The sequence below is a fragment of the Arachis duranensis genome, chromosome 6 (genome assembly GCF_000817695.3).
Source record: "Arachis duranensis cultivar V14167 chromosome 6, aradu.V14167.gnm2.J7QH, whole genome shotgun sequence".
Taxonomy (NCBI): Eukaryota; Viridiplantae; Streptophyta; class Magnoliopsida; order Fabales; family Fabaceae; genus Arachis; species Arachis duranensis.
In genome coordinates this window covers 16,769,378-16,838,548 of record NC_029777.3, presented here as the reverse complement: position 1 = coordinate 16,838,548, position 69,171 = coordinate 16,769,378, and the positions used below count along the sequence as shown (strand labels likewise).

The window sequence follows — 69,171 nt, the reverse complement described above, 5'->3', positions numbered from 1 at the left end:
AATTATTTTTTAAATTATTTTTTATCATAAATTTTAAATTTTAAAAAAAATCACAATAAAAAATTATTAATATTGACTAATTAAAAATTAATTTTTATATTTATTCATATTTTTCACATACCAAATTATTGTATCTATTGACAAGGGCATTCTAGTAATTTCATTTTAGTTTTGCAAACAAATAAATAAATAAAAATATAAAATAAAAAGTTATTAATTAAGAACAATTTAAATTTGGCTTTTTTTCCTATAAAAAAATGTAACAATACATTGTATGATTTATTATCAAATATATGTAGATGATATGCATGGCATGTCTAGAATACTATATGTGATGGGTCTTCTTGGATCGCTACCTTATGGGTTGCATTTGTTTTAATTTGTTCAATCATAAAATGCAGAAGAAGGAACAAAGTTGGATTAGTCTAGTAATTAATTCATTAGTCTGTTTAAATAAGTGTTGAAAATTTGAATTCTGTTTTGTATATATAGCAATTCATTGATAAGTGACAAACTTTTAAATAAAATTCAATACTACAACAAATTAGTTTTTGAGCTATCAGTTGAAAAATACATAAAAACCTAAAAAAAAAATTTGCAAAAGAAGGGATACTATTCTTCTTGGTTTTATAATATTTTTACACTTTTAAGACACACAATGAAGGGCTACCTGCCGACAAAGCCTTGTTTTCCCATCTTCAATTAGGGGGTTGGTGCCACCAATTGTAAAATTGGTAAGAGTGATATAACTTATAATATAGTGTTTCATAATTTTTTTTAAATATTTGTTTTTTCATATTTTAGGTTTTAGACAATTATTCTATCTAGATATTTTAATTTTTTAATGAATTCAAAAGATAAAAGAAACTCTTATTTCAAAATGAAGAGAATACATAGTATGTAAAAGTACAATATAAAGTATAGACATAAAGAGATAATGAGAATATATAAAAAAAGGAAAGTATGAGGAGCCAATGAAATATTTATACAATGTGTACAATGGAGGTTTATGGAGTATTAGAGATATAATTATTAGTGTTACATTTTTCAATCAGCTGAAGCTTTTGGGATAAGTGGTATCATGACATAGTATTAAAGCGCTAGATTCGAAAGGTCAAGAGTTCGATCCTTGGTGAGCCCAAAAATTAAATTAATTTTTCGAGAAGATGTTTATTATCCCTTGTACTCGGATGGTTATTCTAAATAGTGTAGGGGATGTTCATTTCATAACTCAATAGCCATTGTACACATTGTACAAATAGTCCATTGTCTCCCTAGCGGGATTCATAAAAAAAACACATAAATAGAATTAGTTTTTGTATTTTCACTATTTTGTTTAAAAATATTAGTAAGATTGGTGGGGAGTTTATAAATACATATTTATTAGAAAATCTTCTTATTATCTTTTGAAATATAAAAATAGAAAACTTTTTCAATGTCATGCATGCCTACTATGTCTCTACATTTTGGGAAGATATCAATATAGAAAAATTTTACTTGATCTACCTAGCTAAGCTACTAAACATATCTTTTGGTAAAAACTAAAAAAAGGGTTTTCTTCTTTCCTTTTTTTCCCCCCTTGTTTTGAAAGACTTTTTTACCTATTTGACTATTTCTGATCCAAACATTTGATCCATCAACTTAAATAGGTTCCCCATTGTTACCCAACTTATTGACATCTTATTTGGGCTTTTCAGCCCAAAATATTATTTGGGTTTTTTTTATTGCTTTCTTGAATTGAATTCTAGATTTATTTTATGCGCTTGAATGAATCTCTTTGTTTTGTGACCCAAAAAAAAATCTCTTTGTTTGTTTATTTAAAAATATCCTTCTATGTTACACTAACTATATTGTTTCATTAAAGGCTATAGTTATATCCTTTACATATTGTATTGTGATCCTAAGGTTATGTTATCCTTTTATGTATCTAATTTATTTATTTTTTGGGTACAAATAAAACCCAAAAAGAGAGGTATTTTGAAATACCTCATTTGAGGTTTAATAATTTCCTCATGCATGCCTTCAGTTCTGATTCCTGAGTGCCAGCTTCGAACCAAGTTCACTTGGGTTAAAAGTACATGCTTTCAACCAACAAGCTACTTGGGAAGCTAACATAATTTTACTCTATATTTTCTTATTTATCATAATTTGGTGTTTTATACTTACCATATATTACCAAAATAACTCACGAAAAATATGTATGTGTTAACAAATTAAAATGACACAAATTGTCCTAAAATATTTAAGAATATGATAAAAATAACAAAAAATATTTTTTATATAAATGATAAATAAATTTTATATTTGATAATTATTTATGTATTTAATCTAAAATTTTGTGAGAATATTTAAATAACTTTTTAGAAAATTCATGTAAAAAACTGAAGTAAAATTTGATCCCCAGATGCTTTTTTTCTTTCATTGCTTTAAAATTATTCTAATCGCATGCAAAAAAAAAATCGCAAAAAAGTTCACTTGACATAAATTACTTAATTTTAAAGATAAAATTTGTTTTTTTTTATCATACTTACAAAATGCTACATCAAAATTCAATCTATTAGGTTAAAAATAATAAATATATATTATATTTAGCTGTTTTCGTTATATTTTAATACTATTTAAATTTGATAGAATATTTTTAATAGTTTATTTACTCTGTACTATATATGATATTTTATATTTGAGACATGACAAATCATGTTGAGACTTTGTTAAGTAAAATGGTTGGACCAAAGAAAGTTTGTATATGGGCCTACAAATAAGAACAAACATGATAACCCAAAGCTCTATAGGATTTAGACCTAGACCCTAAAACCACGTTATGCTGTACCAAGTACTAACACATTTTACTCATCATCGGAACAAGAAAATGAAAACCTACCGTATCAATGCATTAAGGCAAATATATATATAATATACTAACTCACAGTATATGTATTATTACAAAATCTTGGTCATATATCAATTCTTGTTGTATTCGTGCCCATGAAAGTGTTACGTGTTTTAATTTATATGAAAGCCATATACAAGTCTTATTTATCATTTGAATGGGGTTGAATCAAGTACGTACTGGCAGGGACGGATCCAAGTATAGAGGTATTGGGATAAGCGTCTTCACTACGATTTCAAATTTTTTTGAGTAGTATATAATAATAATATTTATTTGTTCTTATTAAATTATTAAATTTGATCTCACAATAATTTTTTATTCAATTTTTGGTTTTAATCGTCAATTTAAAAATTTTATATTAGATATTCGTTAGAATGATCAATTCTTATATTTAAATAAAATTAGTGTTCTTTTTTAAAAATTAACTCAAAGAAATATTATTTATCTTCTTTTCAAATTAGCTTTAATTTTTGTATAACAACTATATTAATTGAAAGAACTTTTTTAACTATGAATATCAATAAGAGTCGGCTTCTAATTATATTGGAAAGTGAATTTCCAAATAATTATTTAGTAATATATATAGAAAGAGAAAAATTTTGATGGTAGTGTTAAGAGAAAAATTACTTAATTTTTTAAAAATATAAAACCTAAAATAATAGAATTTTAAATTATATATTATTATTTAAATTACTATTTTAGTGTTTTAATTTGTATATTAGATATTTTGAAAGTAGTGTTTTAATTTGGATATTAGATATTTTGAAAGCTAATCATATTTTACAATAATAAAATATAATCATAACAATAATTATGCTATATATACATAAAAAATAATTATCTATTAAAGTATATATTAAAATATAAAATACAAAATGAAAATAAGTTAAGCAATATATGTATTTATACACAAATATATAATGATTAATAGATAATTTAATATTTAATTTTTTTTATACACATATTTTGTCGTTTTTTTATATAAAAAAAATCAAACACTTCTTTTAGGAGTTTGAAATCACCTTGGAATTTTGATTTTAAAAATATGACGAGTCAAAATAATGGTATTGTTGAATATGAGATCTCAAAATAAAGGCAGTTGAGACTATGGGTCAAACCCTATGATTAGAAATTCAGCAGACTCAAAAATCAAATTTATATAGATCGAGACAATCTTTCTGCATCCCATTTTTTTAACAGCTTTATTTTTGTACCTACCCTTCACTACTATTCACCACATATCATTCTTTAGGTTATGGTGCTCCAAATAATGTTCTTACTATATCCTTCACTATGAAGAATTTATATTTTTTTTTTTTACAAAGAAAACCTTACCTTGTTGAAGTATATGTGTGTATCTTTTATTGGAATATAAGAAAGAATTCACAAATAATCCTCCTAATAATGTAAGAAAAATATTAATTTAACAATACCTTATTTTTTTCATAAAGAACCAAGCATAATATATATATAATACATATACATAGTTCCAAACACTTTTAGAGATGGATTTATCTTTTAGGAGATTCATATCTCATCAATTTAGAGTCATAACAAACAAAAAAAATGAAAATTCTCAGTTCCTTTTTGCAACAAGTCCTCAACCTTTTATTAGTACTCACAAAAAATTGCATCTCCCTTTTAGGGTGTCTTCCATTGATTGTTTTCGGCTATAAAACTTTTAGATACTCAAATTTCATTATTATAAACTAAATATTTAAAAGTAGGACATCGATTTATAAGACGTCTAAAATTTGATTATTGTTAATCTTTAAAAAAAAATTCTTACACAAAAAGATCTATAAAATATATCGTCATTTATGTATTTTTATTTATAATTAATGTAAATTTTTAAAATAAGTAATTTTTGGATCAAACTTAATTATACAAATAATATATTATTACTAGAAGATTATTTATATTAGAGATATATAAATGAATTAAAAGAGTTATTTAGAGTTGATGAGTTTGGAGTAAGAGTTGGACCACTCGTGTATTGTATATAAGTAGCTGAGCAGGTAGCAAAAAACAGCTTGGTGCTATGGCCTGTGCTACCATCTACATGCCGCTCTATTCATTGCTCAAACCCTACAACCTACCTCCTCTCACTATCATTTCAAACCCTAGCTACTTTACTTTCTTTCTTTCTTTCTTCCTCGCACTATCTACTACTTTTATATCTATATCTATTAATATGCCTCCTTTTAGTAATTTAAACTCTTAAAAAAATAATTTTATCATATCATATTAAAATTTTTATGGCATAAAAATTTAGAGTTTACTTATTATTAGACTTCAAAAAAAAAAAAGAATTTTAGCATAAGATAAATAAAAAGGCAAAAATAAAATCTATGCAAGATTTACATAAACTCAAAAAAAAAACTTCTCATCATATCGGTTTAACCTTTTTAAAAAATTAATTTGATGACAAATTTATACATTATCTATTATTTAAAGAGATATCAATAGAATTCAATTAGTTAAATTTCATATTTTATATTATATATATATACCTCTTCTTTTATTTTATTTTTTGTAAATTATTGTGTACCTTAAATCACATAAAATTCCTTTCACCTTAATTTTGGTATATAAACTAGTAATACATTCTGAAAAATTAAGCATTTATATCTTTGTTGAAATTTAAAAGAAAAACAATTTGTATTATAGAATAAGTTTTTTCTTTTCTTTTTTCTTTTCAAAATCATAAATATTTTTTTATAAGAGACCAACTTATTTAATTAAGTTAAGTAGAATAAAATGATAATCAACAAAGTAGAATGATCTCAATTAACTAGGTGTTTAGGTGGCTTTACCTTAATTTCTTACATAATTTTTTTCTTATACTAAATTTTTTTTGGAAAGAACAATATGGACCAATTCTAATATCATATTATAAAATTATTTTTTTAAATATTTAAATTAATAAATAAAAATATAAATAATTATATGTGTAACAAAACTTACTTACAATATAATCTCTGACCTGAAAAACTTGAGATTATATTGATGAGTAGTTAGCTCATAAAAATGTCTTTATATAAAACTAATAATTACAATACAAATATGTATTATATTAAACATTTTAATCAATCATAACAAATCATAGTTACGCATAACCACTGTAAGAACAAGAAAACAAATTGCATAATGCATGGAATATATATACATATATAATGCTTAGCTTATTCCTAAGTGGAGAGACAAAGTCTATATTATGATAGAAAAATGTTATTTGTACATCAAAATCAGTTACTAAAATCAGCTACTAATATGTTTGTATATAAATATATATGTGATTTAATTTATTTTTAATGTGTATTTATATTTCAATATATATTTTATACTAGTAGTTGATTTTGATGACTCATTTTAGTGTATACGTAGCATAACTCATTATGATATAGCCCGTGATTCGCGTATACCCCATACAATTATTATCCGTACAAGCTTTGACCAATGTATGTTCTTCTTGCATTGCATTTTTAGTTTAAATACTCCAACACTCATTCTATTACATTGGATGTTGCATTTGTTTGTAAAGTAATAACATTATTGCACTTGTTCAAGACTTTGTTTAGGTGAATGTGTGATGTTAAAATGTTAGGCCTATGAAAAGTTGACATTTCAGGTCATTGGGGAATAATTAGATATGTAAAGATGGATATTAAATATATTTCAAGTACGTTTAATTTGGCAAAGATAGAATAAAGTCAGTTTCATGTTGAAAATATTATGAGTGGTATATCAAATAATTGTTGACCTTCACCGTACCCCAGTCTATAATTTTTTTTTCCATGTATTTTAGTTACATTTTCGGCGGTTAATATATATAACAATGACTAAGCATATATGTTTAGGTTTATTATAATTAAACAAATTTAAGCCAATTAAAATTAATCGAATAGTCAACTCACTTACTCGTTTAAGTAATAAAATTTCGACTCAAATGGATTAGTCCTTACTTTATTTTGCCAGGTTAAAAATATCATGAAAGAGCAAAAACTAATTAAAAAGAAAACGGTGAAATCCATGCCTTAGCTAGCGTGAACATGATGATCTTGTTTATTGTTTAATTTTGATCGTTTAATTATGTTCTAATAGAGATATAATCCTTAACAAATGATGGTGCTGAGTGTTAATATCTTGCAACTAGTTCTCAATTGTTAATTAATAGGCGGTTGGAAACTTGCAATCAGCTAAACCTTAATTCAATTTGGCAGGGATTCAAAACAATTAAACCATGACAACAACGACTCAATAAATATTCAAAACACTTATATATATTTAGGATTATTCATAAAAAATATAAATTAAATTTTAAATAATTAATTTTTAAAGTAATTTATAAATTATAATCAATTAAAAAAATGGTTATTCAAATTGATAAAGATCGGTTTGATGATTTTAAGTCTTAAAATTAGTTTTTTAAGTATAAATGTATTATAAATTTAAATCGATTTTATAATAGATAGAAAAGGCTAAAATAATTTTTATTAAAATAAGTTTTAAATAGAGAAATTGATTTTCAAATGAAAAAAAAATCAATTTTTAAATATAAAAACCAATTTTAAAATGAAAACCAGCTTTGTAAAACTAATTTTTAAATGAGAAATTAGTCAATATAACACTAATAATTCTATTTTCACTCTCTTTTCTTTAAAAAAACGAAAGAACATATTTGATTAATTAACATTTTATGCTGATTAAACAAAATTGTTGATCATATAGTATATTTCATTCATATATACTATTTAGCAGTTATATGTAGTGTAGACTTGTAGTCTCTTTTTCTTTTCTTTCTTTTTTTCCATCCAAAAGATAAAAAAAATCGTTTGTCTTGATGTGTCCTTTAAAACCTAGTGTTAGTTTTATCTAACTAGTGATCTTTTAAAAAAAAAGCATAAAATCAATTTTACACAAATGGTGGGAAAAATTTAGGAAGTCAAACTATATAAAAATTACTTATAATTTATATGAAAATTTGAAAATTGAGGGGCCATCGTCCCCTTTGCTTCAACGAGGCTCTGAGCCTCTGATGATATTATTCAGATGTGACAAATTTACCATTCCGGTTTACAATTTATGCAATAGATATAATCAAATAAAAAAGATAAAAAAATTAGTCAAGAAAAATAATTAATTAAGAGAATATATAAACTCTTGTAACAACAATATAGGAATGAATCAAAAGAAATTAATTAAAGAAGGGAAAGGAATATATGAAAGAATTGAAGTAGGGTCATGAATAGAAAAACAAAAAAGTGTGTATATAGATAGAGAGAAGGAAAGAGACTTTGGGTAATAATAATGGGTATGTCCCAATCAAGTGAAGAGTTGTATAGCACATGTTATGGGTCAGTTTTTTTTATTACAAAATTAGGGAAATTTTTCCGTAAAGTTTGTGATTCTTGCTCATCAACTAAAACCAGAAGTCTATGAATTTAACCCTAGCTATGATCATATGATATGTACCTTGACCTATGTTACATAGTGTAGCCACTTGTATGAATATGTATATATACACTAACACACCATCACATGCACATACTTTGAGAATCATTAAAACGTTTATGAGCCAAATTGAATTGAAGAAGCTAAGAATGCAACTTTTCCAACTCTAGCATACGGAAATAGACATCTTATGGAGATCCATATTATATGTATTGGTGTATCAATGTTATGTCTATTCCAGTGGCTATAATTTTTATTGTGCCTCAGAGAAGTAGTTGGTGTAAATGCTAGTTGCAATTCTCCATTTTTATGTTAATATGCAATTGATTGTTCTATACAGAAATTATAATAATGGGTCTTCAATTGAAACTTAGAAAGTGAAATCAAAGCACTTTTGGAACTCATGAATTGGACCTTTCTCATCAATGGACAATTGCCAATGTATTAGGAGACAAAGTAACAAATTAAAGGTTAATTAAGACCCACCGTCCGTGCCATGTTTATTAATTAATAATTTAAACTATACTTAATCACTTCTTTAGTGTGTGTGATTCAATATAAAGTATTACAATTTTTATAAACTTTACTTGATTCATTCAAAAATTGACAATGTAAAAAATTTTACACAATTATCTAATTAGAATATTAGATTCATACTTATAATTGAATAATTTTTAAATAATAAATTTAAAAATTAATTATTTTTATTAATATCTTAATACATGATTAATTGTTTAATATTAATATCTTCACTTGAATTGCTCCAAAATATGCTTGATGGCAAAATTCTATGCTACTTTAGTACTTTTTCATCTGAGACTTAAATCAATACTTTACTTTAACTACATAATAGATGTTGGTATTCGTAACATATATATTATTTGGGTAATATTATTTATGAGCTTTACATGTTAAGCACTTAATATACATACATCTAAAATTATATTGGAACCTACTTTTAATTTGTTTAGACATTATTAGATGTCACATTCAGAAAAAATGTATGGGACTTACATTATATATTTTTAATCTATTTTATCTCTTCACATTATATTGTTTGTGTTTAATTTGTACCTGATCTCTCATCAAAAAGTGAATATAAAGGAAACATTAGTTGTTTTTTCTTTTTTTAAATGTTGACTTCCTAATATTTTTCTGTAAAAAGTATTGTTACATATTATTTATTTATTTCAAAATAAAACCTATAAAAAAATATACCGATTTAATCCGACAAATATTATCTGCTACACATACTAATAAGTTTATGCATGTTTCTCCCCAGAAATCATGCAAAGAATTAAAAGAAAAGTTTAAAAATTCTATGCTTGACCAAACACGAAACCTATTTTTGTTCCATTTTGATTTGATCCACCATGAAAACGCGGATAAACGGGAGAAAAAGCATGATGGACTACAGCACTAACCAGCAGAAAAAAAAAAACTAAATACTATAATCCAATCAAATCAAATCAATCTAAGAAAATCACAGATTGTAAAAATAATAATATTATTAATTGCACATAACCAGATGCTATCTATGTATAGAAAAGAAATGATACACATTATTTGGTAGAACTGAAAATTAGCTTAGATAAATTAAGGTTGAGAGTTTCGATAAGATATAATAAGAATTTAGTATTTGGCAGCATGAAAATCTGAAGTGAGATTGGGACAAGACAAAAACAAAAGAAACACAAGGGGACCCTTTAATTTCGTGCACCCTCTGAAATGATCATCATGGTCCTAATCATTTGTGAACACTTCTTAACTGCTCTCTATAGCTCTCTAGAAGCTACAATATATATAAGTTGCATTGAGCTCAATAATAATGTTATACATACCTCCCATCAAGAAACATAAATCCTAGTAGAGACTCCAATTTAAATTATTCAAAGGGAGAGGGATACACACTCTAATAATAATATTTGAACATAGAAAATAGATATAACATAACTATAAGAAGAGAGAGGAGAAAATGAATACAATGTTATGAGTATTGAAATTGAAAAAACATTTTTTCTCTCTTCTTATCACTATGATATATCTCTTTATTATATTCAAATAACATTACTCTGTTAAGGCTCTAGGTTCTCGGGGGCGGAAAGAATTGCGTACCGGCCATGAAAGCATTCATCGGCGCCGGATAAAGCTGTGAAGGGTCAAATGTGATGCCGGCACCGCTGGTGGTTGTTATGAGACTGAGTTGTTGATGATGAGGCTCACCTCCTCCATGGGAGGAACCTTCACCGGCGGCGGCGGCATTGGTGGCGAAAGGACCATCTGGACCTTGATCGTAGAGAATCCCCTTGAAAACATGGCCTCCTATATTGACAGCCGTTTGATACGCGTACCTCTCATCAGGTGCGTCCATTGGGCTGACTTTGACGCACCGGAACACCGCCGGTGAGTTCAACTCCGGAGGGAATTGCCCTAGTTCCAACCCTAATTTCATCATATCCAACAATTCAAAATTCATCATATAATAATAAGGGGTCACAATGCATGTGACACATATCATGAAACTTATTAATCATTTCAAGGAATTTCATGATATATAATGTAATAGACCATAGTAAGAAATTGCAATTCTTACATATAATCTCTCCCTCAATTGAATTTACCTGTAGTAGTAATCGGCATGGGAACACAAGCGGAGGCTTCTCTACTTCGTCTAGAGTGAACATCGCCTCCTCCTTCTCCTTCTCCTGCTCTCCCGGGTTGCTGCTGCTGTAACGACGCGAGAGTGTGTTGGCGCTCGCGTCGTTTGGCAGCAGGAACCCAGGTGCTTTTGACGTGAGTAGAACATTGAAACCCTCGGCTTCGGCAGCAGGTTCGGCAGCGAAGGTGGAGGCAGTCTTTCTTGGCTTGGTTACCGCAGTCTTGGCAATTGGTGCCGCTTCCTAAACCCGATCCAGAAGAAGAAGATCTCATCACGGTGAACCCGAACCGATTAGACTCATCAGAGAAAGACACCGAAACGTCGTCGTTTAGGTTTGTGGTGGTGGTGTTTCTCTCACTAGATGGACCCAAACCGAAGGAGTAGTAGCTCGGTTGATGATGATGAGGCCATATCTCGAACCCTCTGTTGGTGTTGGTGTTGGTGGTGCTGCTATTGGTGTAGATCTCTTCGTTTCTCAATAGCAATTGGATGTTGCTGTTGTTGTTGTTGTTTTCTTCTTGATCTTGTTCTTCTTGTTTGCTATGATGTGGACCTAGAGAGAATAAACCTGCCATGTTAGGTTGCACCAAATAGTGGTGGAGATAACATCCATAGCAGAATGAAGAAGCTAAGAAGAAGAAGTAGAAACCGAGAGAGAGAAAGCTTATATAAATTCTCTGTAATTTTGTTGCCTTTTCAAGTGCAAAGTGTTAGTACTTAGTTGTGGTTTTTTTTTTTTAAATATCTACACTTAATTAATTAATTGATTTTTTTGGAGGGTGTTTTATTTGGTTGACTCTCAGTAAGATTAAAACATTTCAGGGTGGAAAATAAAAAAATAAAAAAAATTATTAAAGAGAAAGAGAAGGTTTTGTATGTGGTTGAAGCAGTAACAATAGAAAAATAGTAGTGCTACGTTACCAACTTTTTATCTGTTAAAATCTGCCAACTTGAGTTGGGCTGGACATGAAGCTCATCTACTAAATAAAGTCACATCTAAGTTAATCATGGTTTAATTCTAATTTATCATGTTGGTAATAGTTGGCAGACTCTCTCTTGGTAACGTATATTTTTCCTAGAAAAAAATAAATAGCTTTTTTTTAATCTAAAAATTATTTATTTTCAAATTAAAAGACCAAGAAGTTATTTATCATTTTCAATAGCAATAATAATAATAATGGAACGAGAAATAGTGTGTAAGTAGTGGTGGTTTCGCCGCCATAGAACTCATTTATGAATTGAGAAAAGAGAAAAGAAAGAGAAAGTTTGGGCCGAAGGGAACATATCAACATAGTATCCTCTGACAAAAAAAAATGAAAAATATATTCAGAAAATTTGTAATTAATATAATTAATGTTATCATCATTTTCTTTTTAAAAGCTATGTCCATATTAATGAAAAAATAAAAAACAATATTACTTGAATATTATAAACAAAATAAATATTTAAAATTTTAGAAAAAAAACAGAAAAAACAATTATATTAATTAAAACAAACAAATAGTTTCTACTTTATTTCAATTATATTCACACAAAACTAATATCATTTTTTTGTTTGATATAATTTGGGTGATATATGGATTCTACTAAAGTTTAATTACATTTTGTTCTCTCCCTTTTTGTATATTATCTAAATCTTTCAACATGTATAGATTGTTTTATCAAAAATTTTACAAAGATAATATGTAGAGGAACAATTAATTATCCTATCATACTAATACTTCCAAATAATATTTCACAGAAAAATACTAGCTTGCTTATCTATTTGTATATATTTTGAGTACATGTACATATATAATATTCTTCATTATTAAATTGGGTGCAACATTTAATTAATTTGAACTCTACATATATACACCGTATCTACTAGAGCGAGACAATTAGTAAAAAAAATGAATAATAAATATATCAAACACCACTTCATGGCATTTTTAAGAACAAATTTTTACTTAATTATTGTATAATTTTCTATTTATTTATTTATTTTCGTTTTTTGCGATTTTTCTTAGTCCGGACTAATGAGTTACCATATAAGTAATCTAGATTTAAATCTTTACATTTATTTAAAACACAAGTATTGATTATTCGATCAACTTATGTTCTTCTAAATAAATTTTTACTGTACAAGCTAGCACTAATTTCCTTTTGATACAACAATGCATAAAGGAAGTTATTAAGTGTTAAATTCAGAATATAGAGGACAATTTTTTTTTTTTACCTTGTTAGAAAACACAAGAATTCAGAAAGTCTGTTGTATATATACATCAAAAGTTTTGAATAAAATTTTTTTTCCAATGTCGCTCTTTTTTTTTTTCTTGAACTTACACTAATGTCCTTTTGTTTGATCAAGATGCACATCAACCATTTAAGAACAAATTTCTCCAAAAATAAAGGGTACTATTTTGACCAAAGTTTGTAAGGACAAAAAACTTCTGTCTATCAAAGAGAGTTTTGATGGGTGAATGAAAATCAAACTCATGAATCAAAAGTTAGTCGATGACTCAACTCACTTGTCTGGTTAAATAAATGTCTGAAATTAAAATTTTATTTTATGTATGTAACAATCTATTAAATAATAAAAATTTTTTAAATATAGTTTAAATCTACGATAAAATTATTTTGTCCCGTGACAAAAAAAAATATCGTAGACAATTAAAAAAAAATAAAAATAATGTTTTTTGACCATCAACGGAGGAGGTTGGCCCACGTGTCACATCATTGGCTTTTACTTATTCGTCCTTGCACCGGAAAACCCGGTAGTACTTTCTCTCTGACCATCCCGCTATAATTAACGAAACAAAACAAAAATATATTTATTATTTGGTTTTCATTGTAAAGATTTTCTTTCAAGTGAGTATCTAAGTATGTAACCAAAAGCAGAAGTGCTGCGTCACTCACATTTTATCACACACGTCTCAATCACCGCTTAGATCATCCACGTCATCATCAATAACCAAATCCAACGGTTCTTGTGTAGGATATTTTTTTCTTTTTACTAAAGATACGAGACTCGAATCCGCAGCCTCTTAATTAAGTATGGAGAGATTATGCCATTTGAATTATTACTCATTGGTATGTACGACACTTTCTTACACAAACAAAATCCCAACAAATTATAGCGCGAATAAAAAAAATTTAAATTATATTTGTATTTTAGATCTTTTAACAATAAATACTAAAAGAAACAATTTCACAATAAAATTAAATAATATTAATTAATTAAAAATTAAGTTATATATAATACAACATATGAATGAAACAAAATTAAAATAGAGAATCTATTTAGGACATATATGTTGTAATGTTATCTTACCTGTATTTTCACTTACTAATAATAATAATAAGAAAAAAAGTCTTAAATGGTCCTGATAATTATTTCAAAAAATAACGAGATTGTTAAAAGAAAATACTTAATTCGGTAAAGAAAAATATATTAGGAAAAGAACATTAATTCATCATTTTTTTCACTACTTAAATATAAATTAATAAATATACTCCCTATCTTATAGGGCTCACCAAGCAATGCAAATATGTAGCCAAGCATGTCGAGTGCTTTAATTTCCAAGAATTAACTTTCTTAGTAAGTATAAGAATATTACGAAAGTGCATTTTTATCATAGTTTTAAATAATTTAAAAATATTTTTATTGATAATCAAACTTTAAAACATTTTTGCGAATGATAGAATAATTTAGATATATCTTGTTTGTTTACCATTTTATTCCGTTATGAGACATACACGAGCTTCATCGATTGCATGTTTGTTTGTGCTTTCTTTAAACTTGCCCTAGCTTGCAAGCAAAAATTTACTAGTATCTATTTCAGTAGCATTCTAGAAAGACATAAAAACATATTAATTAATTGAACCAGCTCTATACCAACCAGCTACCACGTAATTAATTAATTAATTAATTAATTAAGTTAGTGAGAAGTCGTGTTAATTAAACAAAAAAAATTGGGTTCAATTAATTTCAAGAAAAGCCCTATACTATATCTTCTACTAAATATTAAATTAAATAAATAATATATATAATTTTGTCTCGCTTCGAATAAAATTATTTCTAATTAAATGATGAAAACTTGCTGTCTTATAGTTTAGGCCTTCCAATGTGGAACATGCATCAAACAAAAACCTCGATGAATGTAATTTTCATTCCATGTTTGATGATTATATTACCATATTGGATGGTTGATGATGTATCAAAAAATTCTCATTGTTTCTTCCATCACTTTCACGACACATCAGCTAATTAATAATAACTAATAATTTTATATAAGAAATAAGTATTTGTTGTCACCTTTTATTCTTAAGAATTATTCTTGAGAATTTTTTTTAAACAGAATTAGCTTTAACCGTTTTTTAAAATCTAAGATTTAGCAGAAAATTCAAAGAAATAGTATTTAGAAGGGTTAATAATAATAATAATAATATATACATTCTTCCATGATTTCAATATTTTTTAAGAGATCAATTTTGTCAAAAAAAAATTTAATTTTTTTGGTGGGTTGGCACATTTCATCTATAAATGCTCATAGAAAGATTGCAAATTAAATTACATAAAAAGTTTCAAATTCTCATTTTCCATAATAATAATAATAACAATTTGTATCCAACTGACCTAACATTGTAATTAGGTCATCTCATGTGAAAAGAACTGTTGAGTTGACCTTTAATTTGCTTCATTAATGGTATGCACCACAATTCAAATAAAACGTACCAAGAGCTTAGCTGCCATAATAATAATATGATATGATATGAAATTTGATGCCCTAATAATTAAGGTCTTCCATGGTCATAGTTCCTACAGTAGTATTGAAGCAACATATATATATATATATATAGCAAGATAAAACTTTTAAATATATTGGTATATTAGTATTTTAATAATTTTTAACCGTTAATTTTAATTATAAAAAGTTAATACGATTAATTTTTTATAATTAAAATTAATTATTGAAAATGATTGAAATATCTGATAAATTTTAAATTTTTGTTATAGCATGTATGGTAGTGAGAATTTCTAGAAGTAAATGCAGCAATAGTAATATAGTAATGCGAAAAGATAGAGATGGCAGATGAATTAAACAAAGTTTGGAATAGGTCAATTTGTAAGGATCAAACAGCTTCATGCTCAGCTATCTTATTAGCTAGCTGTCACTTGTTGAAAGCGAAAGCTACACACAATCAAACCTTCTTTTTTTTTTTTTACTTTTTTTTTCATTTTACAACAATCCACAAATTTTGTGTGTCTTCAACTAAGTTGAAAAAAGAAAAGTGTCTATCAATATTTGTTTTTCGTTATGGTTGATCAAGTAATTAGTATATTGATTTATTTAAATAAATATAAAAAAATTTAAATTTTATTTTATATATATAATAATTAAATATATAATTATTAATCACTAATAAATTTTTAAATAAATTTTAAATCTAGAATGAATTAGTCTTTAAGAAAAACCATATGAAAATTGTTAGACGCTCAAATGGATATTTGCCATTTATGGAGATCAATTATCTTTAGCAATGTTTGTTTCTCAATATGTTGAATCTTATTAGTCTTCTCCCTAAAAATGCAATTTGCTTAATATATTGTTAAAAGAATAAAAGTCTCTTACAATTTGATGCTAGAAACACACATAATTTTGAAAATAATAAGTCCAAATTAAAAGACATTATTAGACAGTATGTAGGGGTAGCATTAGGAGGGCCAAAGCGTCATAGCTTATAGTGAATTGAAGTAGGAGCAGTAAATAGTAATTGAGCATAGTGTCAAAAAGGGACTAATAGAATCAAATAAAACCTTCAATAATGAGTGATTGATTCAGCAGCACGTGAAGCGCCCCAATTGTAATTAAATTAAAGACCGCTAATAATTGGGATCCAATAATACTAACCACAGATACAATACGACAAAAAGGTTTTATCACAAACAATAATCTACTACTCTTTTTGGTGCCTAATTTTTTTGGTTATTATAAATTATAGTATTATGTGAATTTTGTAGTATGCATCGATATGGAATAGAATATTGTCGGAATAAAATGAGTAATAATTCGAGAAAGTAATAAAAAATACATAAATTATAACTAGCGATTTAAAGAAAAACAATTTTTTTCAAAAAAAATAAGAGTCACGATTTTTTTTTAAATTTTTTCCTTTAAATCTTTCTTTCTTTTGATGGCACATAGCTCCCTCTATCAAATCGATAATTTCAAATTCTTGAATAATTCCGATCCATTGATTATTAATCCGTTATTAATCCATATCTATGTATTATATACTCAAACCCTCATTTTTTCGTATTACATGTACCTAATTCATATTAAAAATAAAAAGCCCATTCGGTCTTTTAGTAATTTATATTTTCCCATGTTTAAAAAAAATTCACCCAACCAATGTCAATTAATTCTATTATTATTATTATTATTATTGCATTGTTGTTGTTATTATTATTACTATTCTATCATTCCCAAAAGACAAACTTTATATATTCTTGAATTCTAAAATTCAATTGTTATTATTAGGGGCCCGAGAAAACAAATCATAATCATCTTTCTGCTGCTACTTATTAGAAGATCGTATCACTTTCCATCATCACCAACTATATATTACTGCCATTTTTATTGTTCGGCGGCACCTTGTCCACCATGCATGTTACATCTTTTATTTTAATATACTACTACTACTACTATTATTATTATTATTATCACATTTCTATTATTTTAGTGCATTTTGAATTAATTTATAGAAATCTGTTTAATCTAAAAATACATTAAAAAAAGGTAATTTACATATATAAAAGGAAACTATACTTTTTTTTTCTCTTTCTCAAGTCATTAGGTCTGAAATTATTTAAACTTTTTTTTTTTAATTTTACTTGAGTTAAAGTTAGTACATAACAAAGGTAGTAAAGTTTGTTTTAGTGTTATTTTTCTCTATTTAAAGATATTTAAAGATATTAAAACTCAAACTATTCTCATGTGGGTTTGTTAATAAGTAATTCTTAGAGCACATGCTAACCAAACTTTTTTTGTTGCTTCTCCTTATCATCAAAGGTGCATAGCCTAATATTTGAATAATCAATATTAAATTTGATTGGTGGCCAAGAAAATTATGCCTTCAATTTTTGATTGTGCGTTCCTTCATCAACATAGATGAATTCTTATTCAATAATTCTGGTCAACATACATTACTTTTTGGGAAAGAAAACATGAAAATTATATAAAATCAGAGCAACTTTATAAACAAACTAGTTTAGGGGAAGACCTAATAATAAGCTCAAGTGATTAGACTAATTAAGGGGAAAAATTAAACATTCAAATCATCATAATTTGGTGTAACCTCATTTTAGCATTTAGAGTATATTTTCTTAATTTTTATTCCCGTTTGGTTCCTCATGAACTTCTTAAACTTTTAAATTTTTTTAAAAATATTTATTAACAAACAAAAAATTCGCCAAAAACAGTTAAAATTCGTCTTATTTAATATTTATTAATTATTACTAAAATTAATAAATACTAAATAAGACAAATTTATTTGGACTATTTTTTTTCTTCCTAACTAGTATTACTTTATTTTTTACCCTTGAATCTTATTAGGTATTTTATAGATGTCTAAATTATATTAATATGACTTCTCCTTAATTATGTAAGCTAGAAGAATCAACTACATAAAAAAGTAATCACAATTTGAGGTTGATCAAGGTGTTGTTTCATGCCATTTATTATTGGTAAAAGAATGGTTGGAGAAGTGAGATTTTTTTTTTCTTTTTCTCTTTTCATTTCTTTTCTTTTTGGCGTCAAAACTGAGAAGAACCTTGCTCTTTTTACCGGTGTTTTTCTACTGTAGAACTTCCACTCCATGATTGAATTAGGAGACCAATTTCAAGGTCGGTTTGGGCTGGCCCAACAAGATAACTTAAATAAGTAGCCATCATTGTCAATAATATATATTTATTTTCACTTTTTTACACATGGAATCTTGAAATTAACGGTAGCTAAACAAGTCAAGTTCCTCATCTAATTTCTCCAAAAGCGACATGTTATTGGTGGAAAATGCATTTATCATTTAATTATATTCTTAACTTTAAGAGTTATTCATATTCTGACCCAATACTATTGTTCAGACTCAAGTAAGTTAAAAATGTCCAACTCAAAGATTGGTCTTCATCACTTATCCGACCTCGTCTAAAGAGGTTGGGCTCGACATAGGCTCCTCCCCAAAGAGGTCGGGATTGACATGAGCTGGCAGATAACACTTATTCGAATAAGTAATTGCCTCCTAAAATTTTTCATCTACTTCTAGAAGTGATATCTCAACAATCCTAAGATAGAGGAACGGTTATCCACCAGCAGAAGTGGAACTATTCCAATGGTGGTTATTGGATCACTACTATAAATATAGTGACACATTCAGGTAAAACTAAGTTCCAATACTCTAAAAACCTGCTTACTCCCTTGCTAACCTAAATATCAGAGTGTGTTTGCAAGTACCACCTCCCATTCTTTTACATACACAACTCGGACGGAGGCTCCCAGACCTAAACCAAGTCGGAGACCACATTTCTTTAACGTTTGGGTCAATCCTTCAAATCCAATCTCAGGTTACCCACGTAACAAGAGTGTATTTGTTTAAATGAAAAGTAAAAATGGAATGAAAATTTTATCGATAAAATTTATGTATAATTTTAATTTCATATGTAGTTGATGTATGTCACTCAAGAAAATTCATTTTTCACTTTTATTTTATTTTTTAAGTTCTCTTATGAAAAATTTTACAAAATTAAGTATATTATTTGTAGCTGAATTATTTTTATTTAGAAATAAAATAAACCCTAAAAGAACTGCCACAATTTAGTCGCGGTTTAACAGTAGAAGATACTGCACTGCCAAGATTGTTTTCTATAAAAATTAACAAACAACAAAAATATACACAATATTACCATCTACATAATAATTTCATTTGGTTGTTTTATGTGATCTTAAGATTATTATGTCATAACTGAATTCTAATAAATAATCAGATCACATAGAATATACATATTGTTGCCCAAATGGTTATGTAAAACTTTAGTAACACTAATAATAAGATGGCACTATTTACATAAATTGAACGTGTAATAATGCAATGACTTTGAATATATTTCAGAGAGTGAATAGAATGAGAATGTGAATGATTTGGGTGTCCCATCGAATCATCCATTTTTAACTCTCGAGCCTTGTGCTTGTTTTTGCTTTCCCTCCCTTCACCTTATTATTTCCCAAACTCAAATCAATCAATTTCCTAATTTCCTTACTTCAATTGCTGTTCTAAAAGTTACAACTTACTATTTGAATATTTAAATATTGAAAAAAAATTAGTTTACAAAATTAAAATAATATTTCTTTTTTTTTCATTCTTCTGAAAATAGATATAATTTATGCATCAATTATTCACTTGAAGTGAAGGTAACAATATTTTTTATAATAAAAAACCTAATGATGAAATTTATATTTACAAGATCAACTCAATGTACATTTATTTTCTTTTTGTAAGAAAAAAAATTAGGTATAAATTGATTGATCTCTTATTTTATAAGTCAAGGTTATTATTAAAACATCTAAAATAAAATTATAAAATACCTAAAAATGATAACTTATTTAATTAAATTTTTATAGTTATTATAAATTTCATGGAAACATTTATAAAAAATATCACATAAATTAAGAGATCACATAATGTAGTTAATTACCTACCGGGAAGCAATTAACTTCATCATCCATTTACTTTATTGCCCTTTATCACTATGCATTATTAGATAATTCTTAGAAAAAAAATAGCATTCATAACTTGATAATATATAGGAATTAAAATCTTGATGATGTATTATAATAATACCGATAAATATCACAAAAAAGTTTTTTTTTTAACCCTTACTTTTATAAGAGCTTGAATAACGTAACCCATCTTTTATATGAGCTAGTTTAATTTTTATGCTTGATATAAATACCTTCAATTCTAATATGACATGTGAGTTTATTATTCAAAGTTTATTACTTGTTATTGGTCTACAAATTAAACAAATGTTCAGCCCTACAAATTTCATATTAAGCATGAATAATATCCAGTCTTAGAATTGATTGGATGTGTTGGATTTTACATGTCCTAGAGATGCATCATCTACTACAATGTCTTTATAAAATTTTGAATATTTTTCTTTATGAACCAATTTTTAAACCCACTAAAGTCAATAATAAGTTTGAATGATTTTTCATCTAATACACTGAAAGGAAAACAAATAATATCGATAGTTTTACAAGAATTCTGTGACGGTTTTAAATTGTTGCTAAACGAATATACGACGCTTAATAGACCACTGTCCTTTAGTTACATTTGTTTTAATATATAATAATCAATACTTTATTTTGTTAAGAAATCATTACATTTTATTTCATAAACCATAGTATTTTATGAAAAATTTAGGGTTTTAAGCTTAGATACTTGTCCAAAGAAGAAGCAGCTAAAATTAAGTTACTGTAGTTATTATTAGACTAAAAAAAATGATAAAATTAGAAATTATATATATAAATTAGAAACTATTCAAATAAAGATATTAATATTTTTTTAAATATTTTTTAATAATTAAAATTTAATACATATATAACCGATTAAACTATGTTATTTTTATTAAAAATAACACCGGACAAATAAACTATCCTATCTAATAAGCTAATCTTTTAAAGTTAGGTTGTCCTTTAATTTGAGCTTAAGGTCATAACAATTGAACGAATTAATGCCTCAATCTTCAAAATGTGCAAGTACAACGTATAATGGGTAGATTGCAAAATCAAAGAACTTAAAACAAGTGATGATAAGATAAGAATGAAAATGAAATTTTTTTTTTCGGGGGTTGGTTGTGACGAGAGATGGTCCCCATTTAATATAACAATATATAGTAGATGACATAGTTATGGGTTATTTTTCTAGCTAGGGTTGGGTCCAAATGAGTGTTTTTGCATGTGAGTGAAATGATGTGTGATGAGAATATAGATTATGTATAGAGCGAAGATCTTGGGTTATAGGTTTCTCTTTAAGTGGATTATAGGCTTCTCAGCCGATAAATTGTCATCATGTCTCAACCAAGGTAACACACGCTAGCTTTCACCAACTACGTCTTTTCTTTCCTTTAATTCAATTCAATTAATTAGGGATTAGAAAATGGAACCAGCCTTTTGTTATCGTCATCATGAGATGAAGAGCACAAAACAAAAACACTATTTATTTCCTTTTTCTCTTCTCTTTTAAATTCCATTATTATTTCTTTATTTCTTGAGACAACTTTTATGCGCATGCATTTGTGCCTAGGTAGTGCCCTTATTAGGAACATCAACACATGTTTTTGGCTTAATTACTCTGTCGATTTCTATAATTTCATTAAATTTTTAATTAAGTCTTTATTTAATTTATTTTTTATTAAGTCCGTATATCATATTAATTTTGTAACTAAATTTACAGTGATAAAAACGTTGAAATTAACAGAATATTTTGTTAAATTATATAAAATATTTAGTCAAGTATTAGACATATTTATTTTGTTTAACAGAATATTCTATTAATTCCAATATTTTTATCACAATAAGAACTTAATTACAAAATATAATATAATATATAGACTTAATTGAAAAGAAAACAAATTTAAAAACCTAATTAAAAATTCAATAAAATTATAGGGATCGACACAGTAATTAAACCTATGTTTTTACTAATAATTTATTTTTAGTGTTATTTGTTTATAAATTTATAAAAGAAATTATATAAATTTATAGAGTAAAATAATATATTATTTAATTTTCTTGGTATATTTTAACTAGTTTATAATGCAATTCTGAAAATTAAAAAAATGGTTATAATGTCTTTTCCTAAAAATGGAATAAAATAATAAATCATGCATGAATCATGATCTCATATATACACGCTTAGAAATTAAAGGATTCTTTTAACGTATTGGATGGTAGGAAGTACTTTTTATCATTTTCTTTTTAGCTGTATTATCTATTTCCAAGTATTGTCCAATATTATATATTGACCAAAATTTTCATATTATCTTATTCTCTTCAAAAGTTGTTAAGAGTAAATACTTATTATGATAGTAATTATATGATTATAAATTTCAACAAAAAGAAGTACTACGGCATACTTATCAGTGTAGATCTTTTTCCAAAGTTACAGGAGCTAGAGAGCTGGAAGCTAAGTAGAAACTATGCTTACTTTAATTTTATTCTATTCAAACTTAGGGTGGCTTTCCTTAGGGATTTAATTTCATTTTTCAATATACATAGCTTCTTCCTACAAATAAAAAAGTTTGGGTCAGTCCAAGTTTACTTAGCACATTTATGTAATGATTCATATATACTACGAATTGCTATTAAAATTAAATAATTAATTTTTTTACCTTAAATAGTTATGGATGTAATATACAAATATGGAACATTAATAAGTTTTGAACTTTTTTAGAGTTCCAAAACCATTATGATAGGTGGGCTCTAGTAGCATGAAAGCCTCAACAGTCTTGGGTTAGCATTCTGTTTGCTCTTTTTTTTATTAGGCCTATATATAAACTTTAATTGGATCAACCATATATTAGTACACAATAATTTAGTGTGCTGTTTCAGAGTCAACTCATGCGGAATAAAAGGTCAACCTAATTATTATAAAAAAAGGTCAACCTAATTAAACTTTTTTTTTGCTTTTTTACAGTATTTTTTAACCTCGCAGGTCAATAACTAATCCGTCATGAATCTTAACTTCATTTAAGGATTTTTCGTTAGCCAATGGGTTGCGACATACATAAGGCAGAATTCAAATCTCTGACGCTTGCTTAAACGAACTAGTAAGCTAACCACTAGACCAACTCAACTTGGTTAACCTAATTAAACTTTAATAGCTCTATACTTGGATGACATGATTTCTCAGTTTTTTGTTTCAATAATTGCATAATGTTTTGTCACTCAAAGGAGATAGGAGCACAACACAAGAAAAATCAAGCCACTCAAAAAGAATGAAAAAAAAATAAAATGAAAGGACCATTGCATAGAAAACCAACTAGAAATAAAATTAATAAGCATAGTGAATAACAAAAGGAAAAAGACCATAAAACCGTTTGAATCAAGATGGTTCTCTTTCTGCCTGGATGATTAATTTGAAGTGAACCATCTTCATTTTTGCAACATCTTCAAACCTGTTAACACACTCATTTGCTGTATCAATTTATGACTAATATAAAGATGCCACCTAATTCTCCAAGCAATATATTTTTTGGTAGTTTTCTCCAAGCAATATTTGATTAGCCTAAGTATGTAGCCCTTTCTTAATTTGCCTCTTTCCTAGGTAGCCCCACAGCTACCTTACCCACTCTTGGATGTCTACTTTGGCCTTTTAGATAGCCCTTTATAATATTTGATTCTTTTCTAGATAAAAAAATGTTTGGTAAACTCATTTGCTAAATTAAATTTACAGCTAGCATAGATATTAAATTCTAAATTTCTAACTATACATTTGATACAGAGATTTAATTTTATGATTTTCAAATAGTAGACGAATGATTAAAGTCTAGATAGCCCTTTATCAATACTGTGAATTCATGTCTAAGGGGTCATATCTCATACTTAGATATGGCAATGCATGTTAGTATTATAGCGCACGTAAATATTGAAGATTGTTTCACGCTATTAAGTAGGGAATCAGAACTAAAACTGAAATAATGTTGTCAACTCTAAGAATTAATTAGATTACATTTATTTAAGAATGTATCAAATTTTTCACAACGATAATAAAACGAAATAGATTACTAGAGAAAGCCATAAGATATAAGATCTCATACCAAAGTTTTCCAGTTCATTTAATTACTGGCCAAGTTGCCACAAATATCTTGGCACTGGACTTATAAGGCATACATATATTAGATAATACATAACCAAACTTTGAAGATTTAAGTTTTTTTTCCTGAGATCCTAAACAGAGATACTTACTTAGCTTCTAGCAGAACATTTCACAGCATACATGTTATTATTTACATAAAAACTCCAGAATGACAAAGTCCTTGTTGCATTTTAATTTAATTGTTGCTAGATGTAAATGTAGTAGCTACTACACTTGAGACCATGGAATCCACTCCACACACATTCTTACCCCTGCAGATCTTGTAGTATCCATCCTCTCCCCAGCTCTCTCCCCATGAATTCTTGATGATCCAGAATGGCTTGTCCTTGAAGCGAATGGGAGCATATCCGGCCGCGCCATAACCCACTAGGAGCACGCCATGATCCAGATTCTTGCCGCAGATGTAGGGGCATGAGACTCCCCCTATGTATGTCTGCATGAATATTGCATTGATACCAACTGTACCAAGCAAAGCAAAATACAGAACATCAAGGTTTGTCATCATACGAACAAACTATTCTTGAATTAGGTTTAATTTTATAACTTTGCCAAACACAGTTCTTCAGATGAGGAAGTAAGGAAACAATTTAAGATTAGGTACCTGCAAGAGGGCCATGCTTCACTAGATTTGCAGCAATTTGGTCTTCATCAAGGGAAACCACACTGAAATTCGCAACTGTAGCTGCGACCTTGCTCTTGTCGAATTTGCAGGTCTCGTCTCTTCCACTGTAAGGATAGTCCTTCTCTGTCTGTACTCCTCCAGCCTGGAGTATGTAGTCGAAAGCATTGTTCATCAACCCACCATTGCAGCCTGCGTCACATGCTCCATATTCTTCTGGATCACACTGCAAGTCATAGATTCATAGCTGTTAACTCAACTTCAAACCACAGCTATGTAAATCCATCAAATGACCACCTTGTGTTCTATTCTAAATCATGTCAGGAAAACATTAAGATCTTAAATCTTCATAATGATTTCTTATATGTTGATTCACTCATCAATCATCATGGTTCTAAGATAAGCGGTATATCATATAGCAGGTGCTGGTTAATTTTACTATCTGTGTGGGAATCTTTTGTTAAAGGGTAAATTAAATCACATCAATTTTTCAAATTACACACAATACCTTTCAATTTGCAAGTTAGTTTATAAAATTTATAGTATGTAGTATTCTCTAATCTCAAAACATATCAATGTAATTAAACATAATAATTGATAACCACAACAATTTCATGAAAATTTAAATAAGGATATGAGGACGAACCACATGGTCACAGTCTACAAGCTGTTGCTCACTAAGGCTGACAAGCTCTCCGGTGGACAGATAATGAGCGCCTTCCAAAGCCCCAGTCGTGCTAAACGCCCAACATGAACCACAAGAGCCCTGAAAACACCATCATCAATAAGAGTTAGCCACGCAGGGTCATCAATCAAGAGAAAATTACCAACACCAACATGGACCACAAACTTTTGTTACCTAGCTAGTCATGTTTTCAGTCCAGTACACATATGCTTTTACTAAGAGATTCAGAATAATTTAACATAAAAATAAAACTTAGGTTAAACTAGCATGATCAAATATTTTTGGAAGTGCTTAACTGAAAATACCTCCAACTTGACATTTTGAGTTAATACTTAATACTTGAAAATTAGACTTAACCAACCTATATACTTCAAATAAACTTTAGCAGTAAATTAAATAATAATAATAGAAAAATACTAAGAGTCATTAATTGTTTTTACCCATCACTTAGTTATTAAGTCAATTTCTTTATTTTAATAATTTAATAACCTATTTTATCCCATTTTTTTAAATATTAACGACTACTGATGACTAAAAATAATAAATTTTAGTAGTTCTCTGAGCTTAATAATAATACGTACCTGGTTCTTGACTGGAGTAACAGCTCCCTTGTCACGCCAATCGAAATTCTCTGGAAGATCGCTCGTCGGCAGGATTGGAGCCTTGTTAGCGGTCGACGGAAGCCGCAGCGGCTTCAACCCAAGGTACTGCCTCTTGAACTCCTCTGGCGTCAGATCGGAGAATTTCGTGACACCGTGCTCCGCCGACGGATCCAGCTTCGCGTGCAGCTTCGCCCTCCTCAGGTTCGCCCTACATCGCACCGATCAAACCAAACCAGTTACAGTGACAACTCTCAACTAACAATACCAGAAAAATAACCGTCATCTGACGAACTATATTCATTCAGTCACGTGCTATAATAAGAAACATAAACATGTAAGCTTATTCGCCAGATCTACGATATAAAGCATCGATTTATTCTCTAACAAACTAAACAGAAGCTTGTTACTGAATTAAGTCACGTGCTTAATAACAGTAGAGATTGGAGTAACTGACCGGAAGACGCCAAAGCGGTAATCGTGCTCTTCTTGAGTGGCATAAGACTTTCCGAACTTAGTCTTGAAGGTTGTGAAGTGGTGCTCGGCGTTGAGCATGTGATGGTCTCCATCGGTTACTTGACGGATCAAGGGATCGGCTTGGTCGTCGACGGCGGTTGCGACGGCGGCGACGAGAGATGAGAGTGGATTGAAGATATTTTTGGAATCCGTGGGGGAATTTAATTAGGGGTTGGGTGATGTTAGGTTGGGACACGTGGAGATATGTTATTGGTCAGTCGCTTTCTGCTCCATTGTGAGTTCAGTCCTCACATGATCACTGTCACGTGGCTCTTCTCTGTTCATCCATTCTTTCTGTGCAAAGGTGTCATCTTTGGGTTTTGATATTTTCCAATTCATAATGTCATTTTAAATATATTAAATGCAATATAGACTATAGAGTAACTTTATAATCAACTAATTTCTTATCATTTTAATATCTTTAATTTTTCATGTAATTATGGTGTAATAATTAATTTTTTTTCATCCTTAAATATCTATGAACATCAATATATGGATATAAGATTAGATCCTCTTCTCTAGATAATAGTTAAACTTGTTTTATTTTATCATTAGAATTAGATAGATTTATATCTCCTAATACTCATAATACATCCATAAGTATATTTAAATATACCGTCTCATGTTTATTGTTTATATTTCTCATTATATTATTTTTATGAATAAGTATATGAAATTTATTTTTAATTAATTAATATTAGTAATTGTTTTATTGTCAAAATACCTTTCTTAATTTTTTTTCGAAAAAAATTATTTGGAGTTTAATATTTAAAATTTTATATGTAAATATAATTTTAAAAGTTCTATTGATATTGACTAAATAATTTCGGTTTGCTAGTGAAACTCTATTTTTAATTGCTTACTGCCTCTCATTTGAATATATTATTATCAATTTAAACAAAACCAATACATTGAAAATCAATCTTGATAATGAACTTTAATTATTGCACTAATAATATAAAAGTTTTATATATTGTCGTTCCATTAAATCTTATTATTTGGTACTATATTACACACATTAGAAATTAAATTCTTAGTTTATAAGTAATTGTTTTGGTACAACAAAACTTTCGTCCTCACGTTGCACAAGTAAAGTGCCAAATGTCTATTTAATATTGAGAAAGGAAAAAATATCTGCACTCTCCACTAATATTAATTTATCCAAATCCTAATGTTCTATAACATTGCAAATTAAAGGTGAATACTTTTTTTTGTATAATTATTATAAAATTGAGGTTTAAAGAGTTTTCATATTTGTATTATTAATAAAAAGCACAGATCTCAAGGTTTAATTAGGAATAACTAAAAATTTGATGCCACCATGTTTGATTAAATTATATAAGCTTAATTGAGCTTAAATTGATGTTATATATACATAATAAGTTAATAACAATCTTTTTCAATATACCCGATATATATTATGTACGTTTTTGTATTGAAGCTAATAATTTAGATATCAAAAGTTCGTTCACTTATTGTATGTGTCTCTTTTGCATGAATTTCTATGCATTATTATTATGTTAATATTTTTGCTCCCAATTTGTCGTTGCATTTCATTATGCAAGTATTCAACGTCTGACAATTTAATTAAATATTTCGATCCTAAAACCAAACCCTATTCAATGTTTCGTTTCTAAGCTTCTTATCTTTTCTTAATATCTTTACTTTAAATGTCTTTATCAATCAATTTTTTAAAGCCACCTTTTCCACACGCAAGTTGCTCTATTTTATAATAATTCTTTGATTCTTTCCATAATCTTCCGCATAAAACAAGTAACAAAATTTACAAATTCAACATAAAATACGTGCCATTAGCTTTGGAATCAAAGGATAGAGATGCTTTCAAAGAATTGGAGCTAATTTGATTCCAAATCCTGCTTTTTCTGTTTTTTCCAACTTCCATCAGTGACGATTGATTCCATCTTCGTAGGCTTTGAGGGGTGAGTATAGCCGCATCGGTTCAATTGAGGAGAAGGATGCATCCGTAATCTTTGACATAAATTTTTGTTTTGATGTCAGGTCTTTAGGTATTTTATAACATTGTCTATACACTTCTGCATATAGTATTATGATACTTAAATTTATATATATTTTCATTCGAATTTTTTGTATGAATGGGCTGTTGACGAAGTTTTAGCCCATTTGGAAGAGCGACAAGATGAAGATTGACGACCATAAACCGGCGTTTTAAGTGACGGCGAAATCCTAAATGTAATGGATCTAGGCTGAGTGGTTTCTGTGGCTGTTGACAGTGATATTGTTTCAGAATCTAATTTTTAGGTGACAAACAAGTTAAGACAGAGCATGGTAGAGTTTTACCAATTTTTTGTTACAGATCATTATGTCTTATGTAAAAACATGTTAATCTGTGAACGCCATTTCTGCGCAGGTCTGCATGGAAGGAGAATCCGCGGCAGACGAATGTTATCGGCCGTTGTCTGCTGAAGAAGAGGGAGGCGATGGAAGCGATGCCTTTGGTATTGGTAGCGACGAATTCGGTGACAAAGTTGAGAATGGGAAATTAGGGGTGGAGTCGGATGCACATGAGAATTTCGGGGACAGCTTCTTTGACAACTGGGAAGAGAGAGCAGTCGACGGTATTGCAGAGCTGGGGTGTATCAATTTCAAGGAAATAATTGCAAAGGAGATTATGATGTGCCATTTTCCGGATCGATTGGTGGCATTCTTGTTTTACAGTTTGTATGCGAATATGAATAGTTTCGCTGTGAGGAAGAATAAGATTCGGCGAAATGTGAGAAATGAGGTTACGCAACAAGAATTTGTATGTTTCCGAAAGGGGTCCAGAGAAATGGGGTCCGTTAACAACGGCATGCGACGGAAACGTGAGCCAAAGGTGGAGACCAGATGCGGCTGTGAGACAGAAATGCGCGTCCATGTGCACTCGGAAAGTGGTAGATGGATAACATCGTACTTTCAGGACGTTCACAACCACGAGTTGTTGGACGATAGACTGACTTTCATGCTACCGGGGCATAGGAAAATGGATGCAGCCGCCCTGGAACAAATGAACATGATGCTTAGAGTTGGGATTAAAATGCCACAGATTTATTCATCTTTTGTGCACACTGCCGGGGGATTCCAAAACCTTCCGTTTCTAAAGAGGGATATGTATAACCAGACAGGCAAGCAACGGAGGCTCATTGGCGGGGATGCCACAGCTTGCCTTAAGTTCTTGGAATCAACGGCGCAGGCGAATCCAGGAATGTTTGTGCGTTATTTGGTGGACAAGGACGGTTGTTTGGTGCATCTGTTTTGGTCTGATAATTGCAGTCAGCTAGATTATAGTTTGTTTGGGGATGTCGTGGCATTTGATGCGACATATCGGAAGAATAAGTGTATGTGTCCACTGGTTGTGTTTCCTGGAGTCAACCACCATAACCAAACAATTGTGTTTGCCGATGCGCTAGTTGCAAATGAGAATGAGCAGACTTACACCTAGTTGTTGCAACAGTTCCTGGATGCCATGAAGGGTAAAGCACCTGGATGTGTGATAACAGATGGGCATGGAGCGATGTAAAAGGCAATCGAAGTGGTGTTTCTTGGAGCTTATCACCGTTTGTGTGCGTGGCATCTGCTGAGGAATGCCACTTCTAACGTAAGCAACCCCACATTTACTTATGAATTTAAGAAATGCGTGATGTTCGATTATGAGATTTCGGAGTTTGAAGATCATTGGCATTATATGGTCGATGCGATCGGTCTGTCTGATAATCAATGGGTTTCTAAACTTTACTCTAGGAGAAGTATGTGGGCAACTGCACATATACGTGGCAACTTCTTTAGGGGTTTTCGTACAACATCAATGTGCAAAGGGTTATTGCACTCAATGCTCGGTAAATTTGTCCAGTCTCGCCATAATTTGAGGGTCTTTGTTGAGCAGTTTATGCGTTGCATATCCTAAATGAGGTCCAGGGAAGCACACTCTGATTTGTTATCCGTGGTGTGGGAACCAGCGCTACAGAGTCCGTTTCATGGTTTGGAGAGGTCAACTGCAAAGAAGCTCACAAGGGCAATTTTCTTCAATTTCAGGCACATGCTTTTCCGCGCTTGCACATGGAAGGTACGGACACACACATGGAGCCAGACTTGTGATACATTCACTTTGTTGAGGTCAGCTAATGCGCGTAGGGAGTGGCAAGTGTGTCATTATGGTGACAATAACAGTTTCAAGTGCTCGTGCCAAATGGAGTCCCTTGGTATACCGTGTTATCAGATTGTAGCAGTACTCGCACATTTGGAGATGACTGACATACCAGACAGTCTTGTTCTTAATCGTTGGTCCAAGAGTGCTTGCTCCAAAGTAAGGGCATTTGTGGAGAAAGGTCCGTTTTGCTACGATTCAATGATCACCTGCCGCAATTGGATGTTGAACGATCTATGCAGGGAAATGTGTGTTTTGGCGTGTTGTGACGAAGCTGAATTTGCCGACATGACGGATAAAGTTCTTCATGAGATAGTACGGCTGAAAGAGATAAAGGATTGTGGTGATGCAGGAGGTCGCAATGAAGGTGGAGAAGCTTCAACACTAGAGGGATGTGTGAGGGATCCATAGATGGCGCCGTGTCGAAAGAGGCAAAGTAAGGAAACGGTGAAGGGGGTGAAGAGGTGCGGTCTTTGTCACCAGAAGGGACATAATCGACTATCTTGCCACTTAAATCCCAACAGCTGAATGAATACACAAGAGGGTGCATCATATTTTGGTGCTGAGGGTGGGGGTGAAATTGGGACAATGGATGACTCGTCTGAGGAGGTAACACAATGTCAATAAATTTGTTTAGTCATCGTTTTCGTTGAATGTTTTGACCATTTATTGATTGGTAGTTCATGGCTAATGGAATGTATCATTGTAGCTGGCATGGGACGATGCAGCGGACGTTGGTTTGGATGAGGACTATGATTCACAGGGCACAATTTCGTAACCATTCCTGTGGTTAGTGCGCTTGCAGCTCACTCCAGTAGGAACGTGGGGCGTGTAATTGGTCTTCATATTAGGCAAACGTTATGCAGTAGGTGTTTTAGTTTCTCAGAAGATCATGCATCATGATCTATGCTTGGAAAAAGAATGGGTAGCTATAGGAGACTCTGTTCTGAACTGTTATAATTGGAAATTGACCATATTGAGGCCGTGATATGACATTCTTTTGTTATGCGCTATACTGAAATTGCAAATTAATCTATATCATCCATGTTGCTGTATGAGACTGTAGGAGGCAAGATTAACTCTAGAAACTCAAGATAAAGAATACGGTATATAATAAAGTACTTAAACGTCATCAAAGGAGTCAAACACTGTATCATTTACAAAAAGTTAAGTCAAGGAGTTGTTACATATTAAGGGATAATCTGTTTGCCAAATAACAAAAGGCAATCCAAAAAATATGGTCAGCATGTTCATCATTTTAGTTGTAGCCATTCATAGTCAACAAATTGGACCAAGAGCTTGACGTCCGGGTTGGTCCTGGAGATCTCAAAGACGGCCAGCTTCTCATCAGTTATGTTGCACTTGCGCAAGAATTCTGCCCACCCTCCGCTGATTGTGCTACAATTGCGCCTTTGCTTACCCCCGTATCGGCCGTAAATGGCCCGGACGGAGATGTCCCCTGCACGCAGAGTGAATATCACATCGTCGCTGACGTCATCGCCAAAGTGCGGTACATTTGGCTGGGCAAACCAAAAACGACAAGGAGATGTACTTAAAGTCATGTGTAACATGAATGCTATGTGCATGAAGTCAACTAGAATAAATCGGCCACTAATGATGGCATTATGAACAGTTAGCATGCAATTCGGTGCTTGTTTGCTAATAAATTGGAATTTAACAACAAAATAAAGGCATTACCAACAAATTTTTTTAATGAATTTTAACTCAATAACTACTCCGCCACATTACCCAACCATTAAAAATTAACCAACAGAACAAGAACAACATACAAGATGTGGACCACCTACAACGCCACATAGCCCAACAAATACAAAATAACGAGTAACAAAAGATCAACAATTAATGTGGACCACCTAAGCCACCACATTACCTTCAAAAGAACGAACAGCACAAGAACAAAACAAATAATGTGGATCCCAAATACTGCCAACATAACAGGTGTATATATAGTCGAGAGGGAAAGCCATTACCAGGAAGTGGACGCCCAACAGCCTTCTTGTGATGTGCATTATGAAGAAGGAGTGGTTGGACCGGCAGCCGCGCTCCTAGGGATATTGATGCACCCCGTTCGACGCTGGGGCAGTAGAGGAGTGTGTGGACGGTTTGTTGGCACTTGGGGGGTTGTCATGTTGCCGGAGTCACCAACGGACGGAACATACGTCTTCTCCACTCCGGGTGACTGAAAGATGCGAACGCTGAAGTCGTCCCTGCCCTTGTGCTTGAACAGCAGAATGTAGGTTGTGGCTTTTATTTAGGATAAAACCTTTGCCATCCCCTCCCCGAAGTGATCTCTCCCAGCCCCTTCAGGCTACATGCAATCTTGTACGTTTGCTCTGACCCGTCGGTGATTGTGATGTAAATATGGTTGCTAGCATTGAGGAGGATACCATTTGGTAATGGTAGACGCTGCAGATATGGGTATATTAAGACAAAGCGTAACAGATAGAACTGAATGTGGAGAGTAGAGTCACAAAAATTGGATAAAACAGAAGAGGAAGCTGTAACCTACCATCAGTCGCGACGGCTCTCCTGCCGCTTTGATTACCCTAACCACGTCGTCTTTCACATCATTCTGCCCTTGTACATGCGGGGATATCGCGTTACTTGCGGCCATTTTTTCGTCGAGTCACTACGAAGAAGAAGGGAAAATTTTGAGAGTCACAACCTACAAGAACACGAACACAATGGATAGTGTGTGAATCGGGCAGATATGATGGGTGAATCCTATCTAATTAATGTAGTCAGACTTCCACTCGTTAGGATTATGTGCCATCACCCTTCGACGTAGTTGTCTTCTACAGGCCAAAAGGTTTCGTGCCTGATGGATCACATTAACTTTTTTTTGTTTTTTTTACCGAAATTTCATTTTTAAAACAATTTTTTTGTTGGATTAGTCTCTATTAAAAGGCTTGAACCGTTTTGTTCGCAAAACAAACTGATCGACCCATATATTGTGGGCATAAAGGAGTATCTGAGTAAGTAGTGGTTGTTGGGCTTATATTATTATGTTGATCTGGCCCAGTAAAGCGTGATTTACGCCATAACGTTAATTAAGCCCAAAACATGCTAATTAATTTCACAAAAACAACAGTTATACAATGAATTCGAATTCAAAAGAGTGGGTTCACATGTCACTGATGTCTGTGCACAACTACGGCTAATGCAGATTACATAGTTCAACAACGAAACAAGAGTTTTCAGGATAACATATATATCCATAGAAATTTAACAAAATATATGAAAGAGTGAAGAGTAACGCAGCGAATAGGTTGCAACCGTCAATTCTGGGAGATTGACCCAAACTTCCCAATCCAGCTTGTTTGTTCGTTAATGGGCGACAACAGTAGGCCAGGGGCAGTCTGCATCCTTATGGATTTGTCGTCCACCTGCGAAATAATGATTACTTTTATTAATTCGAGAGACCAGCCATGGAAGTGACATAATTAGAAAAACCAAGTAAACAGATCTAACCTGTTGTAGGAATTTCCTCTGGAATCTCTCCCATGGCCATCCAGTTCAAAACACATGCAGCAGAAATATGACTGCACAACAAGAATTTGTATTAGGCATGAGCATGAAGGATGTTTGGTTAACTTGAACTGCATATATGTTTCGGAACTCACCAGGGTTGGCATGATGCAAGGCCATTTGGCTCTGCTATGCCGAAGCACATCACTCCCCTGGCCCTCTTTCAGAAATAGGCGGGGTATGCAAGGATGGATATAATCCTGGATAGTTCATCTCCCTGTGGTACAAAGTGAAGGTGATTTCCAAATATTTATACACAACAATGATTAGAACTAATGTGCATGGAGGGAAATTACCAAGTTCCGTATGATGATCTTCTGTGTGGTGCTTTCCTCATCCCCTATGCATGCATCGAAATGATACGGCTTCATATCATCAAATGCAACCACCATAAAATACCAGTGGCTTGATATGTCTTTGACTGGAATATAAGCCTGTAAAGGAGATCAACTAATATGCATCAAAGGATGTTAGGGGTTATGTATGTTTTCCATGCAAGGAACATAAATAGAGCAACTCACGCAAGCCAGATTGTGTGAGGGTTTCATCCAAGTGTCCTTGTAAGTCCTAACAATTTCTGCTAGCAGCTTTGCCTCCAAAACTTCGTTCTAAAAAAAACACACAAAGTGGGGACAAAATAAGTTCCAAGTGCATAAAAAGTTGTTAGTGGCCGCAATGTGAGTTACGTGAGATGTACCACGAATGAGGGGGTAGGCACCAAATAGTTGGTCCATCCGGAGTCTAACTCTCCAGAGTTAGTTTCAGGGCCAGAGCATAGAAAATGATATCATCATGCATTTTTCCTGGGCGGAGTGTGAGAAGTTCTTTTCTCCAGACGATTACGTCTCCCAATTTGACTAGCTCCTCCCTGCACCAAATCCGTGATTAATTGGGCCACACAACCAATTCCATAGCAAAGATAATACAATATTAAAATGTTAACATTGGGTCTGCCTGAAGGTCAAATGCATATGTGTCGACTTTAATTTGGAACTCGCTTAGTGTTTTATTTGGTGCTTTCGCAGTGTTAAGCTGGCCTCCGAACAGCTTCAACGAGTTGGCTGGTAGGGCCTTTACCGGAGCACCCATTCTAATAGGGCGATTTGGGGCCAGTCCCTTCCCATGATGGATGCCCATTGCCACGATGGACTTCAAGCCGTTGCCAACAGTGCCCTTTTGCGAGAACAACGGGTGTGAGATTCCGACATTTTTTCTCTATATCTTGGTCGGTCGACCAATCAACGGGGAACGTAACGGATCTGGCACGACTGAGTTGCCGGATAAATTCTCCCCTGGAAGGAAGGAGGATGCTCCCTGTTGAGATGAAAAATGGAGCCCATTACCTGAGATAAGATTGGAAACTACAATACGACGTGAATGTGACGGTTGTCCGATATGAGATGAGGAACCGTCTCCTACAACCTGCGTCAGTTACGGGTTATCGTTTAGGCCAGGACGCCAACCAAGTGGGCCACAAATGTTAGCACAAACAAAGGCCTTTTATCTTTTCTTAAAACGGCAACAGATATACTAATACCATCAATGATGAAGTAAAATTTGGGATATTGGCCAAGAAATTTATAAATAAATCCCATGTTAAAAACGATTTAACTTTTATGAAAACGGCGATGGAAATACCAACGAGAAACCACACAAAGTTGAAATATTTGCAAAAAAATTAAAAAATATATCACATGTGTAAAAAAAGTTATACCTCATGAACAAAAGTAAGGAAAAAACAACTTATACCTAATAGGATGAAGATAATATCTTTAGATACATCCGATATTCTATTTGTAGAAGATGTCGACTTTATTGAGGGAACAAAAGATGACAAATAATAGCTATACTCATACTGAATAACTGAACATATAACTGAACAACAAACTGTGGCATGATAGACATTATCTTTTGGAAAATACAATTGGTTACATTTGAACCCCAGTTTCCACTAATGCTTGTCTGGCTTTGGTAGTCTGCCGCACTATTTAGGAGAATGTTGCCATAGAGAACTGGTGTGTCATGGTCATCCACAATAGTTATAGAAAATATGGTCTCGTAGTCGTCAGGGTCGCTGTAGATGGAGGTGTATGTTTTTATGAAGGGGAGAGTGCTATTGCCAAAGAGACCATTTACGTCAGAGGCCTTTTTCTCGGCTTGCATTCTCTTAGAAATGGCACATACTCCGGCTCAGGCGCAGTTTTATCGGATGTCAACTTCGTCATGTTCTGCTGAATCATGTGGACGACGAAACACAATAGTCTCATGACCTCGTCGCGTTGTTGCTGACGACCCTCGCATTCATCAACCTTGGATGACATGCCCTGCACGGTCTTGACAAGATCCTTTACGCTGATGGCTAGGTCACCATTGCACAAAAGATCCTGAAAAAAATAAGTCGTTACCACATATAGACGATCTACATGTACCTATCCTTAGTACGTATCCAATAGGCGACGGCTAACCATTGTACTTACAGCTTGTGGTGGCTGGGTCAACATTTTTCCTTCAGGGATATCAGGCGAATCGTCAGTCATCTCGAAGTGGTCATTAGCAGGCGGTGACTCGACAAAGGCCATGTCGTTAAAGGTTGTTTTTCAGAGAAATACTAAGTTAGTGGGAGTAATATGGGTGGTCTACGCCTGTTGTGTTACAAGCCTTTTAAACCAGAGGAAACCAATATTTTGTTATCTTGCGCCATTTACCTTTCCAACGGAGTTCCATTCCCGTATACGCTGCGCTTAAGTATCGTATAAAGTTTCCACCAAGGAGTTACTACTAAGGTGAAAGACTCCCAGAGTTGCTCACTGATAATTGTTAATGCATTGGACGAGGATGGACTCAGAAGATGGACTCAGAGCAGGAGGAAAGATCAATCATGCTTTCATTGAATGTCCAAATTATCGTCATGTATGCCAAGACAAAGACAAGCTTGGTTGGGTTCATGAAAAGCACCTAATGCATCGATATTAAACGATGTATTACAGTATGTATGTATGCATTAAACCGTTTATACAGGTTAACAATTGCATGTTATACACAGTTATGCATGTTACAGCACACTAAACTATGCATATATGATTTAGATACTATTACGCTTAATACGCTTGCACATATTAACATGTTCCACAAAGGTTTTTTTATTTTTACTATAAAACAGGATGCTATACGCCTACTATTAGCGCTCCTAATATACACGAGAGTTTTTTTTAATTATTGAAAAAATGGGGTTATTATATTTTCTGGGAGGAGTGACAACCCTGATGTGGTTACACTTTAGTTTGAAATTGCATGCATGTATATCCAACATTTTTTTAACTGTTTATTCCGGTGTGGGTTTAAAGCGAAAAAAAGTTAGTTTTAACCAACCCAAAAAAATACGAATAAACTAAATGCTACTGCATTAGAAACCTCAGTGGGAGCGAAGAAAGACTCTCTGCAGCCTTCATTTCGTCACATCCTTAACTTTTTCCCAGTTATTATTGCATATATTATCATAAAGACAATTTCAACATAGGACAAACAAGGTAGAGTCAACTATCACAGCAGAGCAATAATTGCAACAAGCCACACCTGATTACACTTTTTCTTAAATTATAACTATCTTAGATATTGTTCTAATAAACTAAGTTAATCCGATTTGAAAATTAATGCAGTACATAATGCTGACTAATACCAAAAGCAATAAACTAAATGATTCTGAGAGGGCATGTTGCAGTCCCGTAGAACCCTATTTTGTCCACAAGCAACTGATTGTCTTGGCCCACCATGTGCTCCCCTGTTCTGTCGACAAGTACGTCCTGCGAGGAAGCTAATTTCATGGCGTCCTTCGTCGCTTCCACTGATCTGCCCACATCCTAACCAAGTTGCCGATTGCATTAAAGGGTCCACCCGCAAGGGAGATGGTCGTTCTGCCGCAGAGTGTAGAATCCTAAAGCTGCGAAACACAAACATTATGGGGATGTAAATTATTGCACATGGACATATTTTACTTACATTCATATGCAGGTACTTACAACCCCACTAATTTCATATGGATTGAAGAAACCTTCAGGGTGGAGCCATTGTATCACCCAGGCAGCAGAGCTATCGCTGTAGAATATAAATCGCAAACGGGTTACATCTGACAGTAACACAATGTTCCCATATACAGACCCAATACGCACAAAACAAGATGCATCTGGTATTGCAATTTGGTATCCCATTTCCTCTTCGTATCGGCCACCTACCCATGTCTTCAGGAGTGAACTGTTGCAGGGGTCCAAATGCCGGAAAAGTCATCATTGCGTAAAGCATTTCGAGCTGAAGCATAAACCCCAAATTAGCCGCCAAGAATGCATAATTTTGGTTCAAACATGAGACAGTAAACAAGAATAGGTCACGTTACCATGTGTTCAATGAGCTGCTCTCGGTCGCTGACCATATTCACGTATAGGAAGAAATCTAGGTGGTTCACAGTTTTCTCCCCAAAATCGACCACCATGTAGTACCAGTGCATGGAGACATCCTCAATGGGGATGAAGATCTGAGAGTTGACGAAAATAAAAAACTTGAAATTAGTACGAATGGGGTCAACAACCGTGAAAGTAATGCCGAATGTCAAATAGTTCGTATGGATCGAGATACAAACCCTGTTCAAAAATCTGGTTGGTTTCAACCAGAAAGGCACGTATATCTCGTTGAGCTCCAAAATAGACAATCTCTTACTAACATCATCCTATAATAACAAATAAATTTAATTAAGCTTCCAGTATCATATGCGCACGTGGTATCCATCATTGCAGCCGACCAATCTACAGTTCGTTACGATAACAACCCACAATGAAGCTTGGCGGGAGACACCAAAAATAGGGATGCTTAAGGTGCTATATAGAACAAGCGTTTGCGCATGGCCACCATCTCCACGACGGGTCCGTCAATGGGACGCCCAGGTATGAGGGATTGGATTTGCCGCCTTGTTAGTCTGTACTGGAGCATTCTCACAAGAGTGTCCCTGCAACAGATGAGCACATCCCATGGTTATTGTTGTTGTTTAAGGATGCAGAATTGTACAAACATCGCGTCAAAGTAATCAGGGATTATAACATACTCCATGGAATGAGCATCCGACGTATGTAACACAATATTTCTGTCGCATAGATTTCCTAACCATAGAGTCGGAGGTTGCTGTGTCCCGCCGAAAACATTGAACAGGTTTGTCAGCTTTATCTCTGTTGAGTGAGGGTGCTTGAGATTTGCTAAGTCGTCCTAAAGCACGCGTTGCTTAGTTTTTGTTAGTTATCACGCTTTAAAGCGAGCCAGACCGAATTCTGTTAGCGCTAAAATTTTGGTCTCACTTGCAACTATACCAAGCTCCCTTTAATCAGCCTAAATAATCCTATTTGTCATTTTTTGTAGCATTGCATCATTAACGACTTCCATTTCATATGCAGCTACTGTTAGACCTTTAGTGTATCACAGAAGTTGCTTTTTGTCACATTGTGTGGTTGTATTCAACATCACAGATATTCAACGACTCCATAAACCAGGAGGGTGAAATTATTTGACGGCCATCTACACGGTTAAATAAGAGTCTTTTTTGAAAAAAAAACAAACGATAATAAATAAATTTACATATCGCCATTGCCGTTATTTTTATAAAATTTTAAAAATAAAAGTAAACTACACGAAAATAAGAACAACTAAGGAAAATTATTTAAAATTAGTCATAAAATAATTACTATACCCTTGAAAGTTTCGGGTCAAAACAAAAGCTATAATAAAAGTTAGAAGTAAAACGGTAAAAGTGGTAAGTAAAATATGTAAATAAATTAATAAAGGGTAAAATGATCTTTTAGGTCCCTAAGGATAGAATTAGCATTAATTAAAAGTATTATAGATAATTTGGTCATAAAAAATTATTAGGATTAACTAGGTAACACTGTGAATCCGTGATCCCTAACTAAGCAACCCAAAAGCGTACACCACAAACCTTAGACCGTAAACCGTAAACCATGTACCCTAATCAAGAAACTCTAAACCCCAAACTACGAATCCTAACCGGCTTACCTAAAACCGTAAATCTTAAACCATAAACCATGAACTTGTTGACAAGAAACCCTATAACCCCGAACGATGAACCCCAAATGACTTACCCTATACCCTAATGCCCTAACCCCGAAGCCATGAGCCCTCGACAACGAACCCTAAACCCTATACCATGAACCGTAACCACGAAACCCTCAACTATAAACCCGAAATCCTAGACCATCAACCCTTAACCGTGATCCCTAACCAAGCAACCCCAAAGCGTACACCACAAATCCTAGACTGTAAACCGTAAACCATGTACCCTAATAAAAAAGTCTCCAAACCATGAACCCTAACCAGCTTACCTAAAACCGTAAATCCTAAACCGTAAACCATGAACCCGTCGATAAGAAACCCTAAAACCCCGTACCATGAACCCCAAGCAGCTTACCCTAAACCCTAAACCATAACCACTAAACCATGAACCCTTGATAACAAACCCTAAACCATATACTATGAATCGTAACCACGAAAACCTCAACCCTAAACCCAAAATCCTAAACCATCAACCCATAGCCGTGATCCATAACAAAGCAACCCCAAAACCATGTGACGAACTGAATTCCTGCGCGGTCTAGAATTTTCACAAAATAAATCCTCGTTGCAAGTATAGCTTCTAAACCGGCAAGGAATCCATTTCGTACAAAAGTTTTGGTTGTCACAAGTAACAAAACCCAATAAAATTTATAACCAAAGTATTTAAACTTCGGGTTGTCTCTCAAGGAATTGCAGGGAGGTATGATTTATTATTGGTTAAAGAAAACAGTATAATTTTGGGTTTTTAAAATAAGGAACATGTTATTTAAATGGCAAGGAAAATAAATTAATAATTATAAAATCTCTTGGTAAGGTATAAGAAATTGGAAGCTCTATCCTAGTTATCCTTATCAATTGTGATGAGAATTGGCTTTTGCTCCTACTTGGTCAACCTCTAACTATGAAGATATGTTAAGTGGATAAATCAATTTGATTCCTCAAGTCCTAATCAATTCCTAAGAAAAGACTAGAGTTAGGGAAATTCAAATCAATCAGCAAAGAATTCTAATTTTCAATCATCAGCTGAGTTTGATAACTCAAGGGTCTCTACTTACTCAACCAAAGCTAAGAGTGTAAAAAGCTAAATTAAAATCATAAATATCGGAATGCCTCAAATTGCATTAACAAAAGAAATCAAATCTAACATGGAAAAATTCATAAATTAAATTGAAAAAATAAATAAAAGGAATATTAAACCTGGAAATTGAGAAGAAGAAATCATAAATTCTTTAAGAGTAATCCTAATCTTAAATCCTAAGAGAGAGGAGAGAGCCTCTCTCTTTCTAAAACTACATCTAGAAACTAAAATTGTGAATTATGAATGAATGATGATGAATGAATGGATTCCCCTACTTTATAGCCTCTAATATGTATTTTTTGGGCCGAAAATTGGGTCAAAAACAGCCCAGAAATCGCTGATTGCGAATTCTGTCACGCTTATTTTTGTCACTGCGATGCGTCCGCGTGAAGCATGCGTTCGCGTCGCCTAGCTGTACGGGCACTATAGCAAATTATATATCATTTCGAAGCTCCGGACGTTAGCTTTCCAACGCAACTAAACCGCATCATTTGGACCTCTGTAGCTCAAGTTATGACTGTTTGAGTGCGAAGAGGTCAGGCTGAACAGCTTAGCAATTTCTTCAACTTCTTATATTCCTTCCACTTTTGCATGCTTCCTTTCCATCCTTCGGGCCATTTCTGCCCTGTAATCTCTGAAAACACTTAACACACATATCATGGCATCGAATGGTAATAAGAGAGGGTTAAAGTTAGCAAATGTAAGGCCAAAGAAACATGTTTTCATTCATAATACAAGATTAGGAAGGAAAATGTAAAACATGCGATTTTTATGAATAAGCGTGAGAATAATGGATGAAAAATAACTCAATTTAGCACAATATAAACCATAAAATAGTGGTTTATCAACCTCCCCACACTTAAACATTAGCATGTCCTCATGCTAAGCTCAAGAGAACTAAAAGAGTGAAGGGGAATGGTAGAATATATGAAATGCAACCTATCTATATGAATGCAACTACATGCAAAAATGATTCTACCTACTTGGTGAAAAGTAAATAAATCTTTCAAGAACAAATATGAACTGGATTACACTAATTCAAATCACAAAATAAAGTACAAGTAAACTTGCAGAAGAAAATAGCTCATGAAAGCTGGGAACAAAGAATCGAGCATCCAACCCTCACTGGAAGTGTATGCACTCTAATCGCTCAGGTGTTTAAGGTTCGATCTCTCAATTCTCTACTAACCTTGCTTTCTAAGGCTTGCTTTTCTTCTACCAATCAACACTAATTTGATGCACAAATACACATATCAATAGGTCTTTTAAGGGTTGTAATGGGGTTAGGGTCAAGGTAGGATTGTATTTGGTCAAATGGACTAAAATCTGAATCCTTAATTAACTTAAACTTTCAACCTAACTTAGGACAATCCATGTAATCAAAATACAAAACTTAACTATCCATTAACCATGTTTACCATATATTCATGCATCCCAACTTTAGTACAACTCATATGCATTGCTTTCACCATTTACTTTGGGGCATTTTGTCCCCCTTTTTTTATTTGCTCTTTTTCATTTCTTTTTCTCACTTTTTTTATTTTTATTTTCTTAATTTTTTTTTGCTTTTCTCAATGCATATGATTGAAGTATTGAATGCATGAACATATTCTCAACATTCTTTTACATTTTCAAAAAATTCTAACATACTCAATTCTCAAACCAAATATTTCCAAACCCAATTTCCCCACACTTAAATCATAAGCACTCTCACTAGTCTAAGCTAACCAAGGATTCAAATTAAGGACATTATTATTTTTTGCTTAGAGTTAATGATGTGCTAAAGTAAAGAATAAAAAGGGTAAAATAGGCTCAAATTGGTTTGCAAATGATAATGAAATGTTAAGGCCATATGGGTATGTAAGCTTAGTGAAACAAGGCCTCAATCACATAAGTGCATACTGGTGCACGAAATTGTGTATGCCAATATTAATGGACTATTTCTCATAGCTTCACACAACTAACCAGCAAGTGCACTGGGTCGTCCAAGTAATACCTTACCTGAGTAAGGGTCGAATCCCACGGAGATTGTTGGTTTGAAGCAAGCTATGGTTATCTTATTATTCTTAGTCAGGATTCCAACAACAATGTTTTTCAAGTTCAATTGTAAAAAGTGAAAGGGCATAAAATAAATACTTATTGTGCAATAATGGAGAATATGTTGGAGTTTTAGAGATGCTTTGTCCTCTGAATTCCTGCAACATAATGCTTTCTCACTTCCATGAATGCAAGGCTCCTTCCATGGCAAGCTGTATGTAGGGTGTCACCGTTGTTAATGGCTACTTCCCATCCTCTCAGTGAAAATGGTCCAAATGCTCTGTCACAGCACGGCTAATCATCTGTTGGTTCTCGATCATGTCGGAATAAGATCCATTGATCTTTTTGCGTCTGTCAATACGCCCAACACTCGTGAGTTTGAAGTTCGTCACAGTCATCCAATCTCAGAATCCTACTCGGAATACTACAGACAAGGTTTAGACTTTCCGGATCCTCATGAATGCCACCAACAACTCTAGCTTATACCACGAAGATTCTAATTAAGGAATCTAAGAGATACTCATTCAATCTAATATAGAACGGAGGTGGTTGTTAGGCACACGTTCATGGATTGAGGAAGGTGATGAGTGTCACGGATCATCACTTCTTCATAGTGAAGCGCGAATGAACATCTTAGATAGGAACAAGCATGTTTGAATGGAAAGCAGAAATAATTGCATTAATTCATCGAGACGCTGCAGAGCTCCTCACCCCCAACAATGGAGTTTAGAGACTCATGCCGTCAAAGAGTATAAAATTCAGATTGAAAAATGTCATGAGATAAAAAATAAATCTCTAAAAGTTGTTTAAATACTAAACTAGAAACCTAGGTTTACAGAAAATGAGTAAACTAGGATGGATAATGCAGAAATTCACTTCTGGGACCCACTTGGTGTGTGCTGGGGCTGAGACTTAAGCTTCTCACGTGTCTGGGCTGTTTCTAGAGTTGAATGCCAGGTTGTAACCTGTTTCTGGCGTTGAACTCCAACTTGCAACCTGTTTCTGGCGCTGAATGCCAAACTGCAATATGCATTTACGTCGTCTATCTTGGCGCAAAGTATGAACTATTATATATTTCTGGAAAGCCCTGGATGTCTACTTTCCAATCCAATTGAGAGCGTGCTAATTGGACTCCTATAGCTCCAAAAAATCCATTCCGAGTGCAGGGAGGTCAGAATCCAATAGCATCAGCAGTTCTTTTTCAGCCTAAATCAGATTGTTGCTCAGCTTCCTCAATTTCAGCCAGAAAATATCTGAAATTATAGAAAAACACACAAACTCATAGTAAAGTCCAGAAATATGAATTTTGCCTAAAAACTAATAAAATTACACTAAAAACTAACTAAAACATACTAAAGTCTACATGAAATTACCCCCAAAAAGCGTATAAAATATCCGCTCATCACATGCATACATTAAATAATGGAAATATAGAATCAAGCAAGACAAAGATCACAATTTAGAGAGAACAACACACACCAAAAATAAAATATTGGTTGATAAAATACAACCAATCAAATAGGCTCAAAATCTCACAGGTTTTGTGTGTTCGAGCTCTAAACCATGTTCCAAAATAAAATTTCTTCAAACAAGTTTTTCAAAAAATTTAATTCAAATTAGTGAAATGTTATAAAAAGTTTCTTGAAAAAGAAAATATTACTTCAACCAAGTGGTAAAATATGCACAAAATCAAACAAACATGCAAATGCAACAACTAATTTAACAAATAAAATTTAAACATTGGTATTGAGATAGGAAGGTACTAAAGCACGGAGATCGGTATCGACCTTCCCACACTTAAAGATTACACCATCCTTGGTGCATGCCAAGATGTGCAAGTGGATGGGTTGCTTCAACTGATATTTTTCTCCAAAGATTATGCAGGTGGACTTGTTTGTCTCCCCATTTAGAGCTTGCCCTTTCCCTTCTTTGGTGGCCATCCTGAAAGAAGAGGAAAAGAAGAAAAGTAACCCAGAAATAAAGACAAGAAAATAAATAAAGTATGGGTAGGTTAATGCCAAATAATAAGGGTCTCATTTACATGGTAGCTACAACATGCAAGTGAGAAAACAATAGAAGCAAATGGCATATCAATAGTGCAAAAAGTGCAAAAATAGGGGAGAGAGTGTGGGTAATGCAAGGTAGTATAAGTGCATATCAATGCAAATGGAATGCAAGTATCATAAAAGAATAGCATTGACTTATGAATAATAATACTCAATCAAAATAAAACAAGTCATGAAGCACCAGAGTAATGCAAGAAAAGATGCAACAGTTGAATAGGAAAATTTAACACCAATGAAAAAATAATAAATTTAGAAAAGAAAATAAAAATATGCACAAAATTAAAATGTAATGAATGAAAGTATGAAAATAAATTAAGTAAAATAGGATAAAAGCGAAGAAGGATGAGAAGTTAAAGAGAAGAAGTAAGACAGAAAGAAGAAAGAAGAAAAGATAGAAGAAATTAGGATTAGGATTAGAAAAGAAAAGATAAGATAATTGGCGCTGATCTGGATAAGTTATGCGGTGCTGGCAACGCGGACGCGTGAGTGACGCGGTCGCGTGGTGTGCGATAAGGTCAGGTGACGCGGACGCGTGGGTCACGTGATCGTGTGGCCTGATTTGTGCGATTGGCGCGAGTGCAGCCTCGTGTTCACGCAACTCTCTGTTTCAAACTCATTTTGCCAAAAATCTGGGTGACGCGTTCGCATGGGTGACGCGATCGCGTAAATGGCATTTTTTGAAAAACGATGCAGACGCGTGAAGCACGCGTTCGCGTGGTAGGGCTTGTGCTTCTAGCACGAGTCCAGCCCTACTCCATCATAACTCTCTGCCATGCACCCATTTACGTCGATTTTACAGGGCCACGCATTCACGTGGGTGTCGCAGACACGGGGGAAGGCTATTTCGCAAACGACGCGGTCACATGGGCATATTTGTGCATGAGGCACGCCTCCAACCACGCTTTCACGTGACTTTCTATTCAAATCCCCTTTTTTGCTAATTCTTCTTTGACGCGGTCGTGTGGTTCACCTTTTTTTTGTGTGCAGTATGTATAATGCAATGCTGATATGGATGTTATGAATAATTCCAGGTTCAATAAAATAAAATAAAATAAAATAAAACTTAAAAACAAACAAAACGAAATAAAAATTGAAATTGAAAAAGGAACGATCATACCATGGTGGGTTGTCTCCCACCTAGCACTTTTAGTTAAAGTCCTTAAGTTGGACATTTGGTGAGCTCCCTGTTATGGTGGCTTGTGCTTGAATTCATCCAAAAATCTCTACCAATATTTGGAATTCCAGTAGCCTCCCAGATCCCAAACTAGGCGCAGAAAGCCTTCAAGTAAGTTAAAGCAAGTGACAATGCCCCAAGAGTATTGATTGGTAGACTGAATTTCGGGGTCCCAAATCTTGCTTTTGCACCCGTCTTCTTGTTGAGCAATATTGTTCCATCCGGGTGGCAAACAGTCTGAATTCTCACTTAAGCGGCCAAACAACATCCTAGACCCATTCAATTGAGCTCTACACCAACCTTTGCGTTTAAACTTTGAGCACACAACCATGTTGAACCTTGCTTGACAACTCCAACCACTAACCATCTTCCTCTTACTCTTAATGCCACAAAGAGCTCTAAGTTGACCATCCGTCTCCAGTAGCCCATATTCAAGTGGGAAAGTAAAGGATAAGGATAGAAATTTAACCCACTTGAACGTTGTGTTGGACGGTAATGGCCTTGGGAGAGGTGTTTCTAATGAATTTGCAAGCTCCACTCCCTTGTGCTCTTCTCTGACAACTTCCACCTCTTTGCAAGCTTCTTTAATATCGACCTCTTCCTCTTGGGAGCTTTCTTTCACTTCAATCTCTTTTTCATTGCTCACCAAGGGCATGGAAGGTTGTGCTTCTTCTTCTTTAACCTCCATTTCTTGATCAACCTCTTCCAAGTCTTTAACCATGATATGCCTTGGAGGTTGTACACCCTCCGCAACATCAAATGCAACCGTCTTCGAAGGAGGCTCCATGACTTGAGGTTCAATTGGAGGTTCTGCATCTCCCAAGTCTTCAACTACTTCTTCCTCTGCAACTATTATGGCTTCCTCCACTTGTTCCAATACAAAGCCATGTTTCTCATTGTCCACCAGAGTTTCTAGTGTCTCCTTCATGCTACGCTCTTCTTTTGATTCTCCACATGTAGCCATGGGAGTACTTTGAGTGCTCAGATGTTGGGAAGCTATTCGATTTACTACCTCGGTTAAGGCGATTGCAAATTCTAGTACATCCCTTTTCATCTTCGCTTGCCCTTGAAGAAGACCACGAAGGATGTCATCCATTGGAGATTGGGGTGAATATGAGGGTTCATTACTTGGGAGGAAGGGTTCATGATAAGAGGGTAGTTCCTCTTGATAAGGATATGGAAATGGTTCATCTTGATAGGGATATGGAGGTGGTATATATTGAGGTGGTGGTTCTTGGGAATAATTGGGTTGGAATTAGGGTGGTTCTATGTAAGGTTCATTTAGCTCATAGTGTGGTTGGTATGGTGGATATGATTAGGGTCATATCGGAGTGTTTGGTGGTAAGGGACTTGTGAGTATGGTGGTTCAAAGCTATGTTGAGGAGGGGGTTTATAGGCGTATGGTCGTGGTTGTTGATAATCAAAAGAGAGCTCACCATAGCCAATATCTTGATATGTTTCTTAGAATGGCTCTTGGTCATAGTATGTTGGCGGAGGCTGTTGCCAAGAGGGTTGATCAAATCCTTGTGGCTCCTCCCATCTTTGGTTGTTCCATCCTTGAAGCATGTTCTCATTGTAATCTCATCTCCCTGCAACATAATTGTAACCAGACTCAGCCAAAGTTGTGAGAGTTCATGGTAGTTAAAGGAAATAAAAAACTAATAAAAATTAATGAAAAGAAATTCCTAAAACTAGAAACACTGACAACAATATAAGATAAAAAATTGAAAAAGGTTTAAATTTTGAAAAGGTTTGATTTTTTTAATTTTAAATTTAAATTTTGAAATTTGAAATTTGATTTTTGAAATAAGACAAGATAAGATTTTGAAAAAGATATGATTTTTGAAAAAGATTTGAATTTTGAAATTTAAAACTAAGATAAGATAAGATAAAAATTTTAAAATAAAAATCTGAATTTTTTTTGTAATTTTCGAAAAAAATCAATTAAAATAAAGAGAAAATATATTTTTGAAATTAATGAGGAAAGAGAAGAACAATAAAATGACACCAAACTTAGAATTTTTAGATCAAAGCAAAGAAAACAAACAAGAAAAAATATTTACAATAACCAATAATAAGGCACACGTTTGCAATTCCCCAGCAACGGCGCCATGTGACGAACTGAATTCTTGCACGGTCTAGAATTTTCACAAAATAAATCCTCGTTGCAAGTATAGCTTCTAAACCGGCAAGAAATCCCTTTCGTACAAAAGTTTTGGTTGTTACAAGTAACAAAACCCAATAAAATTTATAACCGAAGTATTTAAACCTCGGGTCGTCTCTCAAGGAATTACAGGGAGGTATGATTTATTATTGGTTAAAGAAAACAGTATAATTTTGAGTTTTTAAAATAAGAAACAGGTTATTTAAATGGCAAGAAAAATAAATTAATAATTATAAAATCTCTTGGGAAGATATAAGAAATTGGAAGCCCTATCCTAGTTATCCTTATCAATTGTGATGAGAATTGGCTTTTGCTCTCACTTGGTCAACCTCTAACTATAAAGGTATGTAAGTGGATAAATCAATTTGATTCCTCAAGTCCTAATCAATTCCTAAGAAAAGACTAGAGTTAGGGGAATTCAAATTAATCAGCAAAGAATTCCAATTTTCAATCATCATCTGAGTTTGATAACTCAAGAGTCTCTAATTACTCAACCAAAGCTAAGAGTGTAAAAAGCTAAATTAAAATCATAAATATCTGAAATACCTCAAATTGCATTAACAAAAGAAATAAAATCTAATATGGAAAAGTTCATAAATTAAATTGGAAAAATAAATAAAAGGAACATTAAACCTGGAAATTGAGAAGAAGAAATCCTAAATCCTTTAAGAGGAATCCTAATCCTAAATCCTATGAGAGAGGGGAGAGCCTCTCTCTCTATAAAACTACATCTAAAAACTAAAATTGTGAATTATGAATGAATGATAATGAATGAATAGATTCTCCCACTTTAAAGCCTCTAATCTGTGTTTTCTGGGCCGAAAACTAGGTCAAAAATAGCTAAGAAATCGCTGATTGCGAATTCTGTCACGCTGATTTTTGTCACTGCGACGCGTCCGCTTGGAGCACGCGTTCGCGTTGCTTAGCTGTACGGGCACTATAGCAAATTATATATCATTTCGAAGCTCCAAACGTTATATTTCCAACGCAACTAAAACTGTGTCATTTGGATCTTTGTAGCTCAAGTTATGACAGTTTGAGTGCGAAGAGGTCAAGCTGGACAGCTTAGCAATTTCTACAACTTCTTGTATTCTTTCCACTTTTACATGCTTCCTTTCCATCCTCCGAGCCATTCCTGCCCTGTAATCTCTGAAAACACTTTACACACATATCATGGCATCGAATAGTAATAAGAGAGGGTTAAAGTTAGCAAATATAAGGCCAAAGAAACATGTTTTCAATCATAGTACAAGATTAGGAAGGAAAATGTAAAATATGCGATTTCTATGAATAAGCGTGAGAATAATGGATGAAAAATCACTCAATTTAGCACAATATAAACCATAAAATAGTGGTTTATCACCATGATCCCTAAACAACAAACCCTAAATCCTATACCATGAATCGTAACCACGAAACTCTCAACCCTAAACTTGGAATCCTAAACCATGAACCCTTAACCGCGATCCTTAACCAAGCAACATTAAACCCCAAACCATGAACCCTAACTGGATTACCTAAAACCGTCAATCCTAAACCGTAAACCATGAACTCGTTGACAAGAAACCCTAAAACCTCAAACCATGAACCCCAAACGGCTTACCCTAAACCATAACCCTTAAACCATGAACTCTTGACAACGAACCCTAAACCCTATACCATGAACCGTAACCACGAAACCCTCAACCCTAAACTCGGAATCTTAAACCATCAACCCTTAACCATCCCTAATCAAGAAACCCTAAACCCCAAACTATGAACCCTAACCATCTTACCTAAAACCGTAAATCCTAAACTGTAAACCATGAACCTGTTGACAAGAAACCCTAAAACACCGAACCATGAACCCCAAGTGGCTTACCCTAAACCCTAAACCATAACCCCTAAACCATGAACCCTCGACAACGAACCATAAACCTAATACCATGAACCGTAACCACGAAACCTGCAACCCTAAACCCGGAATCCTAAACCATCAACCCTTAACCATGATCCCTAACCAAGCAACCCCAAAGCGTACACCCCAAACCCTAGACCGTAAACCGTAAACCATGTGCCATAATCAAGAAACCCTAAACCCCAAACCATGAACCCTAACCGGCTTACCTAAAACCATAAATCCTAAACCGTAAACCATGAACCCGTTGACAAGAAACCCTAAAACCCCAAACCATGAACCCCAAGCGGCTTACCTTAAACCCTAAACCATAATCCCTAAACCATGGACCCTTGACAACAAACCCTAAACCCTATACCATGAACCGTAACCACGAAACCCTCAACCCTAAACCCGGAATCCTAAACCATCAACCCTTAACCGTGATCCCTAACCAAGCAACCCCAAAGTGTAGACCATAAACCCTAGACCGTATACCTTAAACCATGTACCCTAATCAAGAAACCCTAAACCCCAAATCCTGAACCCTAACTGGCTTACCTAAAACCGTAAATCCTAAATCATAAACTATGAACCCGTTGACAAGAAACCCTAAAATCCCGAACCACGAACCCCAAGCGGCTTACCCTAAACCCTAAACCGTATCCCCTAAACCATGAACCCTCGACAACGAACCCTAAATCATATACCGTGAACCGTAACCACAAAATCCTCAACCCTAAACCCGGAATCCTAAACCATGAACCTTTAACTGTGATCCCTAACCAAGCAACACTAAACCTCAAATCATGAACCCTAACCGGCTTACCTAAAACCATCAATCCTAAACCGTAAACCATGAACCCGTTGACAAGAAACCCTAAAACCCCAAACCATGAACCCCAAATGGCTTACCCTAAAACTTAAACCAAAACCCCTAAACCATGAACCCTCGACAACGAACCTTAAACCCTATGCCATGAATTGTAACCACGAAACCCTCAACCCTAATCCCAGAATCCTAAACCATTAACCCTTAACCATCCCTAATCAAGCAACCCTAAACCCCAAACCATGAACCCTAACTGGCTTATCTAAAACCGTAAATCCTAAACTATAAACCATGAACCCGTTGACAAGAAACCCTAAAACCCCGAACCATTAACTCCAAGCAACTTGCCCTAAAGCCTAAGCTATAACCCCTAAACCATGAACCCTCGACAACGAACCCTAAACCCTATACCATGAACCGTAACCACGAAACCCTCAACCCTAAACCCGGAATCCTAAACCATCAACCCTTAACCGTGATCCCTAACGAAGCGACCCCAAAGCGTAAACCACAAACCTTAGACCGTAAATCGTAAACCATGTACCTTAATCAAGAATCCCTAAACCCCAAACCATGAATCCTAACCGGCATAACTAAAATTGTAAATCTTAAACCGTAAACCATGAACCCGTTGACAAAAAACCCTAAAACCCCGAACCATGAACCCCAAGCGGCTTACCTTAACCCCTAAACCATAAACCCTCGACAACGAACCCTAAACCCTATACCATGAACCGTAACCACAAAACCCTCAACCCTAAACCCTGAATCCTAAACCATCAACCCTTAACCGTGATCCCTAACCAAGCAACCCCAAAGCGTACACTACAAACTCTAGACCGTAAACCATAAACCATAAACCCTAATCAAGAAACCCTAAACCCCAAATCATGAACCCTAACCGGCTTACCTAAAATCGTAATTCCTAATCCTTAAACCATGAACCCGTTGACAAGAAACCCTAAAACCCTGAATCATGAACCCCAAGCGGCTTACCCTAACCCCTAAACCATGAACGCTCCATAACGAACTCTAAACCCTATACCATGATCCCTAACCATTATTCCTTATGTGACAACATCATAACAGCACAAATCAATTGTCCCAATTCCTCAACACGAATATCAACGTTAATTCACCTGAACTTTTAAGGCAACACTAAAACCTTTACACACCACACCATTCTCAGAACAATAAACTACTCGTGTAACATGACCACTGAAGGAAACGATGTCCAAATTATGTACAGGCAAATAAACCATGTCCTAACCCTCTCGAATCCAATTGGAACTAGATAGTCACACCACTACCGCGTATCTCATTGGACGGTCACGCCGCTTCAACAGGGACTTAATTAAATTCTATAATGAATACATTAATGTGAGTTATCCATTTTTTCAACCTTCCACAAACACTAACAACCTTTTTGGCTGCCACATTTATGAAACAAAGTTGTGTGTTATTCAATTTTACTCCGTGTTAAATTTTACACATCAAACTCTCTATTAATTTCAACTTGACATGGAATGACTTTAAAAATAATTTCAATTACTCGAATATGAACATAACCACAGAATAATGCAAACTTCAAAACTAATTATTCAATGAAAAAACAATAACATATTCGAATCTACATGTAACGATATTTTTCCTTTTTCCTGTGTAAGAACCGTTGTAAACCACGCATAAAGAAATAAATCGTAAATATTAAATAACAACACAAAGCTAAAAATCATCAACCCTACACGGCTACACCAAAACTTTGCATACTAAACCATTCACTAGAAACCTTAAAACCGTCAACCATGAACCCTAACCAAGAAACCCTAAACCCTAAACACTAAACACTAAACCGTAAACCCTAAAGCCCAACTTAAATTATTCACGACGTACTGACTTAGCAGTTCAGAGTTCAAAAAGGTTACTAACTACAACCGAACTACACATAACAACATAAATATAAACAAACCGCAAGAAATCTAACATCCGCGACGGTTGTGCAAGGCTTGGTAAGCACCTATCCACTCCCTCAACAGAGCGTTCTCCTTCTCCAGTTCAGCGACACGGGCCTCCACGGACAGACTAGAGAGCCGCTACAACTCCAGAAACTATTCCTTGCAACGGTGGGCCACCTGGTAATTGAAGTGAAAGATCTCCTTCCCGGACTCTGCCATAAGTGTCTCCAGAGATACAAAAGTGGCATCTTGCCTGGCCATGCGTTCGTCGGCTGAGTACCTCCTAAAGGCAGAAAAATTGACTCCGTCCGGCATGCTACGCACTTGCACCATATACCTAAAATAGCGTTCTTCCGGGACATGTACGCAATCACGCGGCAGAAACATTGGAGGCTCTGCCTTAAGGGTATCGCATGCCCTACGCAACATCTGCTCAAAGTCCTCGATGATGACAAACTCGTCATGATTCACCGTGGGGACAACATCTGAACGTTCACACGCGAAAAAACAATATGAAAAACTAAACCTCAAGCATAACCGGGAAAAAAATATAATTTAACACCACGTACCCTCGTTGCCAGGAAGGACGCCAGGAGCATTTCATCCGGAACAACAATTACCATCACCTACGCTGGGAGTCAACATTGTTCCGAACCAAAAAACTGTGATTCACACCATGCAGGATGTAACAACCTTGAATCGTATTCACAAAATGCTCAGCGAACTTATCTCAAACACCAAACTTATGTATTAATGACATGCCTCCTCACCTTCAATCCACTTATGTATAAACACTTTTCTCATTGGACAGTCACACCACTTCCCCAGTGCTTTAAATTCGATAATAAATGCGTTAAGCTCACGTATCTATTTTTCCCACATTTCACAATAACTTCAAAGTTTTTTTACTTCACATTAATAAAATTTTACGCGTCAGACTCTCTCTTTTCTATGTGTTATATGAAACGATTTTAGAAAAAAAATATTCAAATACGTGATAAGACAAAAGCCTTAATTATGCAGATTACAAAGCTAATTATTCAAAGAGTAATCAATAACATGTTTGCCCCAAGGTTTAACATTAGTTTGACTATATGTGAAATAATTTATACTACTAAATATTAGAGTTTTTTACTATAATATATATACGTTTACTATAACGTTTAATATTACGCATAAATTAGTGAAAACCTATTTACTACACTCTATTTCAGGATTCCAACAGGATCCGTAGACTTATAAATATGGTGGCACACTCATTTGCTACTACACTCCATATCCGGAACTCTATATACATATCCCCATCGAAATACGAACCAACAGGAACAAACGGCAAATACTGTTTCTCAAATATCGCCTACTTTCTGTACGACATTTGGGTTGCCATAACCATTAAAGTTGCGTCAAACTCCATTTAGGACCTATGCAGTCTCAGAATGACCTGTACCGCTGTGCGCGATGCGGGAGACAACGATATTATTCACCGCAGTATTTTTATACCACCACCGCATGCCACGCCGTGGTGGTGGAGCCGCGACCAGGAGGCAAGAAGATTCTTTGACCGGTGCATGGTCATTGGCCATCCAAAGCTTCTGTTTTGGGAGGCGCTTCGGGAACTCTTCATGAGACGTAACCAAGACATCGGCTTCCAAATGCTGAATAGTGCAGCAAGTAGAGGCCATGAAGCAGCCAAATACGCACTCTCAATGACGTTGCTCCTTCGCAGGGACGACAACGAACGAGGAAAAAGGGAAATTGATCGAACTGTATTGTGAGCTTGATGCGGCTAGTTTACTCATCGATTGTAACGCAAGGTGCTTTTCGATTCTGACAATGTCATGGCCGGGTGAAGTCCAAATACCCCGATTGTAACGCAAGGTGCTCCACCAGGGGTCACATGGGTCTTCTGTATGACTATGGCAGACGGGCAGCAGAGCGAAACTCCGTCTATGCTTTCGGAGGGGCTGCTCATATCCCTTGCATCCACTGTCGTGCGGACTATGAGTTGATAGTCTTCGTCAACCTCCCATGAGTTGGGTTCACATGTCGATTTAATGTTTTATTGTTTACATTTTGCCTATAAAATTTCCATACCAGATAATTTGATAGTAAAATAAAATTTCTTTAACTAAACAAAATGCTTTAGTTACACCCCAAAACCTTGATCAACTGTCCCAACTCTCAAATCATGATTTGCTTTCGGCTTGATTTTAATAAATTTTTTTCTTTAAACGCTATTAAATCACAAATTATATCATCCAAACTTTAAAATAAAATTATATCTTTGGGTTAATATTTTTTTTACTAAATTGACTTAATTTTTTAATCAATAACAGTACAAAACTAAAAAACAAGTTATAATTTGTAGATGTCAATATAAATTATAAAAATAAATCATATTAAAAAATTATAATTACTTAGACAGTTAATTTAAATCTCAAAAATTAAACAATTACATCTCTAGTACTAGTTCTAAGTCCAATTTTATTTCGAATCCTACAACAATATTCGTGAAATCATATATTATAAATACTCATTTAAAATTTTAGGTGAACTTTGTCCTTCCACTTCCAATACTTTAGCCTTAATTCATTCAAAATTTTATAATATTTTTAATTATTTTATCACCATAATTATACGAACGATAAATTCTTTTTGGCTTTTTATCGAACTAATAACATATTTCTAACATGAATTTAGAATGGAATGTCATCTAAATTAATTAAAATAGCTCTAATTTATTTTACATTTTCGTTTATAACAACTCATTTTTTTATATATTGGTTCAACCAGGCCCATGTCATCCATCGAACTAAAAATAGGCTAGACCAATCTTAGTTTCTGGTCCTTGCAAAAAGACACATGTCAACCCTACATTCGATCACCTTCCAACCATTGAAAATTTTACACAAAATAATTTGTTTTTGAATCAAAAGACCAATCGTCTTTGGGTTTTAAAACCTCCAAAACCAACCTCCCATCTTCCCCAAACACACACACCTCTCCCTTGGAATCTCAACATGGTCCGGGCCAATAAGATATACTATGTTGTTTTTTGTGGGAGGGTCCCTGGTATCTATATTTCCTGGCCGATCTGTCATAGCCAAGTTAATGAATTTAGTGGCAATCTTCATAAGTCTTACGACACCTTCGATGAAGTTCGTATGGCATTCGAACAATTCCTCTATGCTGGACGATTACAGAATCAGCTCACTGACAATGGTCCTCTACTGCATCAAAATCAGCCACTAACCATTCAGCAAAATCCATCACCGATTGTTGACCAAATACTCCCCTTGGAGAAAGGCATACAGGGTCATCGTCCGAAAGAACATGGAGACAACCACCCAATTCTCCGTCAAAACAACCGATTCAACCAAATGCAGCGCAACAAATTCCCTACTCGTGTATTCTATTTATCTTTGTTACGAACTTGGTCCTTTACTTAGCTCTGGTTAGGAAGTAGGCTCCTGTTAACCTTAAACCACCACCTACCACCATGTGTTACCTGCATTGAAGTAGGCTTACTTTTCATTGTCTTTATTTATTTACTTTTTAACATATATTCTAATGTATTAATTAATCTAATATTCAGTTTACGCATAATATCAGGTTGTTATTCCAACCCAACTGTCATTAACTCAACAAAGTACAATTCTTCAAACGTCATTTTAGTACTTTAACCCATTAATCCATTTTTCCTCATCCTCTGTTTACGACACCTGACCATATACAGAACATGCATTCCAAAAGCAAACCCATGACAAATTTTCTTCTGTACGCTGTGTAACCACAGGTACAGCCGTACAATCTAAGCCAGTCCAAAAAAAAAAGACAAAACTAAAGTAAGCGTAATCTTCTTCTCATGGAGGAATATCTCTGCCAACCACTGCACAATAACGACAATAAAAATTCAGGGTAACACAAACGTGATTCAACACGAATCATACTTCGTTGTATTATAAAGTAACGTCGTTAATCATAACATCATCAGTAATTATCACAAATTTTTGGACATTATCTAGTAAACTTTGCCATTCAACAACAAACTAAAACACATTACATACTACTTTGCGCTTTAATCACCAAAGTAAAGGACACACAACAATAACTGAACAATCACAACATAACCAAACACCAACGACACATTCAGAACACACACATAAAACTCTTTCTCCTTCCACATGGCGTTTTACAAGGAAATCGTAACTGGCCTTCAGCTTCTCGTAAGATCCTTCCAGTTGACCTACCCTGACCCGAAGCACATTATTTGAGTCGCCAAGAAGCTTTGCCTTTCTGTAGTTATAATCCCAAATCTCTTTTCCAGTTACATCAAGCAACACGCATAGTATCTTAAAAGCAGCATCTTCTCTTGTAGCTTTTTCAACCATCGAGAAACGACCAGTGACAAATAGCTATCAAATGGATGCCCAGGAATAACAACTGTAAAGCCAAAGAACGGCCCTTTCTCTCCGACAAATCGTTCCACCTTGAAGAAACAGGGGCAAGGGATCTCTGCCTCCAGGCAAACTTTCAGCAACCACTCCTCCATGCTGCTCACAACTGCGATTTGATTTCTTTCTACCATATTATCTATCCAGATTTTATAGAATTCTGTTGGTTCTAGTCCGATTATTTCATTTATTAAATCTTAAGCAAAAATAGAATCTTTAGCTATAATGTCCTGAAGTTCTTTGTAACGCTGTAAAGTTTGTTTAACTCTTTGCGCAGTTTCATAATGTTCTTCACCAACAATCCGAGGTTGGAGCATAGTTGACGTTGAATCTAAAGGATCTACAGCTGGATAGATACCTTTGGCAGCCAATCCTCTTGAAATCCGTGTTAAGCTCATCGACCGGAATTACAAGAAGCCCTTTTGCACAGTCATAGAACAACAAAAACCGATAAATAAAGAAATTTCCAAACCTAAAAAGATTAATAACTGGACATAAAACGACTAGAATAAATAGCACTAACAAAACTCCAAATCGAATAAAATCACATTCCGTCACTGAAGTGTTCGAATATGAACTCCATGCGCCTATATATAAACATTTATTGTCCATTCGAAATTAGGTTCTTGGTTTTACATTTTTTTCGAGACATGATTATTAATGTTTCAACAATTTAATGAATTTGAATTCCTCTCTGAAAATTTTTTTCCCATTCCCTTGTAACTTATTGTGTTTCTGAATTAAAAAAATTAAGTCTGCGAATTTTATCACACTATAGACTCCAAACTGGACCAAAAAAGTGCCCATTCCACCAAAAATGGGTTTAAGCCCCACCCTATGAATTTTTTACATTAACAAACCAGCCACCAATAAGAGCCAAATTAAAATTTCACCCATTAACCACTCTCTCCTTCACTGGTGAATATTACACCTGCCCTATGTCACATGCCACTTTACCGTACCTCATCTACGTGTGACACTCTCTCAAGCTGGACAACAATGCAAAAAGAACAAAGTGTATCCTTCTTCTTAATTGGGCCGGTGCAAGCTATAATTCACCGCTTTGAGGTAGCACGTTTTGTTCATGTTCTTTTTGTTTTTGTTTTAAATTGATATATATATATATATCCTATACGTTAATTTTTTTTTTCAATTTAGTCCCTATTAACGTTAAGCATTGAAAAAAATGTTAGTGAATTATGAAATTACTTTTATACCCTAAGGAACCTAATTAAAAAGAAAAAAATATAGGGACTTAATTGAAAATTTCAGTAAAACTATAAATATTCAATGAAAGATATTCCTATAATCCCTATTCAATGATTCTAAGACATGAAAAATATTTTTATAATCCATTTTATTTTGTCACTATCATTCTTTTGCTTATTTATATACAAATTGTACCAAAAATACCTTCTCCTTTTTTTATGTCTTTAAAAATACCTTATCTTAAGAACTTAAAAAAAGAATGGATAAAATAAAACAGAAATAGTAGTAATAAGTATATATAAAATTCAGTTTCCATCATTCAAGTATTCATTATGATCATGTAACATTTTATATTTGTGTGGATTCATGGAATATAGTTTGTGTTATCATGGTACACTATAGAAAACCACAAAGCTAGGAAATTTGTGTTATTGAAATTTGAAATCTAAAAATAAAAATAATAGAAAACGTAATTTTAGTGTAATACAAATAATGTAGAAATTAGTTCTTGTGTTGCCGCCTCCCACTCTTTGAACCAGCATGGGAATCAATAATAACATTGATAACGGCTAGTTTGCAAGCCGAGAAGAATTCTGAAAGAGCATATTTGAGTTCAGTAGATGTCCCAACAAGATAGTCATCTCCACCAAAAGTTTTAGTAGCCTGCTTTCAGCAATACATGCTACAAAGTCAGCATATATAGTTTGTTAACTTATAGAACACACTCTAACTTTCTTTTCTTTCCTTTCCTTTGCAAAAGCAGTAAAAGAATACTCATTCTGATCCAAAAGATCAATGAGAATACATCAACATATAGAGTCATAATGAACTCATTATTTGAACAAAGCTATCAAGAATTACCACATTTCCAATAACCAATATCTTGTCTTAAATCGAACTCAAAATTATTCATGGTTTATAGACAGAGAAATTTTAGGATTTTGTATCAATCAAGATGCCTCTAAATCTAAAGACATATACCAAGAAAGAGACGTAGTTTGTTTTGTTATCATGTTCATGATTACTTTAAATTTAAAGGATCTGTATCATCATGGTAATACAATTGGTCATCCTTTACACCATCAGCCATAGTAGACTTTATGAATCCATAACAAGAGTTTTTAATAAGTTTCTCTTAATCTCTCCCATGTATTAATATTAACATATCATAAACCAAGTCTTTTGCATTGCATGCAGCATCAACCATAAAAAGACTTAACAATTCATTAAACTATGGACCCTCAAAATGAAATGGCCTTATCCTAAAAGACTTAACCATTTACCGAACCTTTGCCATGCCTTTGAATGATAGAATGATACATATAGCAAATAAGCCATCTGAACACCTTCAATATCAAAAGCATCCAGATTTCCAATTATTTACAGCCAGCACAAAGCAGTAACAAGATATCCATAATATATTGAGTCAACACAATTTTTCATAGCAACATTCATGCATGGCCAGAGTCAGTATCAATTATAAATTACCAGTCAGAAGTCAAAAATCAAAACCTTCCACTCCTAGTTTATATATACACTAAAGTTTCAAGATTATTTACCCATCAAAACCTGCCAAAATGCTAAATGTTAGTAGCATGTAATGTTAATTTCCTTCTAAAGGACACCAATAAGCCCAACTACTGCAATTAAGGTCAGACTCGGAGGTAGAGCCTTATATATTCATCAATTTTTGCTGTTACTTACAAATATTATGGATATCCTAATCCCCCCTCATATTTTTTTTTCTAAAATATTATTAACCCCAATTGTAATGGAAAAACAGAGTAGTTCCCTCTCTAAATCCTCCTTTTATGTTTGACTCCTTATCCTTCCCTCTAAAAACCTATAGCTACCACAAAAAATCCGTTCCACATGAAAAGAGCATAACCAAACTGAGGCAAAAAGGCGAGGTGCGGCCAAGCGAGGCGTGGTGCGGCGACGCGAGGCGTGGCGCGACGATCCACGGCGAGGGAACGCGATGGAAGCGACACACCATCAGCACTGAGCAGAACAGACGGACAATCAGTGTTGAGCAGAACAGACGGACAATCAGCGCAGAGCAGTGCAGCGTAGACCAAGGACGATGGACAATGACGACAACGGACGCTCATGCCACCAAGGAAGACGACGACGACGACGACGACAAAGGGAGGAAAAATGCCACTGATTTCAGAGAACAATCGCTAGCTAGGGTTTTTACTTTTGGGACAAAATGTCAAGGGTGATTTTGGTATTTTAAAAAAATGGATGTGGGTTCAATTAGTTGTTTTAATTTAATTAAGAGAATATTCTATTTTTGAATAGAATATTCTGTTATATCAAACGATTTTGTCACGGTAGGACTAAATTGAAAAAAAATTAACGTATAGAGATCCAATTAAAAGGAAAAAAAGTATAAGGACCTAATTAAAAATTTCGCGAAATTATAGTGATTAATAGAGTAATTAAACCATATATATCAAATTTTTTTATATATTGGTAAGATAGAAGAAAAGGAGGGAAAGGGAAAAGGATTATTTAATATTAAAAGATAGAAAATTTGTATATTAAACAAGGCTTAGCATGCCCCATGCCTCTGAATAATGAAATTTATCGGGTTTAAAATTTTAAATTAAAAATAAAAATAAAAAAGGCATGGCAGTCCACGAGGACATATAAATAATAATGCTATTAAATTTTACGCAAATATCATCGTTTTGAACTGATATTTAATCAGTTTATTCTTATAGAAATTTATACAAAAAAAATATAATTTATATTTATATTTTTTAAAATTTATACATATAAATTAACAAAATATATTTATTAAAAATAATTTAATATTTATACTAATCAAACAATGACTAAAATCGCTAAAAATTGTTAGCTCTAAGAATTTCTTAGTTTAAAAGCCACATTCTTCTTTTTTGTTTTTTGGGACTTAATTTTCATTTTTTAGATGTAGATTGGGTCGGACATCCGACCCCGAAGACCCAGCCTAGATTCAAACTGTTCTTCTATTGTCTCGCTCTCTGTCTTTCTAATTCTCTGAGGGCCCAAAATATTAAAATTTTTCGGTCCATAATTTAAGGGTATGGTCAATAATGCCACTTTTTTCGTCTGAGTGTTTGTTTGTTTGTTATCTTTCAAAATTATATTTTAACTTATGAATTATATACCACGACTAAACCCAAACTAATTTTAAAATTATATATATTTTTGGTCAAGAATTTAAATTATACTGACCTGAGAGAGTTTCGGCCTTTTGGGTCTTACTAATTTTGTTTTATAGACTATGTCTAAACAAGCTTTCATGAACTATATCACCCAATGCTTTAACTGTAAAAATATGGCCCAAAATAAATTTTTGTATACCTTGTGGCCTGACAAAAAGGTATTTGTGAGGCCTTTTTGGAAGGCCCAATCCATTACATCCAAAAAAGCCTACGGAATGAGAAAAAGAATAAAATACATTTTTTACTATGAAAGATGTTCGACAAAGATACTAAGTGTGTTTCAATTTTCATATTATTCAGGAAAAAATGTTATATGTACTATTTTTATGTATAATTTTTTTGCATATTTTTCATTTTTATATTAAAAGCGATTAATAAGAAATAAGAGAAGATACAATATTTGTCTTTCATATCATAAAAAAATATACAAAAGAATGTACAGAAAAAATGACACAAATATATTTTTATTTTCGCAAATGAGTTGATATACCATCATTACGTGTGCAATTATGGGACAAAAATGTTATAATGCTATTGATAATTTTGGGGGCACTTATCATGTTCACAAACACAATACGTTTATATGAATGGAACGGTGGATAAGTCGTCATCAATTTAAATCATATCCACCCTTTATTAGGGAACTATAATTTATTTCAATTATTATTTGCAATGAGCAACATGACATGATCTTTATTATTTTAGTTGTGCCTGCTCAGTAGAACAAAAATGAATATAACGAACATTGTAATACCATAATTTAATTATAGAACAATGTATTAAATCTAATATTCATGATTAGAAATTAATATGTGAAAGTTTATTAGGAAAGTATGACCAAAGTAGCTTTGTATATATAGTAAAATACATATGCTAAAAAGTAAAAAATATTGATAACAAAAAGTATTGATTGTCAAGTCAAATAATTTATTTACTTAATTATAAAATTAAAAATAGTACAAAAAATAAATTAAAAATAAAAAAATTTAATTATAAATTTAATAAAACTATACACACAATTAAACTTTTAAAATATTAATAAATGATGTTTAGAAATAGTCCATCAAGTGGAATTTTGAATAATGTATGTGGACACATTATTATTGTGAAATTTCCAACATGAATGGTCAGACACCGCCATGCGTCCAACACTTATAATCATGAACAACTAGGAATCTTCTTTGTCAACTTTGGAAGATTTTCACACCAACTTTTTCTTCCATGGACAAAAAGATTATTCTCAACGCCATCTTCTCACTACAAAAAAAATTATTAAAATAACCTTCGATTTAGCGACGGATTTTTTTCTCAACTTTTTTTTTAGCAAAATGATCAACTTCAAGTTAATTAATTGTAGACCTTATAATTCTAATTTGGAGACTTCTTCCACAAAATACTTTACTCCAATGAACATGCTGGATTGCAGAAATAGTAATCCTAATAAATGAATTATTAGAGATAAGGAGAGAGAGAGAGAGAAAGAATACATACGTTTATGTTAGAGATAGGCTTTAAGTATATTAGGTTTATGGTTTAGATTTTATATTTATATTTTGTTATTTAGTTAGACTTGTGAGAGAGAATTGACTTTTAGTTAATTAATATTAGTTATTTTTTTATAATAACATTTTCAATTTTTATTTTTTAAAGAATTTATGATTTAGATTTAAATTTTAAAAGTTTATTATTTAAAGTTTAAAATTTAAAAAATTAGTTAATATTGGCTGAAAATTAACTTTTTAATTGAATTTATATAATAAATTTTAATATAATTCATATTTAAATTCAACTAATTTTTCATTCAAAATGTCTTTATATTACTCCGATCCATTGACCATAAAATAATATAATTTTTAGAAAAATATATTAGGAGTTTAATACTTTTTATTAATATTAATCAATACTTAATTGACATATTATTTTTATATATTTAGAATTTAGATTTTTAGCACTTAAAATTTAGAATATTTATTAAGTGTTGACTAAAACTAATAAATTTTGGTGATCATATAACATTATTGTTCTTCTTCGAATAAGAAAAAGCTTATTAGCAATTTAGCATGGGATAATATATATATAAATATAATATTTTAAAAAAAATGCATGGTCTGCACTTATAAACACAACTCTTGGAATAATTAAAAAATGCATGCTCTTAAACTCACATCTAAGATCTATCTAATTAATCACCGTTTCCAACTCTCATTCAATGGACAAATTCTGAATAATCCAATATACGAAAGTAAATCAAATTTTCAAAATAGGTAATGATTTAGGGTGAGCTGCTCTGGAACAATAATAATAATACAAAACATTATATTCTGGGATTCAAATTATTAAAAGGTAAAGCAAAAAACACAGACAGAGGAAGTGATGAGAGACTCCGAAAAAAGATGTTTTTGTCAATATTTTGATATCCATGACCATCACTTCAATTCCTACAGCCATAATCATATTCAAATATTGTATGGTCAAAAAGGTCCACAAAGACAGCAAAAAAGAATAAATAAATAAATAATATATATAAAATAGAAGGTATGAAGACAAAATTATTAATGCTTTTGATTTATAAATTAAACTAAGAAAAAAAAATCATATATAGAGTAAACAATATTGATGACAAAACCAACACATAGTTGAGTTAGATATTTAGATTATCTCTCAAAATAAAAACTAAAAAAAAGAAACAAAGATAGTGGGTTCAATAAATACTCATTCCCTTAAATGTCCTGAGTTTTTTTTTTAACAATCTGATTTAAAATTTGACATTTTCTATAACTAAAAATTAATGCTTAAAAACAACACACATAAAAATCTAAAAACATAATATAGACACTCAACTAAACAACATGGAGTTAATTATTAAGGAATAGGGCGTAGCACACTTATCATCAAGAGAAAGCGATAAGACTAATATGGTATTATTATTATTGACAACTAAATGTTAAGCAAAGTTCTTAAAGTTTATCTTATTTTCATCTTAATAAAGTCATGTCAAAATGAAATAATCATCACCAAAAGAAATGTAGATATTATGTATGTATATGTATGACATTTTGTGGTTGTTTTTTCATTGTAATGGCGTGGTGTGGGTTTTTTGTCCAAACTTCCAAAAATAAAAGCAACAAAGAAGAATATATGGTGGGTTTTATTTTGCTGCTAGCGATACAAAAATGGTGCCAAGACCCAACATACACAATAATGAAATTGAAAGGGATGTGTTTGTTTTTACTTTTTAGTATTTTTAATTTTTAGAATTTTGTAAAAAAAAATAAAAATAAGAAGTGAAAAATAAAACTTTATTATTTTCATTATATATTTTTTTATAAAATTCTAAAAACAAAAAAAAATTAAAAATAAAAATGTAAATCAGACACACCTAAGGTTCTTTCAAACAAACCAAATGCTCATTTTGTTTGGTTATAAGATCATTAAGAGATAATTTATGATTCGATTCTACTAGAAAATCAATTAGAAGTGTAGTTAATTAGAGTGAACTAATTAAAAAATAAGTCTGTTATAAAAAAAATAATTTTCCACTATTTTAATTTTTCGAATCTCAAAATTAAAAATATAAGAAATTGACTTAAATTAGCTTATATTATAGTTGACTTCTTATAATTTTTCTTTATTATTTTATGCTATAAAATTTAAATTTTTTGGTTTTAACCACAGCTGCAATTTTTTTAATTTTATTTTTTATCTTATAAAATTTTTAAAGATTGTACTTCCTATAATTTACAAAAGGTAAGGGTGCGTTTGGTTTAAGTTGTATTTGTATTTGTATTTTTATTTTTAATAATTTTTTAAAAAACTTTATAACAAAAAATAAATTAGAGATAAAAACAAAAAATAGAATTTTATTATTTTCTCTTTAATACATTATGGTCATAGTTTAGATCTCTTAAAAAAATTAATATGTTGGATTTGATCCTTCCTATGTGTATGATTCTCATATTGGTACTAGCTTAAAATAATTACTAGGTAAATATATAGTATAGTGTTAAAGCCATACATATAAGATAGACATGTATAGAATAGGATGATAACATGAATTTCTATTTAATTCCTCATCACTTAATTGAGAAAAATAATGCATGCCAAGGGCTTAAAGCACTACTTTATAAATAATTATATGATAAAAACTAGGAAAAAAAAGTATAGGGAGTAGAACTAAAAAATCCGACATTACGTGGGAAAAATCATCTTTCTGTAGTGATATTAGATTTAATAATTCTAGAGAGAGAAATTAAAAGGGGAAAAAAAAGGAACTCATGCTAAAAAAAGGTAGTAATAACTTTTGAGTCGTTATATAATTTTTTCTCATCAAATTAGTCAAAATTCTTCTAATATTATCTTTATCTAAATATCATTGATAAATTCCAAAATTAATCAATAGTGGAGTTAGACGCCTCTCAATAATTATCAAGTGCACTTCACTTACCCTATACTTTTTAATTGGGGCTTCATTGTTAGTAGGTTAATATAGAGTCCTATGCAATCCAATCCCAAATCAGCGAAAGATTTTAGGTACTTAGAAGTTTAGGGTTTAGACTTGGCGAAAATGACCAAACTACCCTACGAACCCTATCAACAAACTAATGTTGGAAATGTAGCTTTAATAAACTCTCATTCAAATTGGCTCAAAAAGAAAAGAATATTCTAACCGGTATTTAGGCTCCGTTTGGTTAATGTCTATGTCCATCAGAGATATAGACATAGTGGTACGTGTATATCGTTTGTTTGTTGAAATATAAAATTTTAAAGACACGGTAACACACAAATGTACATAAAAAACATATATTTAGTGTATCTTTTTTAAACTGTAACATTAAAACACAATCTATGAGACACAATTTTTTTTAATTCTATCTCTAATTATTCTTTAAAATTTCAATCACTATCCTTTATCTTTAACACTTGAGTTGTTTTAGTTTGGAGATAAAATGAACTTTTGAATTAAATACATGTGTCTTGTATATTATCACCAAACATGTTATAAAATTTGTGTATCTTTGTGTTCATGTATATTTATGTCTTTGTGTCTATGTCTCTATTTTTTTGAGACAACAACCAAATATTGCTTTAATATACTGTCATTACAACAAATTTGACAGATAACGGTGGTATTTTTACAACAAATAACAATATATATTATTAATATAGCGACAGTTTGATATAGACATCAATTAATTTTTAAAAATAGTAGCGGCCGTTAATTGTCGCAAAATATCATTTAATAGTAATTATTCTAGCGGTTGCAGAAAATTACCGCTAAAAATTTAGTCGCACCTTATCTTCAAGCAGTCTACCAACTGCTATTATACATTTTGTGACAGTAAAAAAATTTTCGCTATCTGAATAATCAATCGCCACTATTTATCAGAATTATTGTAGTGTGTGAAGAAATTAAAATTTAGAATACAACATCTTTTATTTTCTTGGATCACTTAAAATAATTTCTTCAGCATGATGATTGATACAAAACCTTAACAAATAACTAACTAATTAGGTTTTCTATAATTGTACACACTTCTACTCTCCAAACGTTTTGAGGTATCGCCACCTAGTTCATGGATATAGCTAGCCTCTAGAAACAATATATATTTATACACTATTTAATTTTAGTTGCAAAATAAATTAAAAATTTAGTAACTTAAATGTGAAAAAATGATCACATCTAAAAAAATTTAAATTTTTTTAATAAAGTTATACCTAACAAGACAAGTCCAAGAGGATCAACTTTACATGTAGATATATAGATGCAGTGTCCAAATCAAATATATTATATTTATAATCTTATAATAACATCTTATTATAATATTATTATAGAAATTCCAAGTGTACAAATTAAAGCATAATATGCATGCTAACTACTTCACAATGTTACTTAATTAACACTCAACTAAGATTCATTCTGTGGCACAACCATTGACACCATTCATATTATTCATGAA

General features: G+C 32.7%; 3 protein-coding genes across 3 annotated transcripts; 1 reads left to right on the top strand and 2 right to left on the bottom strand.

Moving 5' to 3' along the window:
• Positions 1-9,931: 9,931 nt before the first annotated feature.
• Positions 9,932-11,672, bottom strand: LOC107493076 (protein EXPRESSION OF TERPENOIDS 1-like). Its single transcript, XM_016114153.3, has 2 exons — positions 10,966-11,672; positions 9,932-10,786 (listed from the first exon to the last, which is right to left on the bottom strand). Exons 1-2 carry the CDS (start codon positions 11,576-11,578, stop codon positions 10,428-10,430), a joined length of 972 nt encoding a protein of 323 aa, XP_015969639.1. The 5' UTR covers positions 11,579-11,672; the 3' UTR covers positions 9,932-10,427.
• Positions 11,673-24,854: 13,182 nt separating this feature from the next.
• On the bottom strand, positions 24,855-27,457 carry LOC107493029 (cysteine proteinase 15A). The gene is given in 7 exon segments (XM_016114109.3): positions 24,855-25,209; positions 25,212-25,247; positions 25,250-25,378; positions 25,521-25,764; positions 26,185-26,304; positions 26,805-27,033; positions 27,280-27,457. Coding segments are annotated over 7 exon segments (939 nt in total). The 5' UTR covers positions 27,378-27,457; the 3' UTR covers positions 24,855-25,126.
• Positions 27,458-29,733: 2,276 nt separating this feature from the next.
• Positions 29,734-30,798, top strand: LOC107493030 (protein FAR1-RELATED SEQUENCE 5-like). Its single transcript, XM_016114110.1, has one exon. It carries the CDS (start codon positions 29,734-29,736, stop codon positions 30,796-30,798), a length of 1,065 nt encoding a protein of 354 aa, XP_015969596.1.
• Positions 30,799-69,171: the final 38,373 nt, after the last annotated feature.

Excerpts from the sequence above, each read along its gene's own strand:
- LOC107493076 (XM_016114153.3), bottom strand. The coding sequence starts at position 11,578 with ATGGCAGGTTTATTCTCTCTAGGTCCACATCATAGCAAACAAGAAGAA. Across the intron at positions 10,787-10,965 it reads CATGCCGATTACTACTACAG|GGTTGGAACTAGGGCAATTC; the intron begins GTAAATTCAATT and ends TGATGAAATTAG.
- LOC107493030 (XM_016114110.1), top strand. The coding sequence starts at position 29,734 with ATGGAAGGAGAATCCGCGGCAGACGAATGTTATCGGCCGTTGTCTGCT.